Source organism: Bombus vosnesenskii, unplaced genomic scaffold (genome assembly GCF_011952255.1).
Source record: "Bombus vosnesenskii isolate JDL3184/JDL3185 unplaced genomic scaffold, Bvos_JDL3184-5_v1.1 scf7180000013265, whole genome shotgun sequence".
NCBI lineage: Eukaryota > Metazoa > Arthropoda > Insecta > Hymenoptera > Apidae > Bombus > Bombus vosnesenskii.
Genome location: NW_022882925.1, coordinates 394,167 through 466,255, shown reverse-complemented (window position 1 = coordinate 466,255; position 72,089 = coordinate 394,167). Strand labels below are relative to the sequence as shown.

Below are 72,089 nucleotides of genomic sequence, written 5' to 3'. Positions count from 1 at the left end.
CTTCTTAAGAGGAAAGAGTAAAAGACACGGTCGTAAGAACATCACACGAACAATGATATTAATATTTATGTTAATAATATAAGAAATTATTTATACCGTAATTCTCGTTTGAATCGTCTGAAATTTGCCAATTATTCGATAGATTTTACACCGAATGGCTTTTCATCGACGTAATATCGATTTTTATGCGAGCAGCATACTACAAAGGAAAAAGAAGAAGAAAAAAGGAAATGGTGTTTGAAGGGATCGCGGTTTCGCGGCAAGCGGCGGCTACGTTTAGGCGCGGTGCCGCACAAAATCGTAATATCCTGAGTGGCGTTTAGTGAGCCATGAAAAGCTTTATCTGTATCCTGGCTGGCTCACGAAACTTAATTAAACGGTGCGGTTACGTTCGCCGAAGGAATTCTTTTGATGCTACGATTCCCATTATCGAGCAATATCCGTTAACACTTACCGACTTTATTACATACGCCCGATGAATTCGCAAAATGGACTGCCGAACGGAATTATTAGTCTCTTTATTAAGCCCTGAAATCACAGTCAAATAAACCGACCGATCTAACCGGGGATTAACGATTTCCTTAAAATTTGGCGTTAAATTGTTAACTTTACGACCGCTTTTATTTTTGTAAAAAGCTATGCTTTTCAATCGTCTATGATACGTCGCTTTGTCCTTCGCGTGTATTTGACAAAATTGCGAAATTCACGCCACCATTTCGTTCTCCTTTTTCCCCGATTTCGTGCTCCTGCAATTGCACGTACATACAACAAATTGATAATAAAGCGAAGCGCTGATCTTCTTGCGCGATCGAACGAAATTTTCAAATCGCAAATTACAGGTTATCAGTGTTAATGAATCGTTTTGCATAGCGATAACGAGTTTCGTATTACATGTAATTATTGTTAGGTAGATGATACATTTACACTGTACATGGGAGTGTGTGTGTATAAACGTCAGAGGACGTCCAGGTCTTAGTTGAGAGAAAAGACTGTTGTTAGATGCGAGAAGCTTTTAGAACAGTCTGGTTGACAACAAGCGTGCGTGCAAGAAGGTCATCGAAGTCTTCAGAGTGTAATATATATAGCGGCACGCGAGCAGGACAAATTCAAATCCTGTTGTTGTTTTGTTTCGGAGTATCATGACCGTCAGGTCACAGGTATTGCAAGGAGTAATGAACTCCGAGCAAAACAATGTTGCCGCTACTTTCCCGACCCCCGACCAGTATAAATAAACAAACGAAATGACGAGCGAGGAAGTTGAGCGATCGCAGTTTAAGCACACAGACGTATCAGACGCGTATACGGAGTTTCTTGAGACTGCGCGTATTTATTCCGCGAACTTGTGCTTTGTGTCGAATTAATATCTTTGATTAATTGCTCACAAACGATCAGACTGTAATTCGTGATATCTAATAAGATCAATCCTCTACATATATATGTATAGCTGTTGTGTGTGAAATAAAGTAAACTATTTGTATTTCCGAATCCTCTCTATACCTTAACGATTATCCATTTAATCGTCTTGTGTGATTTAACATTGTAAAATTTGAAAAAAGATTGGACTTCAAATTCGCTGCCTCAGAAAGTGGAGACGCTGGATAATAGGGAACAGTTTGGAAACATTATAACCAAACTTTCACAAAGCTGTACTCAAAACAACTTCATTTTCGAATTTTTAAAAGTCAGCCTGCCAAGTTTTGCAAACTTTCTCCAGTGGATGCGCAAATCCACTCAAGTCAGATTTCCGCGCGATCGTATTGAGCATGTGAAATCCTTTGGAAAATATTGTCGCGCTCGTGGATTTGCCTCTGGCCGTGAGGATTTTGACGCGGAAAGGTCGAAAGAATCGAAAAATCCCCGGCCTGACGAAAGAAACCCGAGAAAGAAAACCTGAAGAAACATGTGAAAACATCGAATGGGCGGGACAAGCTTAAGCACGCTGGACCAGCGCCTTCGGGATTACAACCCTTTTGAGGAAGGATATCTCTCTATCGCGTCTATCTCTATGCTTTTTTCGCTAGAAATTCGCAGAGATTATCTGTGATTCCTGTCAAAATTGTATGTGCTGGCGTGACAGAGGTTGCTATCGTACAAAGGTAATACGTATTGGTTTTGAGTCCTCGTTTTGAAAGTGGTTGGACAGGTTTGAGAGAATCAGATTAGAGGGTAAGTTGGAAGATATTTAAAAAACAGTGATGTGTCTATTAAGAGGCAGGAAAGATGCTGTTCAGAAATTATAATAGATACCTTCGTGCGATTATGTCTGTTCGTATTAATTCTTTTAATACGTCAGTTCCTTTATTACGTTTCGTTAACTCGTTTACGAATTTTCTTGTATTTATTTTTTTACAAATTTTCATTGGGAAAGTTGTAAGCAATATATTATAATCCTTAAAATGAAGTTTATAAGGAATAAATTGAAAATTGAAGCAGCATAAATTGTACAATCATATTTGAATTTGCTTTCGGTATTAATATGGCCAATGACGATTGTTTCGTTTAATATCTGTTGCTATTTTCGAAAGATTAAAAACGCTAGATCGAGGAACAATTTCAACTGCTTAAAAAGCAGTAAGCTTTGCCTTCATCTCTGTACTGTATGTTCTCTCGTTAGATATTCTATTGTACTTTCCCACTGGAATTTGAAATTCTGCCAATGCGTTTACTTTTCTTTGGCTATGGAACGTGTTAATAATGAATAGGTAATACATATACTAAAAACCAAAAAGATGTGACAAGTCAAGGACGCTGTTCGACCGGTCGCATTCAAGAAACTACGAGTTGTAACCTAGCGAAATTTGCGTATGCATTAGTTTGACAGATCAATGTAATAGACACATGAATGACACTTCTGTAACGTATTCTTTGCCTTTCTTTATGCGGCAATATTTCCTTTTCGTCCTCCTTTTCAACATTTTTTCTTTCTGAATAATATCTTCCAAGAAAAATTTCCTCCGTAAATTTGTTCGTCCTTTTTCTTAACTATGCGGTTCTTTATAACGTAATATATTCCTCCTTCGTTCTAAAGCTTCATTCTTCTTTGTGTAATATTATCTGCGATCTTGACGTTATTGCTTCGATAATTTTTTTTCCTTTAAGTAATTATACGTCACTTTGTCTTCACCTTTAAAATTCTATCTTTCGTTTTATAAATGTAAATTAACTGCTCCCTTCTTACATAAAATTTAGCATTTTCTTACGAACCAGTAGCATAGTTTACTTGTAGCCTGTCAGTTGCAAAGGGAATTCGATTTACAATTATTTTCCTATCGTCTTGTACTCTCGCTTAGTCATCTACACATACATACATCCACTCACACGCGACCAATCTTGTTTTACTGTACCATATCTGCTGTCTATCATTCAACTCCCAACTATTAGGTATATATGTCTATCCTTATGGACATGGACGTGGAAATGCCATCGTTATTTTTCCTTTTCAAGCAGGCCACTCCCTCGACTATCTTCTCATGATATAGTGAGTCCATGATGCTCGTTCAATATAATTAAAATACGAATAAGAAGCCATTCCTTATAGAATGTATTAATCTTCTAAGATTTCTCGTTATACCACACTCTCTTCTATCCAATGCACACAGACAGAAGCTTCGTTCTGCCTGCTCTCTTTCGTCCTACGGTGCGGGAAAAGAAAATTCACAGTAACTACCCCAGAAAATCAGCAGAACCTCTCGAAATCGAGTTTCAATGCGAAAGCAACAAGAAACCCGTGAAAACATAACGATCTGTAACTTAACCGTGAAAGTCCTTCGACGCCGGTCGGTTCATCTTCTTCGTCACCCTGCTTCAACCTTGATCTACACGGCTGGTAGAAAATATGATTTAACCGTGCAGTACGGGTCGTACGAGGGTTGAACAAGCGATTCGACCGAGTCACGGCCACGCTTTTCAACCCCCAAACGTTCGAAACTCGCTGAAAGCTGGAGCCGGTCGATTGGCGTACCGCGAACTAGCTAAGAGATAGACGAACGTATACGCGTGGCAGAAAAAGAGGCTGCATGGCTGAATACGCGAGGAAAAAATGCGTGGAAGGGTCTGTGGATAAACGCGGACACGGTTACATCGGCCGTTTGTTGCTTTAGTTAAGCTAGTTAAGACGGTCCGCCGAGATTAGTCTCGTTTGGTTACCACGTTGATATAGACGTGGACACGGGAATTCGACGTTCTTCGTTAACTTAGTCAGGCAAATCAATCGGTTTGATTCGCCTGTTTTTACGGGTTTCTTTTTCCACCGGATAAACGAGCCGTTCGTCACCAACCGATGATGTTTATTGGCTTCCTCACGGTGCAAGGATTTATCTATTGTCGCGTAATTACGTAGCGGTTATTTCCATGGGACAGTAAGTATAGCTTCCGGAGATGATAGCTTCCACGAGGCTATAGAAGTGGCGGGGAAAATGTTTTAAGTGTCTTATGTACGTGGAAATGAAACTTTGATTTTGAACGTATCTTCGACTCATCTGCGTTTCCGAACATAGTTTTCTACGTCACATCTGTTCACCCAAGTATTTCTTCGTCCCTTTATTTTCTCCACTCGAACCGATACGGTTGTGCTTATCGCGCGAACAATATAGCATTTTCTAAAGGCGATTGTAGCGTTACAACTTTTACAACTGTGATTAAACCGAGTGAAATCAGCGAACCAAGTACCGTGGTTTTTCGCGAGGTTAATCATCAGCCTCGGCGCGTCGAAGAGCCGAGACCGAGGATTTCTAGAACGGCTTTAGATAGCAAATAAACAACGGTTTAAAAAGTCAGCAGCCACGGACCTAACGGTTAACGGGGTTAGTGTCAGCTTCGCGGCTTATCCAACGGCTAAGGCGAGGCTAAGTCTCGAGGCGAGAGAACGCATTATCTTACTGGGGGGTCCTCTGCTCAGCGACCAAGCCACCACGGTGATCTCTTCTTCGTGGTTTAAGCCGTAGCCACGGGTCGCTCGTACAATCTACCGTTGTTCCGCAAACGTCTTTTTTCGCTTGTCTTCTCGCCTCCGCTCGGATGTCACCTTGATTTTCCGTGTAAACGGATACCCCTTCCCGAGTCCAACAAAATATTTCTCCACGGCTGCACTCTGAACCGGCAGCAAGCGATTTTAGGATTTTTCGTTAGGCTTGCAGCGTGAAACGTTATGGATAGGTTAATGATAGTTTGCTTGAATAGGATTCTCGAGCGAAGAAGCGACACAGGATGGGTGAAATTATAAATGCTAGAGAAAATTGTCTCGAGATTGCAGATAGGTCCATCATTGCGAATGTGTGTGCAGGGTTAAGCGAAGAGCTAGTTGTTGCAGTACTTTCCTCCGGTAGTTGTTCCTTCGCGTGGAAATTAAACTGTACATCACGAACTTACTCGAACAGATTAGTCTTCGATATGTAGGTTTCCATCGGCATAAACATGCTTCTGTTATTTTATTATTGGAGTAAACGAAGAATCGGTAGAAGAAAAATTAAAGATACACCACTCGACGCAATGGCCAAATAATTAAAGCGAAGAACGCATAAAATTGAATATACTACTGTTTGGTACGTTTCTGACATTGACCAGGTAGACTGAAGCGATCTTTATCTATTGGTAAAAACACTCTGATTCGTCGGCTGTTATTTTAGGATGGATTTATGCTTTCCACGTGTTCAGTATGTTTGTAGAAAAAACAGCCCTCTTAAACTAAGCTATTTCTACCGCAGGTGGATTATATACAGGTGTTTCAAACATCCGAATAACATGAAAAAGGGGAAAGATTCTCCTTCGACGGAATTTTATGATTAAAGTCGTAAGACAAAACGTACGAGACATGGAAATTTATATATTTGATTCCAAACAACGATGAAGTACTCGAAAACATCGGGTTGATCGCATAATCGCTAGCAACGCACGAAACGATCAATCGCAGTCGCCAAAGGGATCTCCCAAAACGCGATCCCACTCGATGCACGTACAGAAAAGCATCGAACTCCCCGGAGTCCTCGTGGACGATCCTCGCAAGACTTCTGTGTCATCGCCGAGACTTTGGTGCTGTGGTGTGTCGTTCGATAAAACCGTCCTCGATCATCCTTTCGCGTCTCGAACGAGTGGAGAACTCCCAGAAGGCAGTGGAGGGTGGATAGGTTCGGGAGCGTTCCTCGATTTTCTCGGTTCTATGGATTCGTAACGGGCATCTTGAGCAGCTGGTAGGGTCAACCTGGAGAAATCACGATGCAGTCGTGGTCTCTGGCGACACGGAGGTAGCACGAAGGTGCTACGAGGATAGGAGGACAGAGCGGGACAGGAGGATACGGCAAATAATGTGTAAATGGGAGGAAGTCGCGGGCAAGTTACACCGGGCCGAATCCAATCCGCGTTCACGGAGCAAGCGGACTGTGACGAAACAGCAGACTCGCCTCGGCATCGAAGGATCCTTTTTAGCTTTTTCCACGGTCCGCAATCAAAGAACGCGCGACTTGGCTCGTGTACATAAAGGATCTCTGCCTGGAACCTCCCCGCTTCCGCCGGGGAAAAATATGGCAGGCACGAGACTGCGCGGTGAACGTTTCCTTTTTCTTCCCTCTTCGGGAAAGTCAACTCGATGGGATTTATTTAATCCGGTGTGAGTAATGCGGATAGCGTTGGCGTTTGATCGAATTGCTTTCAGCGAAACTTACGGTAGGTTCGAGATACGACTCATTGATTTAAGTATAGTTGTGTAGGTGTTGGGAACACTTACGTGGTTGGGGAAAAGGGCTCGTGATGATTCGTAAATAAATTGCGAAGTTATATGGAGCGGTACAAATTTTTCTGGACAGGCTAGAAAAACGTAAGATGCGAGCGAAAAGTAGAATACGCGATGCAAGGTTTCGTCTAAAATCGAAATATTGTACGAGACTTTCTTTCTACGTGTTAGGAGAATATTAACCACATGTTATACAGAAACACACTCATAAAACCCTCGCATTTGGATTTAAAGTTATTCGCTAAAGAGATTCCTATGCTGGAAAAAATATCGAATATAAATGGAAAAAGAGAGTATTTTTACGAGACCAGGTTAAACGATAAAAAGACGTATTTCCACGTGATCGACGAGAAATATGTTAACTCGGAACCGATAAACGCACCGTCCGGAGACGTGCCAAGAACGCCACCCTAAGAGGCATCAAAGTCACCGAGCACGAGTTCGCCAGGACCAGACAGGCTGGTTGCCCGTTTCCAGCCAACGCGTCGAAGGCTAGACGACCTCCATTCGTGTCTCAGTTCGCACAACTCATCTCTAACGCGTTTCTTCTCGAGACATTAAAGTCACGAACGAACACGGAACGGAACAGAACGGCTAAAGAGGCCAGGCTCTCGTCTGGTCTGCTTCAGCCCTCAGCCAAGGGAACAGCGGATCTCCAACGTGGTTCGAGAGCAAGAGGAGAGTGAACTATGACAAAGACAAGGACGATGTTGGCAGAGGAGGATGCAGAAGGCGCAGAGAGGAAACGAAGGAAGATGGTAGAAGAAAGTTCTCGACGAGCCTGAGGCCTCGCAATTTTTCAGTGGGATTTATTAGAGCATCATTCTAAGGCTTTACGACCCACCTGGCCCGAGCGGTCGTCCCCTTCCACTTTGCCGCTTCCATCGTGCTCCATCTTCCTCGACAACTCTCGTTTCGCGTTCTCAGCCGGCCGTTTCGAGAGAGAAAGAGGATGAGGAAGGGTTCACGGCGCGGAGGGCAGCTCAGCTAATTATTTTATTCTCACGCCGGACCGTCAGAGTGCGCGTGCCTTTCATTAGACTTCCTCCGGCCATTCGACGCACCCTCCTCTCCGACAACGATCGTTTAGTGGATTACTTCGTTTCGGTGCATACGACACCCTTTCGATTGCCTTCGGCCGCCTCGATTTCCACCTCACAGATTCTTCAGACGATGCCGCTGCTTCTCCCTTTTCTCGCTCGCTATCGATCACCGTTTTTATACTTCTGAATTCTTTCATGGCGTTTATTTGCAAGATGGTACCTAAGGTAGGTATCTCCACATCCTTTTCGATCCTCCGATGACGTGTTCATTTCCGAGTTGCAGACCAAAGTAAGAGTTCGTCTGTCTTCCTTGAAAAGCTGGAGAATTCTACTTTCTCTTTGATCGAGAATTGCGCGTGTGTATAGAAGAAATGCCTAGGTCTCGATAATAGAAAAAACTAATAGGCGGTTTCGTTACATTTTTGAATAAAATACATCTAAAGATATTAGCGTCATAATTATGTAACTACGAAGCGTTTCGATCGAGTTTGAAACTAATATCTGATCGGCAAAAATAAATCTATACAGCGATGATCAACGAAAAAGGAATAGAGAAATTTGTAGTAGTTTTTAAGAACGTCAACGTGTTTTATTAGATTCGTTTCTATTATAGTCGCGTGTAATTTTCAACCACAACGTAACTGTAGCAAAGTTCATTCGCTGAGGGAGAAAGAAGAACCGCAGATTGAGTAAGAAGAAAAAATAAGAAGCGTACTACGGTGGTCAAAGTGTATGCAAAGCTTCACCGCAGCTCAAACATATCGCCATACCGACGTTTACATTCGTCGTTAGTAAATCTTTGCAAGTAATTTTAAATCCTTTTACTTTGCCTCGCGCGAGTGAATAATTCCGTGGTTATTTGCTTAATAGCTGTCACATACTTATCGCTTAAATTGCAAATTATTTTCAGGTGAATATTAACTCGTTCTTTTCTTCAGTTTCTTCCGAGACTAGCTTTCTTCCTATGAATCGTGCAATAAATTAGTGATACGATACGAAGGTATTAAAGACGCAGATTTTTCTGCAGTTCTACACAACTCCTTTGACATATTGTAATATCATTCTATTACATATTACTACATTCGTCAGAGATTAGTAGATTCTTCGCGAGAAAATAAGTTAATAATGCCCAATATATCTACGTACGTATGCTGCTTCGTTTTTGAGAAAAACAACTTTAAAAATCTATCGGATACGTACGCTTAGACCGAAGCATTTTTACGCAAAATGTTATATATTTCTTTTCATGAGTTTAGAGTCGCGTCATCGTCCAAGATCATTAGCGACTATTGACCGAATTAAAAAACATTACAGGTAAGCGTTTGCGTCCAGAAAATTCTAATAATCTTGCAGAAAGCTGACATTGTCTTTGATGTTTCATTTCCTTCTTGCCTGGTTATATTTCTTATATTCCAGGATGATACGATTGATAATTACGTATCACATATTTCACATATTTCTGTGAGCTTAGCGTTGACGGTGAACTATGACGTTTTTCTTATTTAAGAAATATATTGTATTCAATTTCTTACCAAAAAAAAAAGAAGAGGAATAATATCTTTCTAGTATCATCCTAGACAAATGATCCAGAGAAAGCGTGAACTTCTTCCCTAATTGAAAACCGAACGAGGGAGTCGTCAGTGTGAATAGCGATGGAAACATCGTACCGCGTTCCATCTTCAGTCTTCGACCGTAGGTCTCTTAAAAGCGTGGTCGTTCCTCGTTAGACTTCCAAATGGCCGAAATATCTTCCTGATTGCCTTATTGACCGGATGAATGAGTCCTTTGCATAACTTTGGAACTGGGACACCGTCAGAAGTCGACCACCCGGTATTTAGCCGTCGTTTGAAAAAAGAGCTGTTTCTCAATGTTTCTCGAACGCGAGGACGCAGCCAGAAATTATGCAAAATCCCCTGTTTGCTGTGCTTCGCGCATTGTCCGCGCGCTCTCGTAAATTATTGGTATCTTGTCTTTCGAAAAACGCGTAACCACGAACAGGTATTCACCGGTACGCGTCGTCGAGAATAGGAAGATTCATAGGCAGCTGTTTTGAAGCTCCTTAGAACGAACGGGACAACGATCGGGATAAGATTTTGAGTATAGACTCGAGCCTTTTTATTTGCTCGATTTTTTCAAGGTGCTTGCCGTGAAAGACTTTTCTCGTTATTTGTCTGAGAATAACGTGGAATTTCGAAAGTCGAGATAGTCGTTATGCTAATAACAAGTAGATGTCGTAGAAACGTATTAGAATTAATTAACTTTTGAAATTCTTCGTCCACTCTGCACAGTTATTTTACTCGACAAATTTTGTTACTTATGACTCGTATAAAATGCAACATCCCAGATGCGTTTTGTTCAGTACAAAGTTAATTCCCCCGGCATTCTCGTTTTCCGCTTTATGTTTTATATCATTCGACAATTTGCAGAAATTCGCAAATTTACAGGAATTTGTCGATTGACGTTTCCTTCAAGATCACACACACACACCACACGCATACACAGTATTTACGAAGAAGTCGTCGACGATTGCCAAGAACGAAGCTCTTGCGCGCATATGCCAGCTCGATTCCGTTCCCAAAAAGGCGTTTTTAGAGGAGAAACGGTCGTAAGCTATAATCCGTGGCGTCACATAATTTACATAAAATTAGCCGATAAGTTCTCGCTAGCAAGGTGGCCGTATCCCAGACGCGCCGGCACCTTTGAAGGAATTAGTCTTATTGGGCACAAAATTGGAACAGAGGACCCCCTGACCTCGTGCGCGGGGCGTATGGCCCATAAGGCCCCATAAGCTCCGCCACCAAGCCATAACGCTCGACCGGACCTTGCGTTGCGTATAACGAGCTGAATTATGTTCGCAGCACCGCTTGCTTCTGCAACATTTTCACGTTGCATAGTTCGCGACTATGCATCGCCAATAAGCCCCCACACGTAGACCGTGCTTCCCCTTTTTCACCTTTGTCCCGAGTCTTCGCTTTTCTCTCCGTTTCTCTCCTTTGTTCCCTCTCTGTGTTTTCATCGCCACTCGAGAATATCCAAAACAATTTCCAACGATCGCTGGTTATCCTAACATTAGCGTATCGCGATATTCTCCAAATATCATTCAATATAGATATTAATATTAATTATAAAATTAATATAAAAATTAATATTAATATAAAGTCAATATTAAATAGAAAATTACTATTGTTTGATCATTTTCCTGGTTCTAACTATCTGTTTCGGACAAGTAAACTTACCTAATGTAAAGATATGCTACAATAGATCGATAAATGATAAATATACATGATATGACATGATGATAAAATACATGAAATAGACATGATAAATATAGTTCAGAAACGTTAAATACGATGTGATACTTCTGCGACTAAGTTTTCGAAAATACTTTGAACGGCTGGAAAATATTCTCAACGTTTGATTTTAACGTTACTTGTCAATGAATGGATACACGCAAGAAGACCATATATAGCTTACTCTTTGTGATCGGAGAATATGTAGAAACGAGAGTGCTTTACGCGACACCTTTTGCCATAATATAAGCAGACATGCGACCGTGGTGGTGAAGGTCGAAACGGTGTTCAAAGTGACTCGTTCCTCTCGCGGTAGCTATGTCCCGAACGTAAATTCGCGATACTCGATACGTATTGGAGCTGCGTGGAATAAGATATGTGACGACCCTTGGCATCATGCGCATTCTCTATTTGCAAGATGGATTCTTCGGTCGTTCGGGCGAAACCACCCGCGAACACCACAAGTCTTTCAAGATTAACGTTTGATTGCCTTTCCCTTCGACGATAGAAATATGAGTTATATGTCAGACGGAAAAATGGTGACGTCACATTCGCGAATTCCTCGTATAAAAATAGAATAATCTTTTAGATTTACGCGACACTTTTGCTTCGGCGCTATGTTCCGTTGATACGTTCCTTTCTCCATGAAACTATCGTCCCCTCGTTAAAATCTCATCACTCTTTTGCTATTTATTTTCTTAATTCGTATTTCACGTTCTATAACACATCTCAAGAGGAACATGTACAGAGAAACGGAATATTCTATTATTTCTTATTATCTTACTATTATTAGGATAATGCAAATTATTACGCGACCAATCTGTCCAGATTTTGTCATTTCCCAAATACGTCCAAATATTCGCTTTTGATTCAACGAGTTCAACTATTTTTGCTAATGGGTCGATAGTGAAATACGCGGATGAATCGATATCTAGAAATAATTGCAAGTTATAATTTATAACATAATACATTAATTACATTGCTGTTTCGAGAAAATCGATAGGAATAAATAATTCTTAATATCTTATCCACGAAGTACGGACCTGAAACATTTACGTGAGAATCAAATAAATTTCATTTCACGTTCCCATATTATTTAGTAGCTTGAAATAAAAAAAAGGAAAACGTTAAAAAATTTATTTTGCTAATTAAAGTTTTTCCCATCTGAGACGAAGATAGGCTTTGCATGGTCGGACGACGTTAAATTATCATTCTAGTGTTACCAACAACGAAGTTCTGTTCAATTGGCAAACGACGTATGCGCGAGCGAGCAGCGACCAAAGCGAGAGGCGCAAAAGGTTGTAAAAAGAGTTAGAAAAGGAAACGGTAATCCGGCATATCGGCGTACACGCGTGGCTATAAAGGTACTTCGGTAATGGACTCCAGCCGGCCGACAAAGGGTTTTATTTAAATAACTCGAGGCAGGCGAAACGGCCTATTCGAAAATCCGGGGACGCGCGAGTAATATTGCACCCTCTTATTATTGCTCTTGTCGTCAGGAACTTGTCGTAATGGTTCGACGAAGTTACGTTCGTGCGTATATCGACACACACTTTCTTCGTTACCATATGATTTTTTAGTATGTCTATTACATTTAGCTGGTCAGCGTTGTTAACACCGTGTCGGATGTAAAATATTGAAATATTACGTTTTATCCGTATCCACAGATCTAAACAATTGAAATTAGAATGGCGATTGAAACCAACCTTCGTTAGGAACATAGTTCGTCTTTGTTAAATCGAAAATACGAAGCATATCATATATAGGGTAGGTATGATACGATATTATAAGACGAGGAGCTGATACCAAAACGATTAGAGCGGTGAAAATAATTTGTAAGTTTTCGTAGGATTTTATAAATATTTGTGAATATTTTTCACGTATCTCCGATTTTTATCTTCTTTTTTTAATGGCCAGTGTATTTCTTTCTGTCAGTTTCGGGAAATCTTATCCGACTTGTAATTCGGAAATTAACGAATCTGAATGAGAACGTGTTATAAAGAACACGTTGAAAAGTGTAGCTGAATACATATATATATATATATATATTTCTAAGGTTATTCGTTGCGAAGATCGGCGGCTCGAAGCCAGCAGCCGCTAAACGGTCGCATTAAAAATTCTAATGGTGCCGTACACGCATCACGCGTTTCTCACCTGGTTTAACATAACAACGAGGCTAGTTCACGTGGTCGTTGTGCCGCAGGACAGCGAAGAAATCCCTCCGTTCTCCTATTTTCGTCCAACGAGCACGGTCATGGAAACAATGTGTGTTGGAAATCGGTGTGGCCCTCGCCACAGGCGTCTTTGACAAGCAGACTGATGTCGGCGTATCACTCATCAAGATTTATCGAGACTTAGACTAATTGCCGCTTTTAATAGAAATTCGTGCGGCCTTACAGAGGGTCTACTTAGCGGTTCGACCCTTCCACGATGCCTTTCTTAGTTTTCTTTTTCCTTCGTCTTTCTTTTTCCTTTCTTTTTTTCTTTTCACCGTGTTCCAAGTCAAACCGACCGATGATGGTGAGAAAAAAGCTGATTCAACGAACGATTATCACGGATAACGCGGGGGGAATTACGTGAAAAATTGGCCGGCGCATCATTTAAGAACGATGCTTCTTGTTTAGCGGCACTCCGAGCTCTATTCTAACGTTTCATCTCGCTTCTTGGTCGGTCGTTATCCACCGCGAATTCTCTCACTCTCGCAACATAATGTAATAATATATAAATATGTAGCGTAAATGCAACATCATGGAAAAATGTAAATAAAGTAATTTATGTATCGGTTTGTCAAGGTACGAGAAGCTTACATATGAAAGTAATAAGTTCTTTCTAATGGAAGTCATTACACGCAAAAGGTACAATCATTGTACGAAGGAAGAGACACAGACAGAGATTTTAGAGATTTGAAAAAATGACATTGGATATCGTTGATCGTAATATGCAAGAAATTCTACGATGTTTTCAAATTTTATAGAATTGTAATACAAATACCTTCTCATTGCCACAGTATTTAAAAGACACAATTCGATCATTGACTAAAAAAAAATTGCAAATAAATAAGTGAGCTAAGAAATACGTGATCAGTGTGTTTAATAGATGATGTTTGACAAATTCCTTAGTACGATAATCGTGTAAGATATTTTCAAGAAATCAATTTTTTTCTGTGTAAACTTAATTTAATGATCATTAACAAAGTCCATTAACTCCAATGAAAACGTTACTTTCTAATGATCAACCTTGAAGACGTTATAACCCAGTATACAGCCCTCTGTTTGTGTTTGAGATTTCATAATAAGCACAATAAGTCTTTTCATAAGGTTCACGAGGCTTACTTTTCCTTCTAATCTTTACCTTTTTGTTCGTATTTTACAGAATGCAAAGAAACTCATGTTACAGTTTATTGAAAAATAATATTGAGATTTAAAAGTTACCACTTTCCTAAACGATATAGCAATCCTGTTTTGTCGAATTGATTGACCAATTATTTAGTTACAGTCCTCGTCGTACGTCCAAATTTCACAGTTCCAACAATCCTCTGTGAATAATTTCATAGAATCGTTCCATATTATTGAATTATAATGTACATACATACATACCACAGAAATACTTTTCCGACTTTTTCATTTCATCAGATTTGATCTATCGCTCGTAAATGTCCGAACGCTTTAGTCGATTTCTAACGATAACACATAACGTTTGATGTATAAGAGAAAAAAAAGAGCAAAACGACCTCTGGCAATTAATGACGCCACATAGTTGCGAAATATGTTATGTTTATGTATCTCCGCGAGGAAAAAGCACGCGAGAGGAACAGACTTCGCGCAACTTCGAGTCACAACCCTTCTCAGAAGATCGTCAGGATCAGTTACCAAATTTTATCACCCACAAATCGGAGAAGATTAAACGATGTCGAATAACCAGCAATAAACCACTGGATATCGCTAACAGGAGCAAAACTCCAACACTCTTATCGCGTGAGACATCGAGAACCAAGACAAATCGACGAGTCCATAGACAAACCTCGTATACTCTACGTGTAAATAAAAACCAATTTCCACCTTATCTCATCCACAAACGATACTCAGCACCTTAAACGATACTCAACGACCAGTTCTAAATCCCAAAACCACCAAGGGAAACGAAATTCTACTACTACCAAAAACGCACGTGACAAATCAACAACGGAACATTGACCGAGCAAATCTTTGAAATAAAAAAAACAAACAGTCCGTAATGCAGATAATATCAGGATCGCAGATCCATCAGCAGGATAAACTGGTCTATCCATTTCGATACCTGTCCCATTTAACGCGAGGAAAAAGCTGTCCATTGTGAAATTACCGAAACCGTAGACGATGCATCGGATGCGAAAAAGAGGTGTTGCGAACTCTTATTAGTTCCGCGTAGTTTCCACGCTACGTAGACAAAACGAGACCCGATGTTTCCAATATCGGGGGTGCTCTGGTATTGTCTAGGAATCGGTAAATTTGGCGTGAACTGAGGCCAAGTGCCGGTAGTCGAAGAATGGAAGGATCTATGCCTCTTACTCGCGTTAGCAAGAGAAAGTCCTTACATCGATCAGAAACTGCAAGGTCACACGGGACCAAAGAGTGGAGCAAACCTACCGATTTCGTTGGATCGATAGTCCGTTTTCCAGCGTTCTCTATTGTCACCGCTGCAAGCTTCCTTACAGCCTCTTGTACTACCTCTCTGTAGCTTCTTCGTGTTCGAGACGCTCCTTTTCAACCGAGAAACGAAATTGTCCAGTCATTTTTATTCCTACGTTGGCGTGGGTCCTCCTTTTTGCTATTTACGAAACGTGTGCGGTCCTCCGACCGGTCATTTTTGATATTTCTCTAGCTAGTCAGAACGGTTGTTTTGAAATGATCGTGTGGATGATGAGGCAGATCTCGGACATTGGCGAGAAGTATCTTCGATAAGAAGTCGTAAGGATACATCACCATAACGAAATAATACCGAACAGAATTTCTCAGGGTCTTCCTGCGACACATCTTGCGCTCTCAAAGGGACTGCATATTATCCATTTCCATAAAACGATCATCACGAGTCATCGCGTTAACTACATCGTAAATCTCGAGGAAGTTCGGTGTCGGACGACAACTACGACGTTTCACGAGCATTTACGTGCGAAATGTCCTTCGGTTGATACAACGCCGCCCTAAAAGACGAGGACATTACGTGCATTTGCTCATTGCGCAGGACCTCCCGCTGTCCGTCCGTTTCGCTACCGTACGGAAAGATTTACAGACAGGGCGACCGTACTCGCAAGGAAAGACCTTCATAAAAATTTATAGCAGTCCATCATGCGTTCATTATGATTTTACTTCCAGACAGTGGAGGCCGTAAATATTCGCTGTTTTCGAGCATCCGAAACTCCTTAGAACGCAATCGAACGCAACGGGGTCCAAATTGAAATTCGTCCGCCGGTACCTACGGCTTTTATTCGAAGATACACGAATGCTACGGTATCATCTCCTGTGAATACCGTGGACAATTGGAAAAATAGAGGTTCTTTTAGACAGAGATTTTAAAGAGAGATTTGGGAAGTCGGAGAAATGACTCGTTCGAGTGGGTCGGAATATCGCGTTTGAAGAAGTAGAACTTTCTCTGCTTCAAAATATGGATAACTTTGACACTTTAATCATTGATGAATTGCTCGTTTTCAATCTTGGTACGGCTCTCACCTTACAGGAAATTGTCAGTGACGAACTCCGTGATGAACTCAATGTAAAAATTCGAAGAATCGTGCGACTGCAAATAATCGTACATTGGCATTTCGTTGATGGAATATATGTGCCATAACCGATGGATGGAATATTAATTTGGAAGAAGCTTCAGACGAAGTCTTGGCTACTGCGATTAAATTAAAATAACACTTGTATTTGCATATACGTAGCTATTTCTCCTTTTATTTATTTCAAAGTAGCACTTACATATCTATATAATAGCAAAGTTGAAAGCCAGTAGCAAAAATCTACTTTTGAAATGAATCGTAACATTCACATATTAACTGTACGTAGCTATAGTCGTAATAAGCAAACAACGGAAGAGGAAATTTATGTCAAATCTTGTTAAATGTTAAAACACAATCTCGTAATTCCAAGCCTACATCCTATCAAACTCCCCCTCCCTCCCTCTCTCTCTCTCTCTCTCTCTCTCTCTCTGCAGATAATCAAGCACCCTAAAACCACATTCAAACGCACCCTAAAGTCTACCCAAGTAAATCACCAACATATTTCATTGCATCAACTACTACTTATCTACACCTCTTCGTTCGCGATGCCCATTCAGAATACCAATATCGCTCCCTGTAGAAGCGGACCACCTCTGTACCACGAAAACGCTATCAACTGCCCGTGGAGCTTGGAAAAGGAGAAAAAAGTAAACCCCTGGTGAACATCCAGTGAACGTCGAAGAGCGGCTCCGTAGGCGTTTCCGCTTCAAAGAACGCCCACTGGAAAGCGGCGGTTTGCCAACCAAGTAACAGGGCGTAAACCATCTGGATGGGACCCCACTGGAACCCCGTTAGTCCCAACGAGTCGACAGTCCCCCTTTTTCCGGAGCAGTCGTGGCGAAAAGAGAAAGAGACAGCCATCCATTGCTCTCGCAGAGCCAGTTGGAGGGACACGAGGGGACCAGCGGCCCAACTGACACGTTATTGCAGCGGTACCCCTTGCAACGAGAGCCACGCGTGCTACCTGCTTGTTCCTTTTCTTCCTTGGTGTGCAGCACCGCCACGATTCACCCTATCAAGCCAGTTTTTCCATCCATTTTCCTTCCATTCTTATTTTCCTTCTTTTCTTCCCAGTCGTCGGCGTCTCGTCTGGCGCTTGCCAGCTTCGTTCCCCCTTTCATCTTGGCGCGCGTGCCCTGCCCCCATCGCCCCGAGACGCCGATGTGCCCCGTCTGTCCTTGTCGTTCTCCACCTCCGTCGTTTTCGTTCAAGCAGTCGTTTTGTCCAAGCAGTCGTTTTGCCTCGGGCCAACGGTGCCGGCCGCGTGCTTCTGCCTGTCTGTTAACCGTATAGTTTCGCGTTTAGTGAAAACGGGCAGTCGTGTGGTCCACCGTGAGATCGGAAACAAGTGGGTGACGCGAGTAACCAAGACGTGCGACAGACCTGGAGGGCTGCGAGGAATTCCTACGTTGCTGGAAGGATGGACGTTACCAGTGGAATGAGACCCATCTTCGGAGGATACCCGTTTCAAGGTTGGTACGGTTGCGCCAATCCTTCCGAAGTCTTTCTTTGTATCGATCCACTTCATTTTTTATCAGCTTCTCGGTTACACCACTCAAATAGACGATTAAGTCTCGAGAGATAAATTATGTCCGTTCATTGGTTACAAGAAGACGACAGAAACGATAGAAAATTCTAGGATGAATTGAGATGTGACGTTTGCAACATTGTCACTTTCACCTAGCTTTCCATCTGTGGGTCGATCAATGTGGCTTTGTGTATCAGATAATGCGAGCTTTACTGAAATGTCTCTTAAATATCGTAAGAGGTTTCAGATTGTTTCTGTGGAAGAAGACAGGTTGTAGTTGACGAGAGACCGAATGAATTTAGCATTGAATTTAGCGTATGCGACGAATAAAATTGAAATTTGCATGTCACATGGTATCGTCTGGTCAAAAATTGATAAATGCCTTGAATTTTCATTGAATGTTCCTTACCGGAATGTTTAGAATCATTTTATTATCGTAACTTTTTTCTGCTTTCCCATCTATAGATTTGATCAATGTAGCTTCGCGCGTAGAATTGGACAAAGTGATTTGAGCGAGTGATTTGAGGACTTGAGGATTTGAGGAGATCGTATTCGACACGAGGCTGAATGGAATTCGAATTTCACGTATGTGACGAATAACATTGTAGTTTGGATTCCACGTGGTACTGTTTCGTCAGGAACCGATGGATACCTGGAGTTTTCACCGAGTGTTTCTTGGACGAATGTTTGGAATTATTTCTTGAAACAGGGAAGTTGAATAAAATTGGAAATTAACGTATGTGTATGTGAAACTTTAATATCACGTGATTGATATCTTCGAGGAAATAGAACCTTGAATCGTCCTTTAGCGTTTTCCCAAGAATGGACGTAATATTATGTTTCATAAAATATTATGTTTTTTTTTCTTTGCTATGACACATCGAAATTGAAGTTTGACGAATGTAACTAATAGAGTTGGAGTTCGAATGTCACGTGGTATATCTTTTTCTAAGGGACCGATAAAAACTGTAAACTCTCATTGGAATACGCTATAATCGTCGAAACATCGATAAATGTCATAGTAGACCCTTTCTCTCAATATATGTTCTTAGAAAAAAATTGCTCGTAGGATTTGAACGTTGATTAGCATTTGCGTCGTATATACATTCTTTATTATTCCGCATAGGAAAATCTTGAAAGAAACAGCTATTCGTCTGTATAATATAAATGCCTATAAGATTCAAGAAATTATCGATCTTGCAACGTGACACGGAAAAATTTATAGAGTTTAAAAATCATTCGTTGCTTGACAAGTGTTTATTGGTCAGCGTATAGGTACTTACCTATAGTATAAAAAAGTTTCAAAGGAAACTATCGAAACGACACAAGCACTTTTTACGATCCTGTTAAATCAAGACGTCTGAATGGTAAAAGAGCAATAAAGGTAATTGGAAGGATTTAGGTAGAAAAACCGGAATGTCCTCCTTACAAAACACAGTCTAAACGAATTGTTTTTAAAGTTGTTTCTTTTTCCGTGTTATAAATCACGCACAAATTCCTATACCATGGAAATTCAATTTTAGTTTTTCTTTGCTTTTTTTTTCTTGTGTAAAAGTAATTAAAGAGGAAATATGGCCGTAATCGTGTGTATCACAATTAATTTGGATGGCCAAAGTTTTACTATACATATTGTTAAATTTACCGAGCAAATATTTTATTTATACAAATACGGTTGTTGCTCGTTTCTCGTATAGATTTGTCAACAGAAAATATTCGTTCTTTGATATAAACGTATCCAGACGAGGAAAAATCAGAATACCTGTTTCGACAGTGAAAAAGGTGAAAGGAATTTATGTGACATTTGCATGACACGTGCAACAATATATATAAAGAGTAGGCCTAGTCACGCGTAACTTCTTTTATTCAATCAGAGAACGTACAAGATACTTTCGGATCATTATGCAGTCGTAATTCTGATAAATTCATTCTGCCTGTTGTAGTTACGCGAACAGATCGCAACTTGATGTGGCTACAATGATTGCTTTACCCTCGTTGCTTGATAAATATTCAATATTCGATCTCGCTGAACTCTTAATTAGCATTTGTATTATATCATTACAGGAAGACGTCACGAGATAGAATTTTAATTAATCGTATCATTAGAATTCTTATCTCATAGTCGCTGTGTAATACGCACGTCGAAAATATTAAATACACTAATTAAATTTCGAAGAATATTTTATCGCGATTAAAGAACGCGAGAAATCAAGTCTGTCGTTTGAAACAATTTGTTTATAAAATTGAGAATATTTCTGGTTAGAGAAAGAGTTAGAAAATCAACGTGTAAATACAAAGAATAATACGATTTGTATTTCGAGTGGCAAAGATAGCGAACATTTTTAACAGAAACTATCTATCTACGTTTCAATCATCGATGATGTTTACCAATTCTACTTGAATTATAAAAATGAATATTTAAATTACGACTCCATTGAAATCACGAAGAAAACTTAAATTCTGAAGCTAATTGAAAGATTCCACGCCTCCCGCCGTTCGAAACCATCCATCACGATTTAAAACCGCTACTACCGAAACATCATTTATTCTTCGAATGAACCACATCACCGACACTCGCGTAATTGACATGCAAGTCCTCTGCTCTAGGAACTGACCGATTTCCCAACAACACTGACTCCGTACCAACAATATTTTACCAGCAGTCTTTTTCACCGCTCGTACATATACGAATAGAATAAACTCGCCAGCGTCGGGTATTAGAAAACCATCTTTTGCGCAATCTCTTGCACAAGCTGCCAACTTTCATACCGTGACATAAGACATAAGAGACACACAGAAGAGCACCATTATCTGCTTCCTTTTTCCACAACTTCCTCATCTTTTGTCTCTCCCTGATCTTTATACAGCCATTGTTTCGCTAAGATTTTCTCTTGTTTTTTGTTAAACCGGTGCATATTAAATTACGTTCCCTTAAATAATTCCTTCAGAATATCGTATATTGCTTTATTCGTTGGAAATAAATTTTATATGATTCCTCGCGGATATGTAGAGACGTTACAAGAAAGAAGACGAAATTTCTTTACTAATTTTGGGAAAATATGTAGAAAATACTAAACTAAGATATAACTCTTCTTATAGTGCTATTGTATCCTGTATTTTTGTATCTCTCACGAGAGATTAAACACGGACTAATTTTCAAATGGACCGCCGCAAGTGCAGAACCAGGTTTGCATAACTCGAACTATCTGTCAAACGTATAACGTTATACCTGGACGCTTTAGTTTTTTAGTAATCACGATCAAACCTGTCTGAGAATTGTAACATCGCATCTTGTGAAATTTGAGTTTTGGTAAAAAATACGCTCTTCGAAAACGATGAAAGAATATCTCTCTCGTTTAATTCACTCAAATAACCTAACGTGTACCTAAATTTGCATATTTAAAGAAACAACGCGGAGATACTTCTCACATGTTCCATAAAATCGCCTTTGCATACCAATATTTCCGTACGATAATCCACTTATCAAGTTTTTATAGTTAATTAAAGGGCGTACCGATAAACAGCAATCCACGTGATTCGCCTATTATTCCGGCTCTCCAATGCTAATTACAAGCAGCATAATCGAGCGTGATAATGAAAATAATATCGCGCACGAAAGGGTGGCTAATTGGACTAACGATATCGGATATTTGGGCCCCGTTAGCCTTCTGAAAATGGCCTTCTGTGAGCATAACTTCTTCAATTTTACGGTTGTTAGGCCCGTTTCGTTTTCTTTTTTTTTTCAGTATTCCCTGTTATCTGATTTCACGTTTGCGCCTTGAACGCGGATTTAGCCGCTAATTTCAAGCCCAATCACTGCAATTGCGTCTCTGAATTTTTTCCATCCCCGCTACGAAATCATGCTACTTTCTCGCGCAATTCTTTGCATCCTCATCGTCGATCGTTTTGCACCGTCTTTCATCCAGCAGCCGCGTAATTGAATATTCTTTGACCCTGGAGAAAATCTAGACACGATCCCTGTACCTGTGTCGAAGAATCCGAACGAACTAACTCGCGTGTCTATTAATCTCCTTGGCAATAGAATTTCACACGACTCGAACGTTCGCGTCTATCTTTGATGGTTTGATTCACTTTCCACTTTTCAATCGCTTCTAACTTCTGGAAGAGCATGGTGTTCCATGATCGGATATCGAAGTCTGCTCGGAAAAGTACGAGACGAGTTTCAAAACGTCAATTCGTCATAGCTACTTGGAATGTTTTATGTAAATCGAATGGAAACTTCGAGCGAGGATCTGTAGCACATTTTATGAATTAAAGTTGAATTATTCGTAAAGTATGGTTTAGTTAGTAGAACTGCTGGCAGACATTTCGTCGATATAACATTGGACACAACAAGTACGTTAAATTTTATGGAACACTGTAACTTAAAAACTGTCTTTTCTCAAAAAACTGTTAAATGTACAAATTGTTTTCGTTCGATTCGTACTTGCACGATTGTAAAAAAATAAATCCTACACAGAGACTGGTTCTATCTAAATTTTATAACGATTTGCTACGCTCTGAATATTTTACGTATTTCTGATGCATCGCATGTGTTTCAATTTCCCATAAATTCTATTAATTTTCTATAAACATACGCTACAAAAGTAAATCAGAAATACGATGAAGAATACGACGTTGCGCAGCAAACTGGCGATTGTCCGTATTCAATCTCCGATTGAGACATTCGTGCACGTTGAATCGAATACACGAAGACTGATGGAATGTTTCCGACAGGACAGGGACGCATGAATCAATTGGGAGGCGTCTTCATCAACGGCCGACCGCTACCGAATCACATTCGCCTGAAAATTGTCGAAATGGCAGCGGCTGGAGTCCGCCCTTGCGTGATATCGCGACAACTTCGCGTCTCTCACGGCTGCGTTTCGAAAATTTTGAATCGCTACCAGGAAACTGGCTCCATTAGACCGGGCGTCATCGGCGGTAGCAAGCCGAGGGTAGCAACCCCTGAAATCGAGGCGAGGATAGAAGAAATGAAAAGGGACAATCCGGCAATCTTCTCGTGGGAAATCAGAGAAAAATTGGTGAAGGTAAGAAACAAACGGTTTTGCAATTCGTTTTATTAGATCGACTTGAAAAGTTACTTCTACCTCTTATCAATCATTCGTAATGTATTATCTTGTGTCAATCGAATAGAACGTTTCGTTAACGTAATAGATATTAAATAATGAAATAATTAAATAGATAATTAAATTACAGGTATTAGGTGGTTGTACTTGAATTTCATAATTGTACGAAATTCCAACTATTTATATATTTTATTATATGTAGGTACTTAAACTGCAACTTAATACACGTTAAATTGCTTATTGGATATACGATTTAAGATAAGACAGGTTTAGAATAGATAATAAATATAGTCATAAGTAGAACGCTGGAAGATGTATTAATCAAAGTTATTACCGCTAATAAATCCATTACGTTACTTGTAACTATTTATAATATAATATACATTAAGCTTTTTATAATTAGGTTACCATCCCACTAAACGCTCTTGGAAAATACTTTGACAATGTTTTACCCTCTTTTGTAGAAACCTGCTTCATCCCGCAGAGGGCACAAAGCTTAATATCTACCGTAATACTCCATTAAATTCTAACTTTGATCATCGTTAGCGATCGATATCCAAAGGCGTGACGACTGTTTTCCTCGTCACGTGCCTTCGATCTTATCGGGTAGAACAACAAAACGCTCGTTCTAAAAGATATTTTCAAAATTGTCTTTCTTAAGTAGCGGCGCATGAGCTAGAGGACAATTCGAGCCACGCTGTTGTTTTGCCTCGGAGTACCAACAGTGTTAGGATATACGTAACGTAATAACAAACCAACTCCGGGCCAAACAATGTCACCGCTACGTGTAACCGTGAAACAAAAACGAATGGAAGCTTTCCGATACTTCCCCGACCAATATAAATAAACGAACGCGATCGTAAGGTGACCAGTTTTTCAGTCTTAGTCTTGAGGGATTTTAATAGCGATCAATACACAGGCTTTGGAGAACCAGTTAGTACCGAGCGTCTTAGCGAACTTTCTCTGTATTTATTAAATATTTTTAAATAGATTTGACAATCTCGTCATTTAAACCACACAACCAACCATCCTCTACACTTAGATAGTTCTTTAGATCTGTCACTTAACACTTTAACTGCCACGTTGGTCATATATGACCCGCCACGATTTCTCCGCGATGGTCATTGGTGACCGGAGAGCTTGAACTTCTTACAATTGTAAAAATCTAATGAAAATTGACAGTTAGGGTATTTTGAATATAACCGATAAATAGAAGATACTTTGAAGTAAAAAATGCCCCACTGAATGATTAAACGTTTTTATTGGAACATAAAAAAAATGAGAACGAATCTTGCATCTAACGGTGCACTGTGTCTGCATCCATATCTTTGAGGGCTAATCTACGAATATTATTATAAACACAGCTTAGAAAATAATCGTAAATGCTGCTTTATAATCGTATAATCGAAGTTAGAAGTGTGCACATACCTTGCTATTATATATAGAACGAGCAAATACCGTTTACCAGTATCTTCTACGCGTTTCAACGATATATTCTGCACGTTTTGCCTACGACGAAATAACCAATGCGAATGGTTTGTTGAAATGAACGAAGCCTCGTTATAATACGTCGCTATCGACTGTTACCAAGGCGCCACGGTGGTCACCCGTGACCTCCAATAAGATAAACGGTCGATCGGGGAAGAATGTTGTCTTACATCGTCAATTTATTATTATTTTGCCATTGTATGCTTCGAATAATAAAAATACTCCCGTTGCGTCCTCAACGAAACATGTGATTTCAGCGTGACAGTCAAAGTGTTAACATATGGGTCCTCGACACATTCACTGCCATACACGATTTGCATATATTTAGAGAAGTGAACGTGTCAGTATATAACAGTTAAAATCGACGATAAACCAATAGACAAATGTGTCCACGAAAGATGCAAATGCTTGCGTCTAACGATAGAAACAGCTCTAGAACGCGTAACAGCTGACCGTACCGTCTCTGTACCGAAGTAGCAATTTCGCGGATCCAGTTTTCCACGGTGGAAAACGTTGAAAGGCGTCGTCGTCCGACCTCTAGATCGGGGGGTGGACGTTTCCGCAGGGTCCCTCTATCTCTAGAAAGATCGCGAGTGAGTGGGGCTTTTTAATCTTGTGCACGAGGCGTGCACGAGGTGGGCAGGGGTGTACGTGAGCGCCCCGAGGCGACTCGCGTGTCCTTTAATACGTTACTGCCCGCCGCCTACACCCACACCTCATTGGCGTAACGCTCCCTCGTTCGTGCCGCGATTTTCGAGTATGCAAAACGACTTTTCCAAGAATAGCCTCTTCCGTGTGCGGCGTTTTATCTCGACACCTTGAGAAATCGTAAGCATCACCATGCGAACAGCCATGTTCCGGCTGGAACTCCGCGGAAGATAATAATTTCCTCGCTGAATGTTCGATAGAGAGGACAGTTAAAAAAAAAAGAAGAGAAAGAACGTGTAACGCGATTATACGAGGGCGTGAATCGTGTCCATGGCGTATAGGCTTCCAATCGTTCGTATTCGTAGGGATGTGAGATTGATATTAATCTTGGAACGCTTCGAGTATTATATGTATATTTTCATAGTTATACTCGTGTCATGTGATCTTCGAGCAATCGTGTGACCAGCTGTTGCGTTATACCTGTCACACGCCCCTGTATTTTAATCCCAGTGCAGAACTCCGTGTTCGTAGTTCAAGCGTTGCCAAAAATTATCCCGCTGAGTGGAAACTACCATCGTTGGTCTGTTGTCTATCATCGACACGAATAAAAACATGGCTTTCGAAACAGGAGGATTTAAATCATCAAACGAATTTTTCGAATAACGTGCCCCGCCTGGTTCGATCTAACATTTGGTCACCGCTACAGGCTATTTCTACAGATAGTTCGAGACATTTCTACCTGATCAGTATCGCCCAGCAATCGACTTCTACCGAAATCACCGTAACGGAAATTCGATTAGCAAAAGCTGGATCAACGCTCTAAGAACATCCCTCAAGCTTCTAAGGTAAAATGAATACACGGCATGTTGCGTTCCCCGAAAACCATAGTCGCAGTTCGCGAACACCCAGAATTCAAAGGTGGCCGAAACGGGACCGGACCCGACCGCTGAAACCACTGATCGAGATATTCGGGTAGCGGTAGCACTCGCCTGGTAACATGAAAAAAAAAAGGCAGAACCAACCCCGCATATCTCTGCCGCGACGAAGATAAGGATCGCTATACGGTTCTCAATCTACGAGATGCCCAGGAAAAAATTCCATCCCTCCATTCCGTTTCGTCAAAACCAACGAAACCAATAGAACCGATCCATCGCGGAACCACGTGGTACAACCCAGGGCGATCGTCGATAGAGAGATAAATCCTTGGATGTTGGAAGAGGAGAAGGTTGCAGCTCGGTATACGCATCCTGCATAGGATCGACCGAGACAAAGAGAGGCAGAGAAGGGCAGGAGAGACGGGCTACGCGTGGAGGCAAAGCTGAGAGGCGGAGGACGAGGCCGAAAGAGGAAAAACGGTTTCGTGAACGCGTACGCCGTTGCAGAGTCGTGGAAGCGGGCGGTCGTGGCCGGCATTAATACGGCATTTAATGTTGGAAGGAGGCGTTCCTGGTGCCGAAGACCTGGGGCGGCATTCATCCTTCTTCATCCACCTTCTTACAACGTTTCTCTGCTCGTTCTTCGACAGAGAGGTTCGTCTCTCTCGCGCTGTCATCGCCCCGGACCTAAAGCCTCGACCGCCACCAACGGGCACAAGGATCGTTATTGTTTCTGAGATCGCCGATCCGAAAGATAGCCATCGACACCGGCGACCCTCTTTTTCGCTTTTTTCACCTTCCATCCCTTTTTACACCGACCCGGCTCTTTTACTCTTCTCGTCAGGCCTCCACCTTTCTCTTCATCTTCGTCGAATATACAGTCGAGGGCAAAAATAAGCGGACAGGTAGCGGGAATAGGTATTAACAAGTTTTCAATCGTTTACGAAATAATCTATGCACTAGTAAGATACATAGCAAACGAAACTCGAATACATAACACTAAGTAGTTGTTCGTTTAAAATTCATCGATACCTTGTTCCACTACCCTTCTTCCACTTATCTTTGCTCCGACTGTATGTATAGGGATGCGGTTCCTTCACCTCAGACCTAGGACGCTCTAGCCTCTTCTATTTTATTTGATCTCTTTTTTATTTCGATATATTCCTCAGGAATCTTCATTCTTCCCTCCTCCTTCCTTTATTTTGTTCTGCCACCATCGATTTCTCGGTTTTCCTCGCGCTCCCCTTTAACCGTGTAAGATTTCGGATTATCTCTCGGGCTTCGTCGATGAGATAAGGAAGATCGATAAGCGGCGATATGGCTTGCAGATTTTCACAGATTTTCAAGATGCCGCCGGGTATGCGAGGTAATATGTATATGAGTATCGGCGTTTCGTTGCGGAGGTTGTGCGTGGTAGTAGGTCGGGATCTACGCTTCGTGAAGCGATAGAGGCATCGAGAGATTAAAGATCAGACGCTGTTTCGGCTTAGCATTCGTAGAACGCGTCGATCGAAGAAGGATGATTTTGTATAATATCGAGAACTATGACATTTTGTAATCAAATATTTAGAATATATACCTATAGTGTATGGTATACCCTATGGTATCCTGTCGTTTCACTATGAATATCAAAGATCTTCCTTCTCGTTCCTACGCGAAATCATCGTCATTTTTTATAATACGTATCGAAGTGTTTGAACAAATGGAGTGTCAATTAGGCATTTCTTGCTTTATATCGACGATGAAGGTATTTGATAGAATTTTAATAACTCAATTTGTTTTGCAAATGAAAAATGTGTTCTGCGAATTAAAAACTCGAACACTTTTATGGCCATACCCAACTACTGTTGCTATTATAATCGAAGGCTCTGTAATTTGCGCCTCGCTCGATTCACGCCTCTACTCCAGGAAAACGTTTATCGACGTTTATAGTCTATAAAATATGTCCGCAGCCTGTAGACGCTATTGGTATATTGATCTGTCTCAAAATTAAATACAGATTTTGTGACTATATTCATGAGGCTCGTAAAAAGGCCGTTTGGGTATGATTAACTTCTGGTAAATATTCGATTGCGATATCATAGGTTTATATCGGATAATTAGTTACATGTCACCGTTGCAAAATATACAGTTGAAATACGTAATTGATGGATTAGTCGTAAGACGATCGATAACTTTATGCGTTTCAAATAGTTGTGGTGTAAAATAAAACGTATAGGAAATTTGTTAAATACGATAATGAGACGTATTTATCATATATAATGAGACGTTCAAGTAATTATATCTACTTGTTTAAAATATTAAAATATATATATCGAATTTTCAATTTGTCGAAGCTTGCTCTTTAGCAGAATGATTTATGCGATAATTACTAATTCTTAGAACAACGTAATTATGGCATTGCTTCCAGAAAAGAGAATATTAAATTTCCACCAAGTACAGATATTTGAATAGCTTGCTGGAAATAATTTCCAAATGCCTTCTACTATATCGTCTAATCCCACGAAGATTGTTGACAAACGTTTGATAATTTACAATTTAGAATTTTTATGGAATAAAATATAACAAACAAAGCTACGCTCTTTGCCTGCGTTTAAAAACGCAGCATTAACAATTCCTTAAGTCTCCGAGTTTCTTAAGTCTTTCGACCAAAATAATCGTATCTAAGAATAAGCGGAGAAGGCTAGCAAAATTCGTAAAAGCTAGCGAATTTCGTAACACGGAAGGTGCGTACAATTTCTACAACGTTCGTTCTGACAGCTTTTTCGAGCAAATTTTCTGTGTCTCGTAGGTAAAAAAAAGATTTCACGATCTATCCAACCGTACCATCGAAGAATTCAAGCGTAGTAAATACTTGCGCATAACGGTGCACAACGCGATGTGTAATAACGCTGAATCTCAGCGGCGCAAAATGTATATTTTGCTTTGAAAATGATCGCGCGAAATTGTAGTGCAGTAGGCTGCATTTGCAAATCGCAAATGCCAGGCAAAGTGCAACCCACGGCGCGCCGGCAGCGAGCTTGCATTGTTCTCGCGAATTAGTAATGAAAATAAAACGAAAAGGAGACATTAAATTTAGGATATATAGCTGTGATCGGGTTAAGTAATGACAAAGCAGATTTTCCACAAGATATCGATGGATCTCGTTTGAAATAATATTACCAGCAGTAGAATCTCGATTATCGGCACATCGATTAAGAATGGAAGATTTATTTTGTATTTTATCGTTAAGATATTTATTCTGTTGCTAATCGTCGACGAAATTTCGTTCAAGCAGGAAGGTTTCTCAGACCCTCCAAGTGTCAGCTCCATCAGCAGGTTACTTCGCGGTGGACGACCTGGTGATGATGGGAAAAAGGACTACACCATCGATGGTATACTAGGCGGCGGTGAGTACACGATTAGAATTTAGTATATAAAATTGATTTCAAGCTTAGTGTAACTCTTTGCATTAAACAGAGACATTCGAACGATTGCTTTAAACTCATTTTCTTCGTCACACAGTTTGCGAGTACCACAAACGACAACTGGGAATATCGAACTACCAAAAATTTCCAATAACTGTCACTAGAGCTAACTACGACGTTTACTATATTTTCCCTTGCATATTCATTTCACTGAGACAACTAAAGATTCTCTTTTTTTTATTATTTAATTTGTACTTTACAATTTGTCCAGCTAGACATTTGGTAAATTTGTCTAACTTAATTGCTGAACAACATGTGGGATACCATCTTCGGGTTTGTTTACTTTATTTCTTCAGTGAGGTCAGTAGGATGTTTTCTTTTTACTCTTCTTTCTATGAGTGTAAAGATTCCCTTGACAACAAAAATCCTCGCCACATCATCCGTGCAATTTTCCTCTATCTACTTCGCCAAAGCAATCAAGCTATCGAAGATAATCTCTACGACAATCTTAGCCCCAAACTCGAACCTCGCTACAGAACAATCGTCTCAAGATTCGATCGCATAACTGAAACGCGAACATCGCGATTCCATAAGATACAGAAAGATACAGCGTCGTAGGACGTGGCGCGCGTCATCGACGTGTTAATTATTCATCTGGCCGGAGGAAGGAAAAACGCGTGGATAGAAACTTAGAGACAGAGAATGACGACGAGTGATAAAACGTAAAAAAGAGAGGACGTGGTAGCGATGCGGGACGATATCGCGAGGCGAAAGACGAAAAGAAAGAAGAAAAACACGGCCGCCGATCCATCGTCGGAGGGCATCAAGAGCTTTTAACCTCTGCTGTATCTACGAACGAAGTTTGACGTACGCGAGCGTGTGTACAGGACTTTAAGTCCGGTCCTACGTCGTCGGTTAGGCCAAGTTAGTCCGAATGAGCCGGGAAGCCTTCAGGATTTAATCTTCGGTGGGCGTGAGCAGGATTAGCCAGGTTGCCCACACGTCCGACAAACGGATTACAGGAGTGTCAATATCTTACGGGGCACGCATTATCCCTCTTCTTCTTCGTCTTCTTCGTCTTCGTCTTGTTCTTCTCCTTTCTTAGTCTTTCTCGTCGTTTTTCTCATTTCATTCGCGATCCGTGCACTCCCCTTTTCGAGACTTCCTTCTTCAAGTTCTGAAGGATTATTTTTGCCCGTCTTCCCTCTTATTCTTCTTCGCGGATATGTATCAGAAAATGGAGCAAATTACAGAGACACGCGGTGATCGAGTCGATGGTCCATCGCGGATGTTTACGTATTTAAAAATATACAGATCACGCGACAGATCTTCTTTCTCTTAGGCATATACCATATAAAATGGAGCAAATTATTGTAAATACGTATAACGTGCGAGTTAAAGACGTATATGTATTTCATAGAAAATTCTTAAGTGCGGAAACGTAGAGAATATTCGATAAGTTACCCCAATAAAATATTTTATAAACGAAATCTGTTTAAAGTCGCAAAAATATGCAAGATCGAAGAAATTATTTAATCGAGTATAATGAAAAAATAGCTAGAAAGTAACTTATTCTCAAGATAAGTGAAACGGCGCGTGAAAAGATGAAAGATCTCCAAACGAAGAAATCAGAAATTGTACGTGATCGATGTAAGAAACAGATCCTACTTACAAGTCAATTTCGTCCTGCCCATCTGATCGATCAAATAGCCAGGAAAAAGAAACTCAAGGACGAGAACGTTCCGTTCGTATGTAGCATAGAAACAAGGTATATCCTCGTCGATTAACATCCAGCGTGAAAAATACTACAAAGCCAATGTTCCCCACCAATCTGCTGCAACAAAATTCCTCCACGAGTATCAAGCACTCAAACACGATTTCAGGCGACATCGAGTCACTGCCCGTTGACACGAGGCGGGAATTTGTTTTCGTGAGTGATACAGGTAGACAAGGAGGAATTAGCGGTACAGGTGTTCCGAAGTCTTAAAAGTCGGGACCGTCAGGCGCGTTGCCGCGGTCAAGAAGGGAGGCAGAAAGAGAGACGATTGAACGTGGAGAGAGACGGCTTCTCATAAATAAAAATAGTCTGCGCGAGCGAGGGAGGAAACGGAAAGAGGACGAGAGACGAAGAAGAAGCAACGGACAAGGAAAGAGACGAAGAGGGAAGACATGGTGGAGGAAGAGACGCGCGTATACGTGCGTTTATTTTTAGAGAGAAAACGAGAGGGAAACGGGCCCAGGAGAAGAAGGTGGGAGAAGAACGGCTAGATCCTTCGATCGTGGATCTTGGAGAATGCGAGGAAAGAGGCGAGAGGCAAAGGGACTGTAGGGCCCTGCGAGGGTCCCGCGGAGATCAAACGGGCCGCCTGCCACACGTCGGCAGTGGTGCTCATTTACGGACCCCCGTAAGCACCGTGACACCTTGCAATGCAGCCTATTGATGAATAAGTTTCATGCGAGTCTCTCGACGTGTTGGCTTTCGACGGCTACGAAGAAAAGGGGCTGGAAATGAAAAGACAATGGAATTTTTTCGTTGTCGATGCAGTGTAGCTGTGAACAAGGTCTTTTAAAAATGACGAAAACGATGATTATCTTTAATCAGTTGGAAATGCCACGCCGTATTATTCTTCTCCAGCGATTGCAAAATATCAGATGAGAATTGTATCGGGTAACGTCTTCTTTCTGATAATAACGTTAACTAGAATATTCGTTGCGAGGACTATATGGAATATGAACGTAAATGGATCTGCATAATTTTCAAGATACACGACACGTTAGAACCTTCTTTGAACCAAGCGTCAGATAATAATTTATTTGGAAAGAGGGAACAAAGGTTGCTACGTCTTGTTCGCGATTCAACGCTTGCCCGTAGCAGTAAATGGAAAGAATCTAATGAAATTACGTGAATCGCTGCTAATGTTGTAGACGCAGTACCGTTAATATATTGAGCGTCGAAGAAACTGCGTGGACGAAGATCGATTAGAGCATTAATTGCCTACTCCATTGAAAATAGATCTGATCTAGCCGATGTAACGACCAGTTAGACGTGAAATGATTAATAACGGCGTAATTGTAAATATAATAATGGATATTCAATGGAAATACATCGAGTATAATTTACATAATTAGAAACAGTCATCTAATAGATAATGAAAAATCTAAATAATCCAAGAACGAATAAGCTACTTACGAATTTCAGATTGGATATGGTGTTCGACGTAGCCCTGAAAGAATAATTACTCGAATAAAAGCTACACCTCGACGTAAAGAAATATTTAAATATAATCCGACGTTTAACTGCTAACTGATCCGCAAGTACCTAAACGACACGAATATTAATAAAGCTGTTACGATTAACGTTAAAGTATGTTAATCAGATGCAACGTTGGAGATAGGGGTAAATGAATATTAATAAAATGCGAAGCGGAACAGGTGTAAAGCCATCGAGGGCTGTTGTTGAAGCGTTTCGTGAACGAAGTGTTACGGACCGCTTTAAAACTGAACCCCTCAATTACAGATATCCATCGGCATAGACCGTGCTCGAGCATTCATCGTCCCTGCAAATGACCGTCGTTGATGTTTAATACCTTTTAATTAAAAGTTAATCCATCAAACTTCTTTCTCGTGCACGGCGATCTCGCGAGAACGCTTGTAATTATCACGTTTAATCGTCGCTGGGGTTGAGCGATCGCTAAACCCAAATTAAATCGCCTAAACGGACATTTTAGAACTCAGAAATTAGCGTCCATCAATTTGCAAAATTTTTAACGCAAGGTGTGACAAACTTTCGTTTCGGTAGCTCAATCTTCTTTCGTCAATCGAACGTTGCGTAGGAATTCTTCGATTCCGCTCGCGTCGTTTTCTGATTTAATTCGAAACAGTAATGTGGGTGAATTAGGAGAAATATATGGAAAGGAGTAATTTGTTTAGGAAAGGAATAAATTATTCTCTGATATAGTGGTACAACTGCTATAGTTTACTATCGAGAGATAGTACATTCGCAACTTTTAACGTTTCTTGAACGAAACCAATGATCGTGCGGTGTTTTGAATTAGCATATCGAAATAGATACTAAACTAGCCAGTGGAAGGCACTAGAACCCATAAACTATCAATTTGCTTGTATTATAACTGCCACACCCGTGGGTGGTGCCTATGGAAATTCAACGACTAAAACATTAAAAGTGTTGAAATAAGACTGGAATCGCAACGTACAAATTTGAAGATCACAGATAGATAGGACTAAAGATTCTGTCAACGGTACCATTTTCCTTCCTGGATGCGGCGAATTGTATAGATCGCTTGCTAGCTTCCAATACCTTCACACAGTGCAAATATGTGCAGCCCATTGCATAACCATTACGATCCAAGAATCACTATCCCATGTAGCATCCTACTCGTTGCACTGTAAGTTCAAACTCACCACGCGCACAGATCCCTCGAATCTAGAAAAATATAATACAAATAGTCCGCGTCTCTGCTACCTTCGAAAACGCTTTCACTCAAATCCTAAATATCCACGCGAAGAAAATCACCGTTACGTAATATTTGCAATATCAATTACGAATGTTTGATAGAATTTCCAAGAAATGCGAATAGCAAAGGTAGATAAAATGGAAAAAGTAAAAAAGACGATTTCAAATGTCTAACTGGTAGTACAACCGCGATCAATTTTTATACGTTGTTTCACTGATGATCCGAATCGTCCGATTTTTATGCATAGTAAGCGTTTCAACGCTGGAGAACAGGGGTGTACGCGGATTCGCGCTACGCAGAGAAAGGACAATGGACGAATTCCAGCGCGGATGGCGAAGGAATACGAGAGAGCGGTCGTGATAGGGAGCACCTCTGAACGGATATACTCGTACAGCTCGGCCACGAAGGTGTCGGCCGAGTATAGGTGTCGGCAGGCGAGCAGGAATGACACGTAGCCTGTGGCTTTCTCATTCCTTCTTATTCCGTTCCTTTGGCCGAGGCCGCCGACGAGGGATTAGCCTAATGGGTCCTGCCCACCCTCTCCTTCTCTCGCTCTTCTCTCTTTCTCTCTCTCTCTCTCTTATTCCTTTCCACGTGTGTTATATGTATATCCATTCCGATGCTTTACACTTTACACCACCTCCGACCTCCTACGTAATCAGAACCAACCGACCCGATGAGCAACGCCGCTAAGTGATTCACAATCAGGTTTATTGATTGTATCGACGATCGACGCGCCGCTGAGAATTCGAGACATTGATTTAACCGATCCAACTAAGTACACTGACACGCGAAAAGAGATAGAACGTGTCATTAGGGTCTGGTACAGGTGTTGAAAATCGAGCAAATTTAACGGATTGCGAGGTAGCATAGGGTTATTTTAATCGATCTATTTACGTATTTAGTCATCGTAAAAAAGACGCAAGGCTGAGGATCCAAGGAACGTGACGAGTTACGAGGCGATAGAGGATTATTTGGGTTGCAAAGACGCTTGAGATCGAGCTAGCAACGAACGAGTTGGCTTTGTAATTCGTCGAATGCCACGTTCGAACACTCGTTAAGACTATTTAACTCGTTATTAGCGCTGTGTAAATTTATTTTTTTACGAGTACATCGACGACCATAGTTTTCTAGAAGGATAGAAGGACTTTACGAGGGTAGAATCTCTACTTGTTAGAAGTAAATCTGTTCGATAAATATTAATATTCCCGGCTGTAATTACCATAATTTCATAGCGTATTATCTTACTAGCGGAAGGTATTTTGTTGCTCGTCTGTTTACCACTTCTTACAGAATATCCGCGTGTGTTGGCACTGGTGTTTGACATCGCGTCAAACCGCTCGTAAACCTTCGGTTCATATTTTAATCACATCTGAATACATAATTTGGTAGAAATAATATAAAAGAACGAGTCGAACCGCTGCCTTAACACGGGCTACGGTGTTGTCCGGAAACAACGCTCGATAAACCTATAAGAGACACGATATTATCGCTAAAAGTATGAAATAAACGTCAATGTTCCGCTCCACGTTGATCCCAGCGAACCTTATCAAAACGATCGGGGGAAAAAAAGACAGGCGAGAGACGGTTGAGGTTTCGATGCAATGAAGCATCAACGTTAAAAAAGAATGGGAGCAAATGAAAAAGAGGTGAGGGGCGAGTGTGTCAGAATGGAAAAAGGAGCAATGTCAAAGAAAAGGAGCAGCCTGTCCGGCGTGATATCAAGCCGTGTATCTAATATGTTACGCTGCAAGCTGTTGCGGTCCTTGTCACGCGAGCATATAATCCTTTTCAGATCGAGAATACACCGACCGATCCATGTAATGGTTCACATTTGATTGTAATCTGTGAAACGGTACCTGGTAAAAACATTAATGCAACCGGGCGAGATCGAGGCGGTCGGATGAAAAGTAGTTTGAGATTACGTCGAATTGGGAAGTGTGACACTCGAAGAATCGTAGATTCGATGAAATCTTAAAAATTTCACAATATACGTTGCTCGAGCATTGCGCCACCACCAGGCAAAATGATAGCGATAAATCATTGCGGTACATGAACCATGCGAGTCGCTGCCTTCGATTAGGAGACATAGGTGCTTTCTAGGAATCGGCAATTTGCAAGATTTATAAATGCAGCTGCAGAATAACGTTTACCAAGCGCGGAATGCTCGATCGAATCGAGGAATAATTAACCGATCTTCTCAGAGAACAAACGTATCGTTCCACGAATAAAAGCAAATGTAAGATAATTAAACGTAAAGTTAGTACGAAAGAATTTTCACCCACGACGAATATTTTCGGAATTTTGCCAGCGAATACGTTAGGAATTAAAATTACAATCGCTTAAAGTTACTTGAAATAAAATGCAGAAACTCGCATGGTCGACCCTGTAAAAGCAAAGTATAAGCTCGAAGCACGGGTTCAAAATTAAAATAGAAATTTTAAATGCGCATTTCGTCGCCTCCAAATTCTTCGGAAAGATCAATCTGCTATCCAGAACGATGATCGATCTTATAATTCTATCTGCTTGGGAAACGTTGGAAGATGGAACCGTTTCGAGTCAACGTTCGCTGTGATTTCCTTTTTGCCAGGCAAAAGACGGAAACGGGCCTTAGATCCGAGCTTAAAATTCTGCCGTGCGATTTCCACCATGAACAGAGACCACCATGCTCGCGGTTAATGATCCTTGGGCGGTGACTTCTTTACAATTCCCAAGAGTACCTACGTGCCCTGATTCGTACTTGAAGAACTGCGCTATAGTGGTTCGGTCAGGTCGATACACGGGGAAAGAATAGTCGTTCGTGTTGACAGTCTTGTCCCATCGACCTCCTCTTTCTTCCCTTGCGGCCAACGCTGACAACAAGATAAATTATAGTCATCTATGCGGTTCGCTCTTTCTACGCCATTTTATGGTTTCGGCTCGATCTTGTTCACTTTACATCCACAAAATTTGATTTTCCTTTACGTAAGAGCTACTTTATCGTCGCTATATATTCGAGGAAAGATATTTTACGATGCGAGGAAAAGCGAAATTAAGAATCAACGAACTCGAAGAATTTTCCTTATTTTTCATAGGCGCGAAAGGTTCTCTGGAAAAGAAATTTCGTTACGTGAAAAGTAACGAGATATATGTGGGAAATGGAAAATGGAATTAGTAGAATACGATCAATTCTAACGGAACGTAGCTGTAGATGAAATTTATTTAACTGTTTCGAATAATCAGACAGCGAGTTCGCGTGCGAAATTTTAAACAACGACGCATATACCAGTTTGCCATGACAAGCACATGGTTCCTTCCTCGTCTCACCACGAGGGAGCGTTGACAGGAAAATAAAATGCGCTCTCGGATGTCAACCGCTTCGCGGCTCATTGTTGGCATTTTGTAGACATTTGTTACCATTTAGGGGACCTCACACACGCTCTAAGACCCCCTAGGACCGCTGCGAGAGAGAAAGGTGGGACAGGGAGGGCCCGACTAGATTTATAACCTACGAAGGTGCGGCACCTTTTCCACCATTCAGGCCGCGATTCGACACGCGGAAAGCAAAAGGGAGGCGCAGGAAAGCGGCGATTCTCCCTACGACACAACGGATGCAGAACAGGAACCAACGTTGTTTGCTTACGGCGCGATACGTTTGCCTCGTTTTTACTGCGGGAGGGGGCAGATTCGACGCCTCCGTCGTCCTTTCGAACAGCAAAATTTTATCCTCCACCGTGATTTTCCACGATTTTCAACGACCAATCCGTTCGTTGTACGAACTTGTACGAGCTACTTGCGAAGCTCTAAACGAGCACTCGTAAGTTTCGAAAAATTGCAAGCAGCTATCGAATCGCATCGAATTAATACCGCTATAATATTTTACCAAACGTCCTACTGGACAAATTGTAAAATTTAAATAAATAAATAAAAAAAAATTGAATTAATACAAAATAGTCTTCTAACGAATTAATACAAAAATCCGAAGCGGATTCGAAGAGAGTAGCAGAAGAATGTGGTTTTGAGCGGACGAAGAACTGCCATGAAATTTACCGCTTGCAAAATTTCCGCTAGGGATTCTTATTGTTGATACTGTTTTTCCTTCGAAGCTGCTAAGAGAAATTTCGCTCAAAATCGACGATTCTTCGATCGTTCTATTCGAGCTTGCTCTCGCGACGAGAATACACGGACAAGACGTTCATCGATATCCACGGCACATGATCAGAAGCTGATATACGACGTTGGTTGACGCACGACAAATGCCTGACCAGTGAATTACTCGCTTCACACGGGACGATCTCCGGCTGTCGGTCGGGTTTACTCGTTGATAGGCACAATCAATATCGGCCCTCAACCGAGATGAAAAGAGAGGCGATTGGCTGAATAGAACGCGTGAAAAGATGCGTGTAATCAATTAGAGAGGGCCGCGAAGTCGAGAGCAAATATCTCTTTCGAAGCAACGTCATCCTGAAATGTGCTGGTCAGCATCCCTGCTGAGCAAAGTCCTGTACGTTTACATATGAACGAGAGACTGTTGCGCCGTATAACGAATCTCGATATCTGTGCACGACCGCTTGCAACAGTTGTAAATGGCTAGATAACTCGTCACCTACGTACGCTTCTTCTCTATGGCTTCGGTGTAAAGTAAAATCGTTCGCACTTTGACGTTCCTGTTCAATCTTCGGCATGAGCTCTATTGATTTTTCACAAAACACTTTGACTGCCACGTTGGTCATATATGACCCGCCACGGTTTCTCCACGGTGGTCATTGGTCACCGAAGAGCTTCAACTTCTTACAATTGTAAAAATCGAATGAAAATTGACAGTTAGGGCATTTTGAATATAACCGATAAATAGAAGATACTTTGAAGTAAAAAATGCCCCACTGAACGATTAAACGTTTTTATTGGAACATAAAAAAAATGAGAACAAATCTTGCATCTAACGGTGCACTGTGTCTGCATCCATATCTTTGAGGGCTAATCTACGAATATTATTATAAACACAGCATAGAAAATAATCGTAAATGCTGCTTTATAATCGTATAATCGAAGTTAGAAGTGTGCACGTACCTTGCTATTACATATAGAACGAGCAAATACCGTTTACCAGTATCTTCTACGCGTTTCAACGATATATTCTGCACGTTTTGCCTATGACGAAATAACCAATGCGAATGGTTTGTTGAAATGAACGAAGCCTCGTTATAATACGTCGCTATCGACTGTTACCAAGGCGCCACGGTGGTCACCCGTGACCACCAATAAGATAAACGGTCGATCGGGGAAGAATGTCGTCTTACATCGTCAATTTATTATTATTTTGCCATTATATGCTTTGAATAAGAAAAATACTTCCGTGGCGTCCTCAGCGAAACACGTGATTTCAGCGTGGCAGTCAAAGTGTTAAATAGAATGAAAGTAACGCGACACGCGTATACTTTCTACAGAATTTGACTGCACGCCGCCCTCATACGCGAACGTTGTTAATAAACTCGCTGTAATTATCTTTATAAATTCCAATCCTCGCTTCTCGCCAATTATCCAGCTGAACAAGCTTCGAAACTGACTCGTCGTCAGCCATGCAACGAATTAAATGCCATGAAAAGTACAAACGAAAATGGAATTCAAATGGAAAAGTGCGGTTCCTCCATGGAGGAAACTCGATAAATTTCAATCTCTGCTTTCGACTAATTATACGTAATATAAAAAAGAATCTCAGAAAGTGGTGTTCCTCGAAACTCAATTATACGAAATTGAATCACGTTAAATTATACGAACATAGCGCGGGAGCTTAGCACGTCCCAATCTCCACCTCGTTCGATTAACTATACGTATAACATGATGAATATTCGAAACGAAACTGAATTAAATTAAACTATATGAATAGGGTACAGGGGGTTCTCTTAAATTCCACGATCTCTTTCCACGTACCTTCAATTAACTAAGCAAGAGGAAGCTTGAAAAATACCGTTGCTCCAAGTTAAATTAATTTTTACTATTATCGAAGTTCCAATCTCCGCTTTTAACCAGCTACGCGTATAACAAGGGGAATATTTGAAAATAATGATTCTCGAAATTGATGTAAATTGAATTAAATTAAGTTATATAAACGAAGTACGAAAAAGCTTCTTAAAAAGCTCCGCTTTTGTTTAACGAAGCAAAAAGAAGGAAACTGCGAAAGTGGCGTTGCTCGAAATGAAATTAATTTAAATGAAATCACAGCCACGTAGTATGAAAGAACATAGCGAGTTCCAAGGTCCGCTTTTAACTAACAACGCGAGAAGAAGAAGCTTGGAAAGTTGCGTTTCTCCATTCGATCCGAAGGCTACCGGTCGCAAGAGTAAAATTTCCCGCGTTGGACACGAACGACAGAGGAGACTCGGTGATCCCTTTGGCGGCACCTTTGCCGGCCCGTACGCATTTCTTCTATGACAAACGGAAGAATGGAAGAATGCTTCGGAGACAAGTTGCATTTACAATAAAGCCGACGGACACCCGGTTTAAATTCCTGTCACCTCGTAGTGGGACACCGCGGACCAACTCGGACAGACCAAAAAATGTTCTTCGATATTTCACCATGACGGCACATTAAACCCACCACGATCATCGAGACGCGTACGTTTCATACACTCATTGGATATTTAACAACGACTAGGATCGCCTTATAAGGACGATCCTGAAATTTTTCTAATAACCCGAGGTGAAACGAAATTGTCAAACTCGAGGATCGGAGATTGTTTAGATTTTTCTTGCTTTTTTAGCTTCTTATTGGTTTACAATGTTATTGGATGCGTTTCTGAAATTTTTCTTTATACCTCACAATTATACGCTATTATAGTTACTGAGATATCCTGCCTAATTTTTTACTCTTTACTATTCCTGATAGAAACAACAATTCATTAAGAACAATTAATTCTAAATTTATTTCTTGAATACGGTCATTTCTATAAATAAACGATGTTTTTCCTAATATCTAGAAACTCGTCTCGTATACTTTTCCAAAACATATATTATCCTATTCGTTCATTTTACTTCAATAAATCTTTAGAAATGGTAACAAAACGTAGAAAACCACAAAGGTACCGACATTGTGTCATCGAGAAAAAGGGAATCCTTTTGCTTGAGAAACGGCGACGAGTCATGTTTTGCCTTTTGGACAGTAGAACCTGTCTCGAATCGTTTGCCATGCTATGAACAATACCCTCTTTTCCTGTGGTTTTCACTTTGTGCCTGGGAGCGGCCAAGCCTGCGACAGAAGTGTGCAATTTGCCTGTCGAATTCCCAGCGGCGGTCTTTTGAAGTGGCTCCACTTTCTGGAGGCCGCGTCACATTTGTCAAATTTTGATCCCTCTTCTTTGCCAAATATTACTATCTTTTTCTGCACGAGGAAAAAAATCTCTGCTTCTAACATTCTTCTTTGGAATTTTAATAGAATTTTTTAGAATTCACAATGGAGATTTATAGGATACTGTCCTCCATATCGTATTCTTTAAAAATTGCTTCGCCTTGAAACTTCCATAAGGAAAATCATACAGCGAATATTTATTTATTTCATATTTAATTATTTCAATACAGCCTGAATACGCTGTCTTTGTACTTAATTCGTTACGTAATATTATCGAAATGAATATTTTTACTTCACATATACATACAATAAGAAATACTTGTGTGGTTTTTTATTAACACTCGACTTTTGCCGAATTAGATTAATTCCACGTGATTATAGACATTTTTATAAACTGGAAATTTTACGTTGCATTTGAAAAAAGTCTAGTTTTCAAGTAATTGAATATTATCCAAAAAAATTACTCAACCGATATAGTCAGCACCTATATATGCGTAAAAATTTGTACGTCTCTACAGACGTATATCGAAATTCGAACGATACAAGGAAGAAAATTATGATTCTAGCTAGGAAGACGCAATAGCAAAAGTTGACAAAGTAATCCGCCGAATTGGATTACTTTTATTACAACTTGCGCATGTAGAAACACTATCTACAGGTATGTTCTGATAGACGGCAGTGAAAAAATGAAACTAATTTCCGTCCGTTCTGTCCTGATTCTGACTCTTCCCTGATTCTTTCCGTTTTGATAAAAAATATTCATCTCAATACAAAGTTTAATAATATTTGTTCCTGTCGTACGCTGTTGTGTTTCTTACCTGCGATTAACCAGGTACTGTCATCTATCGAAGGAAGAGGCAGCATGGACTTGGCAGGTGTAAGAGTAGGTGGCAGCACTCGTTTGATCGCAGCATTCAGCACTCACCCAGAACCAGAAACATCCAAATTGTCTTTCCTCCCTCGATTTGATTCTCCACACTTGATATGCCGATTGTTAAATACCTCTTGCTCGTTGTATCGGTGATTTTTAAACTGTGGTTGTAATAATAGAAAATATAATAATATAAGTAATAGAATAAAACAATGCGTACAATTAGTAATTCCAATACGTCAGAAACAAATAAATCAAACTGCATTTCCATAACTCACCTTACCCAAATCCCTTCCAGGAATCACACTGGGAGATCAAAGTGCGTCACGCAAAAATTCTTTCCTTCAGAAATCTTCTTTCATCGACGCAAACAACACTCGGGAGAACATTCAAGATGTCTTCTCTTTTTCAATTCAATACTCGAACCAGTAATGCCAATTTTCATATCCTCTTACTCATTGTATTCATGATTTGTAAACTAAATATTCTCTTCGTATTCTTTAAACACTTCCTTCGTATTTATTCGGCCAAATATAAGAACGTAAACAGCTCGTGCATCCATTTCTCTCAATGGCAGTAAAAAGCACAAGGATATATAACAATATACGGATCACGAAATAAGCCAATAAAGATGACCATTGCGATCAATCGAAGCACAGTTTGCCCCTAAGTCGACTCTCTATTGTATCATCGATTGTCCGCTATTATCGTTCAATCGAGCGTCCAGAAACGAGGCCCATTGTTGGATCGAGGATCGATTCCTCGTGGTTGAGGTTATTGAAATACTGTTCTTCGCTTCCATCGAACGTGTCCAACGAATCGTTTGGGTAAAACGAAATCAGAGCTCTGGCACGGTCGATTTCATCTTCAATCGCTGACGCGTTTCGCGTGCTCTTTTAACTGGTAGAATGAATGCAAAAATAAGGAGAGAAGTCTGTTATGACAGGACACTATTTACGTACCTTTGATGGGGATTAGTTCTCCTGATGTTTGCCTACCTGCGGATTTGTTTCGTGAAGCGGAATTAAATGGCGTGAAAGCTGCAGACTGTTTCAGGGAACGCGGAGAAATCGTTCGATTCGATTTCGAGAAACCTATGAGTATGAGAATTTCTTCTTTCGATCTTGGAAGGTTATGTTTTTTCCTAGTTAATATCCAAATATATTTTCTTTAATTATCTTCTTAAATAATTACATTTATTTAAGTATTAAATAATTAAGTATTTACAGGTCTAAGTACTACTGTAGATAGTAGGAACTATTGTATTTCTTACCTTGATAACACGATATGAAAATCTTGTGTTTGAATCTCGCGCTTCAAAAATTGTACGTGTACGTAACTTTTACTATGTATTAATGATCCGATCGATAATCGATCAATCGATTCTCGCGCGATTAATTAGTTAATTAATTAATTTCAAAGTTCGTAAAAGCATTATATTCTGATATATATTGTATTTAAAAAACTAAGAATAGGTAGGTATATCATTTAGCATGTAAATTGCGTATCGTTGAACATGATTCACTAATCATAAAGCTGCATCGTGGCTCGAAATTAATCCGTATAACGCAGAGTAAATAAGATGATAGCATGATTCAACGATCCACAGGTCGTTGTGGTGATGAATCCGATACGGAAAGCGAACCTGGAATTCCTCTAAAGCGAAAGCAACGGAGAAGCAGGACGACATTCACTGGGGAACAACTAGAACAACTGGAGACAGCGTTCCAGCGTGCTCAGTATCCGGACGTTTATGCTAGGGAAGAATTGGCTCAGAGGACTGGTCTCACGGAAGCAAGAATTCAAGTGAGTCTCATGCCTTTTGTCGAGTATCCTGACAATTTACCCTTTTTGCGTTTAGTCGTGCGAGGAACGTGAAAATTACTGAGGTATTCAAGATATACATGTATATTCACAGAATGCCTCGTATGGTTAAAATAAATAGTACACTTTGAAAGAGATTCAAATGGAAAGCTAGTTCCTTGTTACAGGGTGAGTTATACAATAGCTGAACGAAAATCTTAAATTATGTACTGAATGGAAATATTTCAATTTTAGGAATGAATAGAAGGATGTTTGTTCAATTATATTAGGTCGAGCAACGAGTTTATTCGCATTTTTTAAAGAAGCACATGAAGATGTTATTACATTCATCGTACAATTTAAAATTTCTATTTTTTTTCTTTTTTTTTTTTTACTTACTAGAAAGTATTACAAATATCAAATTTTCCTGGGACGACTCTTAATTAGATTTTTTATTCGTTAATTAAAAAGAATACCTTGCTACTTTAAACACTACGTCGACATTTATACAATGGCTACAAGATATATTGACACACCATTGTATTTTTCGCATAATTTAATCTTTCATATCACTACAAATATTTGACTATGAAAATGAATTGACTATGAAGTTCTATACTCGATATTTGAATCAAACTTTACACACTTCTAATTCTAGGTGTGGTTCAGCAATCGCAGAGCGCGACTACGAAAGCATGCAGGAAGCATAGTTCACTCGGTAGCAAACTTGCCATTGACTCCCTGTCAATATGCGAGCCACGAGCTTGCGCAAATACCACAGGTCCCTCAAATACCATCTGGAATAACGCAAGTTCCAACCACGTTGCACCATAGCCCAACGACGTTGCAACAAGCAAGCACCGCTGTTCATCAGGTTCCAGGAACCAATGCACAGATGTCAACCACCACTTCCGTGGCCCAAGTGCCTTCCACGATCGGTAGTGCCCTTCAAGGACACGCGGTGTCGATTTCGGGACATTTGAGTTCTTTACAAGGACACGCAATGCAACTTGGACAAGTACCGACGATTCAGCCTCCTGCGGCTCACGGGGCACCTACGACCCTCTCTCATAACCCTGGTGAGTTGTGTTATATTATTGAAATTTCGTTCTTCTTTTGGCAATATTATTTTTATTTACTATTTTTATTTATCGAGCCACTCCAAAGACAAATTGATCAATTCTATTTTTTATAATGTTCGCAATTTCACATTATCCATAATAGTCAGGTACGTACATGATTAGTAGAGTGCGAGAACCCGTGCAGGAACTCGACAATTTCAGCTGCCCGGTACTTGAATCGCAATTGGTTTGGTTGGCTTGAGGCTGTAATGAATTGAAAAAATCGTTTACGGATAGTACATAGTGAGTAATACGTGGTGCGAAAATTAAAATCACAGCGAATTAGATACAATTTTTTGTGAAAACTTCCAATTTTTATTATCATCTTTTTCTGTGCACTTTTTATGATTGGTTGAAGAGTATCTTTGGAAATTTTCTCACAGCGATAACATGTACCTTGAATTGAACCACCTTCTTGGAAAAAGTGCAATACGTTTAACAAAAATTATAATTTATAAATTAATGTGTACAATCTTAAATCTGCTCGCATTCCGTGCAATTTTAATACTTGAGACACGATAATGAGCAACGACGATGACCCAATTTCAGGAAGCACCGATTGGTCCAGGGCGCAACTCGGCTGGGGACAGTTCAGTCACTTCCAAGGTGAATATACGTCGAGTCATTCGAGTCATCAACATTCCTCGCACGCGAGTCATGCTGGTACACCGTCTTCTGGTACCGGGAATTCTGCATCGGCAGCGGAGTGGTACGACCAGGGCTACGATTATTCCCAACACGCTCAGTTGAACTATCATCGAAGCGTGGGCGGCATATTTTAACGGACGATGATTGCATGGGCATTAGTAAAAGTCAGTTAGGTATCGATCGACGTTTTATTGCGCATTATGGGTTTCGCCTTCTGGAGAACTTTCCGGTTCTCCATCTTCTTCTTCAATAATCCCTGTGAGTTTAGCAAGTTTGCTTTGTCTTTACTTTAGACAGTCGAGATATCTGAGAAATATAAATAAGGAAAATGGATAAAGGTGGATTTAGATATGTTCTGCTTGTCTCTTGTGGTCTTCGAGTTATATTGTACATTTTGTAAATAATGCAAGATAGAATGCGGCATTTACACTGTTGAGCAAGAGTTTTAAATCGCTGTACATTCCAAAGAATGACAAAGCTTTCAACAGAGTTCTTAATGAAGAGTAAGCGACGTGGCAATATGTTGGCACAATACGCATTTTAGTGCTGTATTAATATAACATTAATTGTAATATAGTTAGCAAATCCTATACAAACTGCATAAGTCGTATGAGCATCAAAGAATAATCTGTAAAATATAGAAAGAAATTATTTATTAAATTAATAGTTGTTTTATTTAAAAAATTAATATTTTGTATTTAACATCGTCCCTAAATTAGAGAAAAAGTGTGGTATAGGAAACATTGAAACGTTTTCAGTACAGGAATGCAATCGCTTATTAATTAGATGAAGAATAAAAATTAATGTTTGTATCGAAAAATTTCGTAAAAATTTCGAGATGTGTCTATTTTTGTAAATAAATCGATATATTTTTATATTTTTATTATTATACATAAGACATGCACACGGAATGTTTTTTCTAGATGTGCAAAGAAAATAATTCTTATCGAATCCTTTCTTCTCTAAACATCCTTTACATTTTACGCCATTCTTCCCCCATATGAAATTCAAATTTTTTTGAGGCGGATAACCTAAATTGTAGAACAAAATATAAAGTTGCTTAACGATTAAAATTAAGGTAAGTTTCCATTCTTATTCGTAACCGTGATTACAACTGAAACAATTGCACAAAATCTACGTAAGTAGATATCTTCATAAAATAAACAAATTTATTTTACAAAGAAAGTGTAGCTCTACCATTCTACCGCTACGATATCTTTAGTCTTCTTAAATCCTATTCAAGTAGGCCACATGAATCACGTATGCTGCAGAAATGGATCAGCTCGTTATTCATACAGCGGAATTATTTAACAATGATTAAATACGGAAGTAACACAATACGAGAATAAGGTGCACATAATTTAGCAAAAATTATGTACCACCCGAGACATTTATTACACTTGCAACATCATGAAACGAGTTAATCTCCCTTAGGAGATTACTTTTAAAGTACTACGACATATCTTGAATACAGGGCGATTTAAAGGAAAGGAAAAGCCGTAAAATAGTATTCTCATAAATACGAAACATGATTCTGCCATAAATATACGAATCAACTGCATATTTAAAATAAAGAAAACACGATCTGCTATAATTAAAATAAATGAATTTTACATGAACGTATTTGACCGTAGGAAAGTACCGAAAAAAAAGGAAGAGATATCAATTGATGATACGACAAACAAGATCTTTATTTCATCGTTTATTATTATCGTTTTATTGTCATCTCGTTTACTCGTTATTGTCTAGACAAACACATTGATACATTCTCATAAAATCGAAGGCGATCGAACAACGATACACGCTATCCGCATTAGTGATAAATCGTTGATATCGATCGACTTGTAATTACCACAATTCTTCCAGAGACCGCGCTTTTACATTTAACATACACGTATTACACAATGATCTATCGATAAGTACTGAAACATGTATCATGAACAAAAAGAAAGCTGAATTTTGCGTTATTACTATCGAGCCTGCAAGCCCTCAGCGCTATAAGATTTACACCGACTACTATTATACGTCGAAGATCGCGTCACGGCTTCCTGCATTTTTTCTTCTATTTGCGATCGTGAACCGCGGCTGTAGAAATATCGAATGAAAACTTCGAAAAGAATCTCCAACTTGCTCGGTGAACATCTCTCAATCGAACGATGAAATCCTTTCGGATACGGAAATGCTTCAGACCATCGAGTAATTCTATCTGATTGTTCGTTTCACTTACTACCATACGAATACATCTGTATTTTCGAAGTAAATGCACTGAACGTAAATAATGAAAACTAATGTTGTGTAAAACTGCTCGTTAAAAAAAAACAGTATGTGAAAAGTTTTAGATAGAATTTGTGAGCAATTTAGTAAATAATTTGAAAAAAATCCTAAATATTATTAAGACATATTTTACGTTGCAAAACAGATGTATCTAACGATAAGCAAGGTAGTTTCGCGAATCAGATCAGACATTAAGATTATTATTCTTAATATAACGTTATTGTCGCTGGTTATCGTCTAATTACATTAATTTTGGAGAAAAATATTTCTGAGAAAGTTTCTTAATGTTAATAGAAGTCGCAGGAGACATTGAAAGGTACACGTGATATGTTTAACCTAACCTAAACAGCATCAGAAATTAGTACGAAAGTAAAGAGTCGAGATTAGGTAAATATTATTAGAGCAACATACAATTTTCTAATATTTCTAGTAATTACACTTGCACGCCGTTAACATTACTCAGAAAGTAAATAAAATTCCTGCAAATGATAAGTATCTGTGCTGCCGTACAAGAAGGGGCCATTCGTTCTGTGTAAACATAATTTCTTTGTAGACTATAAAATACTAGACTAATAACGCTACATGATCGAATGTGATATAAATTACTGCAATAATTGGTGTTTGCTAATCTATTAGCAACGTTTCGTAAAGAATTGAACGCCGCTCTGAATTTTATCTCGTATTGACTGCTATTTTCCCTTAAACGTACGCTTAGAGTATTAAGTTAGTAAGCACTAAATTAAATACAGTATATAAAGTCGTTACATGTATATATATATAAAACAGTACGTGTCAGACTATACGTCGATAGGAAGCGTAAATAATTCACTTTATAAAATCTTCGGTTGCTAGTGAAAATTAACAATACTGTAATAGTTAGTCAATACTTCGAGCTAGTTAAACATTGATAGCCGTTTGAAGCACGAAAAAGCTTTTAAATGTAGCATTCCGTAATAATAAATACAGTACCAGTCATCCATCGCATATAATAGTTCTGCAAGTATCCACAGATTTGAGCTTCCATCGTTTAATCTCAACCGATACATTTGGATCGTAAGTAATCGCAACAGATTCCGCTAGATTGTTTAATTTTAGACTATCTTGTATTCTATCTCTTATATGAAAAGTAAAATAGAATAAAAATTAAATAACTTAATGCAAATTCATTTACGATTCGATACCAGTTGAGAATTAAATCTACTTATTTCCCTGAATCTTTAGAAATGATTTTCATTCAGTAGTTCGTCAAAAACAAGCAATAACGCGCCCCATATACTTTTACTTGCCAAACACGATGATTCGAAAAGACATTTACCAGTGCCAGATAACTTCAAAATCAAGAGGAAAGTTACCAGCTAATAATCTCGTACCAGTTACAGATAAATATCGAAAGTTCTTCGAAAATAAATCTCGTTTCTCAAAGTATTTACGTATTTATAATCGTTATTCAATTTCAGAGATGTACGAGCGAAAGTATGAACATAATAACTAATTCATCGATATTTATCGTGTGATATATAAGTAAAAAAGAGACTGTTTATGACGATTTGGATCGCAACGAGTAAGGAAGTTTTTCATGGAAATAATTATCCGTAGTCGGTAAGACGAGAAACCTTTTGAAGCCGTGTCGACAATCCCCATGCAAGGCTTGAACGGAGTGTTTCCTTGATTTGAAGTTAGGTCTTAGCGACCTTGTCGACGAGTTGGCGGAGTAGTCGGACGGGGGCCCATCTGCGGGATTCTCCCTAAAATACATGATTCAAAATTCGTGTCAAATCGCGAAACTATGTTTTCTCTAGTTACACTGCAAGTTACTAGTCTATATAGCACATATAGTCTACATAGAGTCATCGTTATTACGCTACACAGCGCTTAAACACTGATATCACTAAATACAGACTACGGTCACAAAAATGATACAAGCGAGTAGGAGGTGATTCCTTGCGTACAAATAAATCAAAAGTGGCAAATAAGTATTATCGAGAGATACTACTTATGCGATGTCTATCGCGTCTATTGTCTAAATGCTATAACAATAGTAATATGTACGCAACAAATTTCCAAGAAAGTTTATTTTACACTTTTGATTTAGTTTCGCATGAGGCATTACTTCCTGTCCAAACGTATCATTTTATCGACTGCGTCTCGTGTAACTGCCATATCTAAGGAAAAAACGAACACAATGGTAGGTCTTCGTTATGTTTGCATAACAGCTTGTGCCATCTATTAATTAGTCTCTGCATAAAAAATTCTACAGATATAAGCTTACAAAACACTCAAGTTGTTCGTTGATAGAAACGAAATTTTCGATGAGCGAAGAAATTTGGCAGCAAAACACATATCTAATATTCAACACGTAACTACTTAACAGCAAAGACAGAGCAATGTTTTAGCGATAGAACTTCGAAATGTTAGTAAAATCTCAAATACGCATCCGTATGAAATAACCTTAACACACTTTCCGAAACAAAAAAAAAATAAAAAAAGAGAGAAACATAAATTTTCTATTCGTAATAAAACATTGTCTGCCTACAGAATAAAGGACAAAGAATAGGGTAATCTATTGTGGTACCTATACTCGTTTCTTCTTCGACTAAAAGGAACATCGACAAGATCAAAACGTTACTTACACTTTACGATTTTAGAAAACGAGAAAGCGCTAAAATAAATACACATTGTAAATCAAATATATTCTCGTCGAAGTCACGTAAAAAGGTATGTTCTGCTTTTATAATATCCATCCTTTCCATTTTCCTGTGAAATTAATGTATCGATTATAAATCACCAATTATAGGTTAATACGAATCGAAGTTAGAAACGCTCGTTCAGATAGATGACCCTGTATACTGTATAGATATAGCAACGATAATTTAACAAAGGGCAACTCTAAAACTATGATCAAAGAACTACCTATTGACTATCGAGTAATAATGTTGTTATATCCCAGCCAATCTAAAACATCTACCACATCAGCGCTGTAAATTGGCCGTAGCACCGAGTACACAGTTCCATAACATCGATAAGTGCACCACATTGAGACACCTACATTGCAGTTGCTACTTAACTACCGTGAACGGTCCACGTGGAAGTAGAAGAAGTAGAAGCGGAGGATGGTATATCGGCGAACGTTTGGCGTAATATGGTCATCGCGTTTTCTACGATCCGCAGAATCTCCCTCTGCGAAATACTCGAATATTCCCGATGACTCGACGACTTGTTTCCCAACGATCGTTCTTTCGTTCCATTCTTTCTACACTTTTATTCGGCCGTAGACGTTCGCGACAGCATGACGAGGGGAGAATGGAGGACAGTACAAAGAGAAAGACGGAGAAAGACAACGACACAAAGAGACATAGGAGAGATATAGAGTAATTCAAAAAATACGATGGACCATCGGGAGAGACGAACCAGGTATTTCTCAAACTATCTGTTAAACTATCCGTCAGCTCCGCTTTGTTGTACAATGGGACGCGTCTGCAGATTTTCATTCATCGTATCTCTATAAAATTTTGTCAAAGCTCGATATTTCGTTATCTGATAAGACTAAGAATTATGGAATCGGTACGAATCTATTATTAGAGGAACTGCTTACATCGTGTTTGTAAAAGAATCTTTAACTACGTTTATTCGATCTACGATGATGATTTCAGAGCCAACTTAGGAAATCGATTTGATAAGATAATATAGCTATCGTTAAACCAATCCCTCGTAAAAGCGAGGAAGGAATCGGATCACAAGCCCAAATTTTGTACAGCTGCAAATTTTCTCCATCTACGTATGAATATATCGTGTAGTTACACGAAGATACATGAAGTTTAGAAAAAATTATTCGCTATACGGGGAGGTGTAATATCCAGTAAATCTTTTAAAATACATAAGTTTGAGATGTTTCTTTAACAACGAGGTCCATCTCTTCCGGAATTGCCCTAGAACGACGGAGCAGGTGAGAACCTAATGGTCTGACCTGCCATTCGGATACCGAAGTGAGCGCGAAAATCGCGCGACCCTCAAAGATGGAAGCCAACCAAGACGTGCCAGGGCCCCGATGTGTCTTTTACTCGCTTGAAACGTTTCCGGGTAGCCGAACTGGTCTACCTCTGGCTGCATCTCCGGTGCAGAACCTGTTTCTGACATTCACAGATAGCGCTCGATTTACGCTCGATCTCTGACTTTCACGTTCAACTACGTGGTTGACATGTCCATTCCCGACGACATGAAATACACTCGCTCGAACGGGTCGAGGTCTACTTTTATCGGGCTCTGAGTGCACAAGGATGCTTACGAGGGACATAGCGTGTCGTATTGCTGTTATTCGGTTGAAAAGTTAATTAATCTAGTCTGTCGTAAGGATGGAATGGACTATTTAATGGAAAAAGATAGGAAATTGCTATTTGGTGTTTGAGAAACTATTTCTATTCTTAACACTTTGTTCAACTATTTTTCGAAAATACGAGTTGACGCGAATCATTTTCTCTGTTTAAAGTAATTGTTAAATTACTTGACATATTAATACGGATAATCTACATTTTTCTTTTAAAGAAAAAGAAAATAATAAATTTCGCACGAAGAATCAACAATCTCATCTTTCCACAAAGAGTTTCCTGGATACTCGAATCGAATTACAATTTTCACCCCCTAAACTTCCAACTTATTCCACAAAGAAGCAAATACATTTTACTCACCCATGAACCTCTTCTCTGCGTTCGGGTACTGTCCACTGAGCGCCTCCATCATCTCTTCGTAATCAAAACCGTTCGTATTTTGCATAACAGGCAGAGGATACTCGTCGGAGAAGTCAATCTGTCTCTTGGGTCTCCTAATGTTCGAATCGATTTTTGTCAAGGAATCGTTCAACTTTTCCTCCGCAGTCTCGTAATCGTTTCTCTGACTTTGTTCCAGGTTACTCAGCTCCTGAAGATCTAACAGGTCGTTTCTCGCATTCGTTTCGTCCACCATCGATCTACCATGGCGGGAAAGAGCTCTCAGGATCACGCTTCCGGGCAAGAAAATTCCTCTCTTCAATGAAACTGGCCAAGCGGAATTTTTCGCCAGAGAAGCGATGCTTCTCTGGTTTCTAGCGGGAAAATCGCCTGTTCTGGCCAAGGAACCGACGTATCTTTTCCCATAAGGGAGTCCGTAGTCTCTGGCTACGGATGCCACGTTCCTTTTCCCGTTTTGAGGTAGAGTGAACGTTCTCGCCAAGGAAGCGACGTTCCTTTTTCCATTGTAAGGCAAAGTAGATTCCCGGTTGTTACTCTTGCTCTGGTCGTAGTCACGAACCAGGGACGCGATATTACGTCTACCAGGTGGCAACGCGAAATCCCGAGCTAATGCGCCGACATTTCGTTTTTCCATCTGGAAGTCTCGTGCGAAGGCCTGCAAATCTGAACGACCGCCAGAGAGGAGATAATCACGGGAGATTCCTGCGTCGTTTTGTCCTGGTTGCTCGCTGTTTGGAAAACGTTCAGTGAAGATTAACTCCGATTTTGTACATTGTGAAGTTCCTGACTTTTGGTTCATTCCGTTTATTTTTCGAATAACAAACGCTAAACAATTGATCAAAACTTCTAGGGGATTATTTATCCTTATTCTGATTTTCTAATTTCTGTTGTATTTTTCAAAGTACTTTCTCAACGATTAACTAGTTTCATTCTTTTTCAGATTCACAAGAATTACTATCAGTTCTGGATTTAAACATTCTTGACATGTAACAACACCAAGTTATTGTAGTCTCTTCATTTGCGATTTCGTTCAAAATAATTTATGCATTAAGAAATGGAATAGCAGATATTAAGACAAAGGACAGAACAAAATTTAGGATAGAACAAACTAATGCTAAATACATACGTACTAAATACGATTGTACCTGGAAATTGCAGCCCTCTTTTCTTCGTCATCTTCGTTTTCAGCAATACGATCCTGGATACTAATCGGTAGATCATCGTTTTTGGCCAACGTTGCGAGGCCTCTTTTCTGAGATTCAAGCAGGAACTCCCTCGCATCCATCTCGTCGCTATCGTCGAGCAAACGTCCTAGGAGATCCGGTAACTTCTGTGTTCTTCCATTGAGAATAATACTGAGATCGCCACGCATGACCGGATCCTTCAATAGTTGCAAATAAACGCGACCAGGTACGCAGATCTCCGTGTCGTCAGCCTCCTCGGTTAAAGCTCTCAGATGCGCCATGTCGTTACGACTTTTTGCATCCTGAGTTATTCTCGCTGTTCTAGAATAGGCGGCTAAATTCGAGCTGACTTCCGGATGACGCAACAGAGCCAGGAAGGCTGCTTTTGGCATGCATTGAGTGTTATCTTCATCCTGGCATGTCACCTGTAAATTTAAAACAGCGTTTGTTGAGCTCGATGGATTTGTTGGGAAGATAACTGTTTAAATACCTCTCCAATGGAAACTAAGTGGAAGTGGAAATTCAATGTCTTCTCGCGATAGAAATCAATTTTGATATAAATGTTAAAGCGTCGAAAAGGATAGTTTAATTTGTGTCAAAGCGCGACGCCGCTAAAGCGCAACACCGACGTGCCCAATGTACCATCGATATCTTCACACTCTTTCCGCCGAATTCTCGGAAGAGCATACACGTGCCAGCACTGGCGACACATCTAATGAATGCACGCTAGTGGGGGATATCGATGGGCTACGAAGGGAAGAATCTGCGCGATCCGAAACAAAAGGGCAGGCAGTCTGTCTTGCGCCATTAAATGTGTAACTCCTCGGTACTATTTGCATAGCAACGCGTCGAATGATCTCTCGGTGTCTATCGTTATTTGTTAGTTGTTACCAGTTGTCTGTTAAGTGTAATTGTTAATTGTTAATTGTTAACTCTGATTGTTGATTAGTTCTAAATAAACTATTGTTCGTTAAAAACACCAAGAGTAATTCCTTACGCACCTATCACCATACCATCTCAAATTAAACTATGCTTATCAAATAACACTAGAGCAATAATTTGTTCTATCTATTGCGTCTTGGTAAGAATATGTTCGTTGTTCTCCAACATTTTTATACTTGGACCTGTCTCGAACAAGGAAATGACTGTTTTAATTGGAAACTTAAAAAGCTATTTTATCTTTCAGCATTAAAGATTTATATTGTGCGCCTATGTATCGTCGATAATTCTTTAAAATCAATTTTCTCGATAGGGAACCTTATAACAGGCAAGATTGATACTACTACGTGAAGTATAATAAGAAAATCCCGTTCACGATTATTCCATTATTACCTCGCCTTCGTTTATATCGGTTATAAGTAGTTGTAGCTTCAATATCGACGCTAATATGTATCGATTTTGCAGATATTGTAAATTGTTAGGAATATCGTATACCTTCTTAATCATCAAAAGAAAGCAAAATTAAATTCTAAGATCATTGTATAGGTGAAAATAATTCTTGATTTTATAGCGTACCGAATAACATTTCCGTATTTAAATTTTAAATAATGAATTGATTAGTTGCACAACTGTGATTAATCAACCTTGAATAAACTGTGTATTCAATTTATTTCCAGCAAAGCCTGGTGTTTCAGATATTCCATAGACTGTACTATCGTTTTTGGAATTTATCAATAGCTCTCACAAAGTCAAAGAATTTATCAATCCATTCGAATCGAGAGTCAGTTTTGAACTCTGGCCATTGGTTTGATTAGAAGCAGGCAACCATTTCGACATGACAAATAAAGCAATTGTTGTAAACAAATTCTGATATATTATTCAAGAAGATTAGTTTAATCGCACATACAAAATTGGAAAAATCAGTCCATTATGAAACCGCATAGTAACATGCATAACGTGTTACTGAAAGCTTATTTTACGCTTGGTATCGCATGAACGATCTATCTTGGGAAACTAAATAATTTCTAACTGGATAACGGATATCCATAATATGCATAAAGATTGCCCGAGTAAACCTCGTATTTTATGCAGTGCAGCTAGAAAAGTTTGCGACCGTTTATTCGATGAGAGGAAAACTTGGATTTTTTAACGGAAAAAATATGAATAAGTGATGCTTCCAACAAGAGAAAGTTCAGTCCTTAGAAGACAAAATTCTGCCTTTATATGTTTCTTTCTCAAGCGTGCAAAAGAAGATAAATATTGTTTGAGAAGAAAGCAGATTGTTTTACTCCAACAAAATAAAGGTATCATAAACTATTATAACAGAACATTTGCTACAGTATGGTCGCTCCTCCTACTCTGAAATTATTTCGCTTTTACCTTCCAATCGTCATACCTTGAATGTGAATACAATTTGTATTCTACACCCACACAGGCTAAATTTAATTATATAGTTTTAAGGGCCACTATTCAAATACGCAAGCAAATTAATATGAGGTGGAATATTGGAATAAGATGGAAACACGAAAACTTAAACTTGAATTTATCGCGATAAAATAACGTCGCACAAGCGAGACGAAAATTGTAGAAATTATATTTCGTTGGTGTAGCATAAAACTTTCGAGACGAATATTCTCGATGTAATTAATTAACGAAGAAATAAATTAAACAGTTGACACACGTTCGTGAACTTGGCAAGTGTCATAATCTGACATTTAATATTTGATGGAACGCTACAGGAAAAAAGGCCAAGGAATCAGCGAGAATTTTTCAATTCTAATTCATAGTCGAAACGAGGAAATTAATTAATCGGCGCGCGCGTGATGCGTGAAATAGTGGACAGATGCGTCGTAATTAAACAGGTTCGTCGTGTCATCAAAAATTAATTTGGTTTGTTACTAATTAAAGAACATATCATTTGAACGCAGATTTCATCATGCACGATGCTATTCTGTTATTTACGTGAGATTGATTACATAAATGATATTTTGTGGAAAATTTAAAATAAATGGTTAGCTAAAATTCCAAAAAGTTTTACATATGTATGTAATATGATATATATATATATATAATGTATATATATCATAATATGTATGTACAGTTTTCTATGGTAAGTTTTTAAATATTTTCGTGAGTCAGAATATATTCTCACGCATTGTATCTGAGGAATTTACTAATTTGTATGCTATATGATATGTTCTAGCATCTTCCAAGAATTCGTCGGTTCGAATACGTTCGACTTCCCGCGAAGCTAAACATCCCCACCCCAATACGAATGTTAGACGAAACCACAACGCGGGTATCATTCGATTGTCGAAAATCGTGGCGTCAAGACGTATCGATCGACGCTTGAGATCATTAACTACGTAATACATTTCCAATGCTATTCTTCTACGTTTATATGCTACTATTAGGTTTGTTTTATTAATACGCATTCATTTATTAATTTATTGAACATTATTGTAACAAAATTAAATATACTGTCAAGTTCTTTTTTTGTTTTTTTATTCTTCGATTGTACATTTGACTATTATAGTTATCAATAGCTCGTACTATTTACTTTTGAGACAGATTTTGTACTCGTATATTGTTTCGTTTCAATATAATTGGTTTTCGTATTGTACATTTGTTTCCATTCGCACAGATTATTGGTTAATAGAGAGATCGACATGAAAGAAACAGGAATTCAAAATATAGAGGCTGTGATAATTAACGTTTAATTTGGCGGAAGCAGTCTTCTCGTGTTCATATTGCTCTCCGGATTACTGGTAATATTTAGTTATTAATACAATTATTCATTCCATGATACATAACTTTATAACGTATAATTGATATGTCATAGCTGAATAATGGATAATCTATAGTTTGTTAAGAATACTAAGATGAAATTATAAAAGATTATAAAAATTAATTTGCTATTACGAGTATATTAAATTATTTGTCTGTCCCAAATAAATTAAAGCAGAAGATTTCACACGAGATTCTAAACAGTTCAACAGAGTAGATTTGCTTAGCAAATGTCTGAGCTTAAACTAGATACACTAGATTTCGTTATATTCGCTAGAAATTGAAATAACTAACATTCTAAATTGAGCTCAGTTTACAGATTAGGAAAAAAGGACCATGGGCTTCCAACTTATACCTTGCGAACGAATTTTCTATAGTAGCTTCATCTCCTGACTTTTTTAAATATGTAACTTTTATTATTCTCATAAAGAGGTCGCTATTACACCGGAATCACTTTTGATATGCAACACAATCGACACTGTTTTTAAGAACAATTTGTAATATTTCACATTTTCTTAAAGGTTTTTTACAACCTCCACTTTTTCCCGTTCTCTGGAGAGGATCTAATCTGTAATTAAATGAGTGTTTCAAAAGCCAAGAATGTAAGTAACTTGCATGTTGTATTTCAATTCTAAAAAGATCAACTTCTCTCATTATTTCGCATATTCCAAATAATTAACACTGCCTTTAATAATAATTTATGATATTCGTGTTTTGTTAAAGATTTTTCACAATCTCTACTTCCACCATGGGACTCGACGGTTTTTACTTGATAACCGCTTTTCAGATGACTTTTCGTATATCACACCATCGATAACAACGAACTTCACGTCTAATCGTAAGTCGCATGCATTTCTGTACCTCCTGTCAGTCAATCATGTCGTAGGATGAAAGATTCGATTCGACACGAGTGACTGATAGTATTACATAGAAATTAAAAAAATTTTAGAATTTAAGATGAGATTGACGATTGATATTTTATATTAATTTGAGTATCTCGGATTGAAAATATGTTTACCATAATAAACTTTTAAAATGAAAATTAATATACTGCGCAAGGAACTTCGCGACAAGCAAATTTCGGAATCAAAGAAACAAGATTCGAACATTGCTCTTGTTATTTTATTTACATTAATATTTAGCTTTGAATAAAATATTTTATTATTGCATCTGATATTTGCATTGAGTCTTAAACAGTTTTTTAATAAATATGTTTGTCGTTAATTTTTTCAACGTTTCCATCTTTTTGACAGGAAACTTGAATTAGATTTACAATTAGGTGAGATACATTAGCAGATATCTTTAAGTAGAATTAAATCTACAATTAAATAGGATGTTTTTGAATGAAATTAAATTTGTGGTTAGGCTATTTTTAAGTTAAATTAAAAAGTATCGCTTCTTATCAGAATAATATTTAAATAAGGTAATGTAAAGTAGAAGATAAATGAGTGATGAAGTTGAGTTCAGTGTGAGGCCAGTTCTTAAAAGACATATTTCACTTCTTCTCTATTCTAAACTTTTTTCTGCATTCTAGATTTTCATGCGAATAAAAATGTTAAATATTAAAGGAAAATTTCAGACAAAGAGAAATATTATTTGATAATTCATTTGGATGTTCGTATTTCATCCGATCAAGATCCATTTAATTAATAGTAAGGTTTCCTCAGAACCTGTCAAATCAGGTACGATAAGCATGTTCTCTAATTTGACATATTCTATTGAGCAAACTGGTTTAACAAAGCTCAGTAACACTAATCCAACCTCATAATCGTGAACAATGTAAATACGTCTATTATTTAAAACATTTAAAACTTAATACACGAAAAGAATGTGCAAAACATTAAGGTGACATAATATATCTACCTCCAATATTAAAATAAAATAAATTTCTGTCAGTTTAGTCGATATAGTATCCTTGTTAAATTCGTTTTGGTTTACTTCTGCAAACTTTCTGCCAACTTTCTGCCAACTTTCTGCAAATTTGTTACATGTATCCTATTGCTGTCGTGGTAGTACTAATATCCATTTGTCGAGAAAGTACTTGAGAAATATAATAACGGAAGATGATATTTGCGTACTATATTTAATTATATTTAATTGTGAGGGAAACAGTGAAATAAACACACGTAACTTCACGCCTTCTGGCAGGTGCAGACATTTTATGAAGTTGGGACAAATGTCGAGGACGTTAACTGCGTATCGTGAAACTAAACAGCAATTTCGTGCAGCCGAGTTGCTCGATATTACACGAACTTCATTATACGCCAACCCACAATGAAGCAAAAGTATTTATCACACTAAAAGTATGAGAAATCGACGACAAGATGATAATTCATAGCAAAATCTATTCGAAATTAGTTACATAACGTTCTTACTATATTTTTTTTAATAGTAAAACACATAACATATTGTATATTCTCATATCAATATTTAAAGTTAATAGTTTACATTCAGATTTATTCCAATTATTATTAAATAAAAATTGAAATGTTATTCGCGGATTAAACAAAAAGAAAAACAATTGTTCTACCTTCGTTCTATTTTAATTGCTCGTTTATTTGTTTATCAGAATAAAATTATCGCAAATACTTCAGTTCATTGATTTAGATATCATTTCAAAAACAAACATATTGCAATTAAAATACGCATTAGGAAAAATAAAATAAAAAGTAAAAAATGGAAAATTTCTACCGTGTAATTCAAATGGAATTCATTTGTTAATTTCCTTTATTTTTTAAGTGACGATCAATTCTCGGAAAGCTTAATTTTCTTTCAACTCTTATCTTGCTACTGTTTGCCGTGGATTATTTTCAATGGTCTTTCACGCAGCATTGTTCTTGATTGTATTTTCTGATCTCTCACTTGACTTACATTTCAATGAAAGACTGTCAGTCTTGAATTGCTAACAAATCATTATTGTTCCTTAAAATACTGAACGCATACTTCTAGTAAAGCTTACGATTAATTTTCCAGATCTAAATCCACAAAATTACCTACTTGAATTTCTTGATGGCTCGTAACGTCGAATAACGAAGATGTGATCATTTTATTATAGTAGATGTATTTTAATAATTCAGTACAACTATTCTCTTTCCGTCATTTGTAACAAGCATACTTCATCTTATTAGCTGCGCATTGTTACACGACTAATATAAATAATTAAAAACCTCGTCAATATCTTACGAAACTTAAACAAGTTATGCATAATGCATATCAATGAATTCGCTGCATATCAAACGAATATTCTATGCATCTGATACACTATGCAATGCTATTGAAATGTTGATCTCCTCTCTATGCCACATTTTACGTACCTATCTGATTAGCCGAAACACAGTATCGAATTTGCCGTGTTTCAAAATCAATTCTCATCGGTAAACATGAATTTCAAACTTAAGAGCGAGGTAGCAGATTCACATAAATACCAGAGTACAAATTCACATAAACACTAGAGTACCAGAGTAGAAACGTTTTAACTTGAAAAGCAAATTCTAAATTCTAATATATTTTCGTTTACTTAAAAATTATCATGCGTATCATATGCACGTCATTTTGACAATATTAAGGGGAAACCACTGTTGACGTTAGCTTGCAGTAGGTATTGTCGCCGATAATCAAGAGCGTGTCTCATTAAATCTACCCTCGTCTCACCCCTTTTCTTCGTACACGTTTAACAACGTTGCCCTTGGTCACGTAGATTAAATTGCATTCCTAAAGCGACGCTCGACTGGCATTTAAAAGTTAAACGAATATTTCAACGAATTACCTAATTAAACCACCATATAATAACTTAAGCGCAACTGTGTATTTTGTAATTGTGCTTTAAGCTATTGTCTTTGCAATTTAGTCCAATTCCACGAAGTAGCTTCATTACTGTTCAACAGATTACGTCGCGTCATGTTCATTATTCGACTCTTGTGGATAACAGAACACACAATTTTGAGTATTCGTTATAACAGTCCGATATTTCTCCGCGAATATTTATACTTTTATATTTTTATGAAATATGAGTTATTAAAGATTTTAAGAATAATATTGTAAAAATAGTATTAAAAATAAAATTCCATAAGTTGGTCACAAAGGGTTTCGCAAAATTTATTACAAGCCTCGTATTCATCTCAAAGTCAAGTATTCACCTCGTCAAAGTCAACAAGAATCTATACAGCCCTAATATTTCGTGTATTTAGAAATGACAAGAATGTCAATTCGTCAAAGAGCGAAATTCTAAAGCGCGTTCTTTGAATGTCTAAACCCCAAAGACGATGACTCCTTACTTTTCAATCTCGTTTCAACAGGATAAACTTTTAAAGTTTCTGTAATTTCGTGGCTTGCCCCTGAGTTATTTCAGTCACCGGGTTTCTCGTTCCGTTACATAAATCAAGAACGATCTCAGAGAAAGCCCGGCAAAATTAACCGAGCGAAAATCATCCCTGTCAAAGGAAACAGCCAATTCCATTGATCGAGATATATTTATTTTCCTTGGGAAAGAAGAATTAAACTGAATTTCTCTTATCTGTTTTATTTTTATATATCGTAACGAAAATAAATCCATCAAAGTAATAATAATTAAAAAAATAAATTATGTGTGGGTTCCAGTAGCTATTTTTACATGGTTCTGTTTAAATGACTTTTTATCAACTGTTTTCATACTACGAGAGACAAAAAGCTTATTATTATTTATTATTTGGGTAATAGGCGGATTATGAATATAAGTAAGAATATAGAGAGACGAAAGTTACTTTTACCTTATTACGTGGGAATATTAATTATCAGAAAGTATCATTATTAATTTCTTTATATAAGTACTGCCATGTCTGCATTGAGAATCTCTCATTGCCTACTCCTTAAAATCTCAGAAATCGTAAAATACAAAAAGTACAGAAATAAAAATAATAAAGCATTTTTAAATCACCAAGGAAATTGTATCGCAAGTTGATCCATTCGTAAAATTTTAAATTGGTTCCGAAGTCGGTATGGATTTCGCGGTATGAAACTTGTCCGATTAGAATTTACCGACAGAGGGACAGGAAATCGTTTGGACAACTGAAGCGACAAGTGACAAAGCGTTTTCCAATTTACCGGAACGAGTTTCGATAACAGCCACTCGAGAGACATAGTTCCTTCCTTCGTAGAAGAAACTGCGCAAACATTTCGCATCCTCCGCGCGCGTCTTTTTTTTTACGTGCAATTGCATATATTCTACGTGTGTAACTGTCTCTCTATTTTACCGACTTGCGAGCATTTCGTATCGCAACTTATCACGTGGTCTCGCAGAAGAAATCGTTCGAAGAATACGCCTATCGCAAATCGATTTAATACTCCTGTAAACCTGCAACCCGCCTATCGACTCTGTAATATTGCGAATGAGATTATGCTCGACACGGGTAAAATAAGATCGTGTCAATGATATGTAAAGAAAGAGGATTTCTTTCATGTTATTCCTTATTAAATTACGCGAGAATTTTCCGTGACATTAGAAGATTTATGTATAAAAACGAATATATAAAATGCGTAGAAGTGTAAGAAAAAGATCCTTACAGATTTTTAGTTCTATGCTATGTAACTTAATTTTATTTGTTTTCAAATTAAAATATAATTTCTAAATTGTGGATGTTTCTTTTTGGAACGATCAAAATTGCAAAAATGTACAGATTGATGTAGAAAAATATATAAAATATCCAAAGTATGGCACTCGTCGTAATAGTCGAGAGGAATTTTTACTTAAGTTTTACATAATAGTAGCAGCAGCAGAGTTTATTTTTAGCCTAGCGGAATAAAAAGAACTCGATTCATAATTATCTTTTGTATCGCCTTGCATTCTCACTTAGTCATCTATACGCACGTCCATTCGTTCACAGACACAATCTTATTTTACCCTTATTTTCCTATTACATATTATCTATTGTCTATCATCTGTCTAACTATTAACCATATTATATATTATACAATATTTTCCAAAATATAGTTTCTGTATAACTTCCCTTCTTTTCATTTAGAATGTAACAAATGATAGGAACAAAATGTTATAAATAAAATATATTAATCATGACTATAGGGACGCCGCGTGTTGTCACCTGATGTGAATCGTATTGCTCTTGTATCGTGATTTATTCTTGTCACTTGCACCAACCTCACAGACTAACCGAGAAAATATCGACAAAATCGTTTGAATAACGTTCCTCACAGTAACATATGTGCACGTATAATTAAAGACCTATCAGCCAAATTTCTATGCTTCGACAAATACTTTAAACTGTAGTCTGATAACGTCCCATGCAAATACTACAGAAGATTGGCGTTCGTATTTCTTCCCTCACAGAAATTAATCTTTGTCCTCTAATTAATTACTAGCTTGCGTGTATTTAATTAAAATCGAATTACACACAGTTACAGTAGCATTTTTCATCGTTTTTACGATTACAGGTATTGAATTTTAAAACTCTGTGCGGTAGTCAATTTTTTAAAAATAATGTCATAACTTTTTTGTTTTTTTGTTTTTTGTTTTTTTTTTTTTGGAAGAAAAGTTAATTATCCCGCTCACGTTTCTTATGAGAAATATCTTAAATTTTCCGAGGCTGGACACAAACTTTAATTTCATAAGAGCTAACTCGAAAGATTTCGATCGGACACTGCAGTTGCTGAAATTTTTAAAACGTACCGATCTCTTGCAAATATTAAAAAAGCTCAGTTCATAATTCTACCTGATAGTAATAGCGATTATTGATAATCTATAACCTGTTATAGTGATTGATGCGGCTGTAAACGACGAGTTAGAAAAATACATGAAAGTGAATTGTCTAAAAGCAATTTTCCAAATCTTGCCGATCGACAAATCGCAAACAAGACAACGAATAAAGAAGGTTCGATGCAAATAATCTATTTCCGCAAGGCAATTTGCCAATTCCCCCGCCAACGAGCTCCGATCCTAGTCCATCATCGTTCCCAAACATGTTCAAAATCGCAATGGTTAAAGATGGAAATATCATTCGTTATGTTTCACTCAACAGGGTTTCATCAAGGTTTCCACGCGAATCACATTTCTCCGCTTATCGCATGTAAACCGACAGTGACGTTTGCAAAGGGGAAAAAAAAGGATCAGCTGAAAGGAAGGGATGGATCATGGATGACGACGTAGCAAGGACAGGTCCGCACCTTCAATGGTTGCTCGTTCGTGCGAAAACCCCACGGACGAAAAGCACGACGAGCCAGTTTCGCACATAATCCGGCGAAAGAGATGTGACCTTTTCGTTATCGTTTGATTCCCGGAACACGACAGTCGAGGTCAACGAGAATCTGCTCAGTTGGACCATTTTCGGCACTCCGGTACATGGCGAGGGTTGCTTCGTGGAAAATATTTCCGCTCACCGGAAATCGTAAATCGTCCGATACGCGGAATACCGACTCCAATATGCGCAAAGCTCGACGAAATCACCGTGACATGGAATTTCGAAGAAATTGTTCTACGCGATTTTGAACGGGCTAAAAGTGATGTAGATTAATGGCAGCAGCCCTCGAGTGGGTGGAAGCAAATGTTCCAATGAGAAGGTCATTCGAATTCGGTTTTATTCTTATTGTAACGCGCTTGTCATTATTTATGATTTAGTTATTTCGATGAAAGATCCGGGAAAAAGAAATTGCGATTATTTGGTGGGAAACTTCTAACCGTTTGGAAGTAAGATTGATCGTTTTGGGATACGAAAATAATTTTGGATGTGAGCGTAGACGTGAACAATTATTAGTCAACGACTCGATACTATGATTGATTAACCGATAAAATTGCAATTCGTTTTTTATACCGAAATTTTTATACCGAAGTTTTGATCTAGTTTTGATCGAATTGTTTGGCTCTTAAACGATGTTAGAAAAGACAATTATTATCCAACATATCTGACGACAGTTGCGCGCATAAAAATTCATCTAGATCGCCGACTTTAATTAACTTGTCCACTATTGACTTCCAATCGATATTTATATGATATTCCTCGTTTAGAAAATACATTCCGAATCTATCGGTATACTTCTGCTTTTTTCCACAATATTGGATTTCATTCTTATTCGTTTCTATTCATTCTTAATGACAAAAGCTGCTAATGGAATTTATAGAAAATATTCTTACGCGCATGCATTACCAACTGTGAAATATGCGTTTAAGTTAAACAATTAAATTGTTATTCAAGTACTCGAGTAGATGTTACGCTAGTTGCCACCGGTAGCATTATCTTTGATCAACCATGTTTTCAAATGTGTATTCCACTCTCTTGTGGACTCTCATCGCGCTTTCACGAGACGGAAATTACTGATCGTCGATAAAAGCCAGCGCGATGTCTTGAAGAAGGTCCTCATCGCGGATCACACTTGAATTTGCACTTTGATAAACTTCGTATGCTTTACCATTTCCCGTGCGAATGCCAAATGTTCTGGATTGTGTGTCGTGAAATGTCGGTCGGTAGTAACTACGTATTTATAACATCTGAATATTTGCTGGTAGATACCACGAAAAGTTTGCAAGAAGAGGTTTGAGAATTTTGAGAAACTTGAAGAAAAGAATATTCTGTTTCGCTTAATCTTTCGTATTGCGAGTATCTTTACGACAAAACTAATTGATCTCTGTGAGAAAAGTAAACGAGCATTTGGTGTTTTCTATTCGCAAATTTAAGAAATTGGACGAAATATATAATTTTAATTGTTGATTCTTTGACTTAACTTTAAAAAACATACTTTAACTTTGAAAAACGTACATCTTTATCGAGTTCGATCTTCTCAAAAGCAGAACTTCGTTTCACTAACTTTTTGTCCATAATGTCGAACAGATCTATCGTTTCGTTATACAGTAATTTTTCCATCGAATTATAATGTCGTTCGCGTCTCGAAACTAATAAGATTATTCAATTAAAATCAATCCACGACACACGATTCAACAGAACGTTTGTTAAACATGAGATGGCAACTATGAAATAGTAGAAAATATAATGAAAACCAGATTCAGTTAATGATCGAATGACTAGTGAACACGTTGTCCCGGTTTATTTCCAAAGGATATTCGGAATGTAAATGAAGCTGGGCGCGTGTCATCCACAGGTCGCGGTGAATAAAAGAGACAATGAATAACCACTCTCGAAAACTAATTAAATTTCCTGCAAGGATAACGCGTTTCCTTGCTGGCAATTGCCCCTGCTCGACGCGTAAAACGAGCAAGAACGATAGTAAAACTACCTCGAACGATACCTATTTACGCTATTTTTCCTATTAATTGCGCAATGAATATAATACATTACCACGGAAGCACATTTTTACTGAATCGATTATTTGGCGTACAGTAAGAAAATAATAACAAGAAGGTAAATAATTTTGAAATAACAACGAGACTCTGTTACAAAGGTTAAAAATAATGTTCTCTAGAGGATGATCTTTTCTTTGATACTATTAATATCAGTTAATATGAAAGAATCGATAGAAGAGAAACTAAACAACTCCGAGAGAAAAGGTACAGGTAAAGGATAAATTGGACATGAAGAACAAGATGATGCAGAAATAAAGATGCTTGCCGATGGCCTTAGAGAACTTTAAGACGAATCAGCGACAGTATCGACGTTCTATACAAATTTGCACGGTGAAATTAAAAAACTTGCTGCATCGAGAAAGTTGTCGCGATCTTGGGAAAATTTCGCTACTTTGTGACAAATAAAACTTGGCGATGAATGGAGTTGGGAATTGCCTAGAGTAAAGAACAATGGCGTTCTCGAATGGACCATTGTGTAAGAAATCGATAGCTTTTTACTATTTCTTTTTATCTCGTAATCACAGTGAAATTATACGCGTGTTACATCACGCCTTTAGAAAAGTCTTCTTTTCTTATGTCCATGAATAAAAATAGGTATTCTAGACACAGGGTATATTAGAAATTATTTATATGCGAAAATGGATAGAATTGTTCGTGGGAAAGTAAATTGGAAATGGCAATTTTTAACTACGAGACTTTGTTTTCGAGGAAACCGACCGAAGCGTCGAAGAACAGTCTCGTCTTAAGCGATTTGTTCAAATTTATGAAACTTTTTACTTAACACGATGTTAAAGTTTTAAATACGTGTTCGAGAACTTGTCGCGGTGTAACTTCTTACGCAAAGAGGAGAAAAAGTCCGAGTATAGTATCTTAATTAATTTTATGTAAAATTGTAAATTTCATTCGAATTCTGACTACACGAACTTATACATTATCTCAAATTAACAAAGTATCGATGTAGAAAGATTGATGTATCGTCGTAGAAAGATTGATAGAAGGAGCGTACAGTTTAAAAATTCAAAATACTTTATATAATTTCCTTTCTATCGTAAATAATTATTTCATTGAAAACGCGTGCATCCTTCAACAAGTATACTGCTCGTTATTTAGTAAAAGATCGCATAAAAATATCGCGCAATATCTATAATTCATATTCTTTATGATCGATCGATTTAGTTACGTGATCTTTATTGTACACCATCCAAACATCGATGGTCATGATTTACGCCCTCGAGCATCGAATAAATGATTCTGACGATGATTAAAAACCGTGGATTTTTCGGACGATAGGTACCACGCTTCTATCTGTTTTCTTTCACGCGTGTAGCTAATATTTGTCCCTTCTTTTTCATCGTATAGATGACATAGATTTTAATTAAAAACGTATTGCATGATCTGTTATAATTTAATCTCGAAGAAAGTAGTAGATTTTTAAAACCGATTTTTATTTCCATATCTGCTGACCGATTGTATTTTATTGATACAACGAACTACTGATTTCGTATTTACGAATTATTGATTTCTTCTTTCATGTTAAATTAACGCAATGGCAAGAAAAGATAATATAATGGAGAATAGATAGTATTTAATTTACGCATTTTTTATTTGAAATCAAATTTCCGTATATCGAAGAATAAGACTGTTGGTATCGTTCATGAATAAGATGTTCGTATCGTTCATGAATAAGATAAAGATATGTACGTAGCATTATTGGTTTCTCCCATTTATCAGAACACGTCAAATTGACACAAGGAAACGAGAGTTAGATTCATATATAAGGAGAAGGCAACATAAATATTTGCGGAAAAAATTGCACATTTATATGATACATGTATATGATATACGATACTTAACGTTTTATATCGAATCAGTTATAAGAAAAATTGCAACAAATGTTTATGCAATTGAATCGTTCGGTGTTTTCATCGAATGTATGTTTCTATATTTCTAAAATAAATTAATCTTTTAATTAGAATAATTAAAGAAATTTTTAGGACACATCAAAGATTACTTTACTTTACATTTACATTACTTTACATTACTTGTAATTTCTCGAGTAAAATGAATCTCTATACCTTATCCGTATTATCCATCGTTTTACCTCCCTTGAAACGTGCCTTTTATTACTCAGATCGGATCACAGAAAAACTTGCGAATTAAACCCTTCGGCAAAGAAACGCACTAATTAATGAAGCTTTTTAAGGAAATGATATTCCGAATATTCAATGAATCTTATAATGCCAATTATGACGTACGGTTATCAAGCATTCTATCACCAAAGAATCGATCGATTTATTAAAAGATTTCCATACTCGCTTACTGTTGCCAATCCAATATAATATTTTTCCCATGACGTTTAGACAATTTTCGTAGAAAAATATGTCGCATGATTTTAATTAGGCGTTAAATTAATATTATAAGAATGTGTTAGAATTATTTAGGAATCGTATAGATTTTGAAAGTGCAGTTATTGCTAGATTTATATGCTGCGATTAGAACAATTGCGAATCAGTGAACTGTATTGCGATTCACAATCTATCAACGTAATAATAATCTATTATAGTCGATATCAATCATCTTAACCCCCGTATCAATGTTATAGTATATCAATTGACATGTTAACTATGTATATGCTTGCCATCATAATCATGAGGAATGATTACTATCAAGTTTCTGCGATTTCTTCCCAAATGGTGAACTATCTAATCAACCAGATATAATATAATTTCAATTAAAAATGAAAAATTCTTTAATCGATCGCTGTGGCAAGAGGGAAATCGTTCACGCGGACAAGTCGGAATAAGATTACCAATTTTCAACTACGGAATTTAATTATTACCAGAACATGCGATTCGATCTCTATAGTTCCGTATTTCGAGCGCTAATCCATTTGATCAAGATATTCCCTTTGTTGCGAAATTGGGATCGCATTTTGAGAGCGTTAATTACCCAACCATCAAATTTCAAGCGATCTAAAATTTTTAATAAGCACTGGTACTCTATGAAGAAGTTCTCGTGTTCTGTACGATCGTTAATTTCAACGCTTCCGAATCATTTGAATAATTATTTCTTTCTCTTTGTTATTAATTTCTATAAAAGATATATTTGTATAAAAGATGTAACTCAAAAACATTGGAAAAATTGTATTGCATAAAAATAACAAATTTCTTGAAAGTATGTAAACTTCTGAATTAATTTAATACAAAATTAAATAAATGTATATTAACGTACGTATTGATAATTTATTTTACAAGTAAAAATTGTTATTTTAGCGAATCTTTTCCACTGATGTCCGATATTCGAAGAATTATTAAATTCTATTGAATATTTTGAAATATAGTATTTTGCGATCTTTTAAATTTTCGTTTAACGTTGCAGTTCGTTAAATATTATTCGCTCTTAACGATTATGTTACTTCTACAAAATTCTTTTCCCAGCATATTTCTACAGAATTTGATTTTTCCTGAATCGTAATAATTCTAAAAATTTGTTTATTCCCGTAATGTTACTACTACATTAATAAAGTAGCAAAATGCAACAAGAATGTTGAAACTATGTCATTGTATCCTATAGAAGAAAAAAGTGAAAATATGTTTTATTAAATTTTACAAGAAAAATATGAAAGTCCCTTTATGAACCTTGCGTAAATGAAATTTTTTACTCCACAAATAAAAATCGCAGCACGCAATCAGCTTAAGGTATTCCTTTCTGAGTCTGAAAGGATACGTTACCTTAAGAAATTGAAAAATTAGAAAATTGCTAGCCATCAAAATATCGCGTAAAAGATCCGCTTTAAAATCCAACAAACCCATGGTTACGTTTATTGCCATTTTTTAACTGAACACATTTGCGTTACTTTACGATCTTCGTTCGATTAAACCATGCTCGAACGATTACAAACCCCATCGTGGACAAACTAACGAACGAGAATACCAAAGAAGCTACCAACGACTCTACATATTCCGTTCGTAACGAAATCCCAGTAACTTTACAGTGACTTCGTCTTTCTCTCGATTTCTCGCAACTTTGCTCGCCACCTGACGCTAAACACGTACAAAAAGAAAAGTTGCCCGCTAAGTACCTTAAGTAAGTACTTTGCGACGAAACGACCGAATGGCACGGAGTGGAAAGAGGAAAAATCATAAACTCACCAAAGGAAGACGGATCTCGTTGACGACGAAGACGTAGAGCAAGAGGCTGACAAGGTGGTTTCCGGTCAGACCCATTTCGTAAACTTTGTCACAGTGTCCTTCCAACGCGGTTCGCCAAATCTGAATACCGGCTATGTACGCGGCCGCTTCCTTATATAGGGTACATTTCACCCCGCGCAGGCGTTCCATCCCCCATAGAGCACACCTACACCCGATGGTACACGCTGTACACACACCATCGCTGAGAATTTCTGTCGGTGGATCACGCAATATGCGTAGATCTCCTGTACCGTGTACACCTCGTCCTCCTCCGATGGACCACTTTGAAAAGGAAAAACGGATAAAAAAAAAAGAGAGTGTGAGAGAGAGAGAAGAGACTAGAAAGAGGGGGAGCTAAATCGAGACGAAGAAAAAAGAAAGAGACACGACGTGATTTTTTAACTACGACTCGGTTAATATGCCCGTGGATTATTGCGTGTCGACGGGAAAACGCGATGACTCGGTTGCTCGAACGAGGAAAAACTTCCTGCGGAAACTTTATTGGCACTTTTGACTTCTCTTTCGCCTTTCTTTTTATTTTTAGTCCTGTTTATTTTTATTTCGCGTGTTTTTTTTATCCGCCGATGAATAGCTCATTGATTCCCTCGTCGAAGAAGCGGACACATT

At 38.3% G+C, this 72,089-nt stretch overlaps 2 protein-coding genes and 1 long non-coding RNA gene across 5 annotated transcripts; 2 read left to right on the top strand and 1 right to left on the bottom strand.

Annotated features, from left to right (window-relative positions):
* Nucleotides 1-18,250: 18,250 nt before the first annotated feature.
* On the top strand, nucleotides 18,251-46,403 carry LOC117243287 (protein gooseberry-neuro-like). Its single transcript, XM_033510647.1, has 6 exons — nucleotides 18,251-18,284; nucleotides 23,075-23,388; nucleotides 29,716-29,827; nucleotides 44,125-44,321; nucleotides 44,977-45,401; nucleotides 45,993-46,403. Exons 1-6 carry the CDS (start codon nucleotides 18,251-18,253, stop codon nucleotides 46,219-46,221), a joined length of 1,311 nt encoding a protein of 436 aa, XP_033366538.1. The 3' UTR covers nucleotides 46,222-46,403.
* Nucleotides 46,404-47,757: 1,354 nt separating this feature from the next.
* LOC117243085 (neuropeptide-like 1) lies at nucleotides 47,758-71,571 on the bottom strand. Of its 3 annotated transcripts, none has more exons than XM_033510272.1 (5): nucleotides 71,424-71,571; nucleotides 54,228-54,691; nucleotides 53,044-53,810; nucleotides 52,326-52,488; nucleotides 47,758-50,106 (listed from the first exon to the last, which is right to left on the bottom strand). In XM_033510272.1, exons 1-5 carry the CDS (start codon nucleotides 71,496-71,498, stop codon nucleotides 49,899-49,901), a joined length of 1,677 nt encoding a protein of 558 aa, XP_033366163.1. In that variant the 5' UTR covers nucleotides 71,499-71,571; the 3' UTR covers nucleotides 47,758-49,898. The 3 variants fall into 3 exon arrangements, with proteins under 3 accessions (XP_033366163.1, XP_033366164.1, XP_033366166.1); XM_033510273.1 differs by having other exon boundaries at nucleotides 52,326-52,482; XM_033510275.1 differs by lacking the exon at nucleotides 52,326-52,488 and having other exon boundaries at nucleotides 49,989-50,106.
* Nucleotides 57,499-58,594, top strand: LOC117243086. The gene is made up of 3 exons (XR_004495390.1): nucleotides 57,499-57,619; nucleotides 57,850-57,973; nucleotides 58,514-58,594. It is a non-coding gene; the product is annotated as an uncharacterized LOC117243086 (long non-coding RNA).
* Nucleotides 71,572-72,089: the final 518 nt, after the last annotated feature.

Excerpts from the sequence above, each read along its gene's own strand:
- LOC117243085 (XM_033510272.1), bottom strand. The coding sequence starts at position 71,498 with ATGGGTCTGACCGGAAACCACCTTGTCAGCCTCTTGCTCTACGTCTTC. Across the intron at positions 53,811-54,227 it reads AAGAGGGCTGCAATTTCCAG|CGAGCAACCAGGACAAAACG; the intron begins GTACAATCGTAT and ends TTTTCCAAACAG. Across the intron at positions 50,107-52,325 it reads CTTCGGTATCCGAATGGCAG|GGAGAATCCCGCAGATGGGC; the intron begins GTCAGACCATTA and ends CATGTATTTTAG.
- LOC117243287 (XM_033510647.1), top strand. The coding sequence starts at position 18,251 with ATGAGACCCATCTTCGGAGGATACCCGTTTCAAG. Across the intron at positions 18,285-23,074 it reads CGGAGGATACCCGTTTCAAG|GACAGGGACGCATGAATCAA; the intron begins GTTGGTACGGTT and ends TGTTTCCGACAG. Across the intron at positions 23,389-29,715 it reads TCAGAGAAAAATTGGTGAAG|GAAGGTTTCTCAGACCCTCC; the intron begins GTAAGAAACAAA and ends TCGTTCAAGCAG.